We start from the raw sequence: 72,089 nt of genomic DNA on the forward strand, positions 1-72,089 counted from the left end.
TGATCACTCTCTGTTATGTTGAATAGGGAATGGATTTCATGTTGTCGGATCTTTTAATCACTCTCTGTTATGTTGAATTGAGAATGGATTTATTGTTTTCATGCTTAGTATATGTTGGTTTCATGCTTGGTTTCATATATATGTTGTGTTCTTAATAGGGTTTTGGGATCTTGAAAATAAACTGGATATCGGCGTTTCAGGCATACGACGACGGTTTTTACTTTAAACCGTCGTTGTTATTACCTATACACGACGGTGTTATTTAACTACCGTCGTGGTTATAATTAGACGACGTTTGTTGAAAATCCGTCGTCTATATATGTAAAATACGTCTGTTTTTGTTTAAAAACCGTCGTCTCTGTTGTATATTACTTGCTATTAGACTTTATATAATCTGCTATAGTGATTGTCATTGCTTGTCTTTTCACTTTATTATATATAATAGGGTATAGTGTCGGAGATGGATAAGTCATGGATGCACTCGGATAGAAGATCGAAGGCATATGAGTTAGGGGTGGAAGCATTTTTGAACTTTTCAGAGAAAATCTTTCTAACTACAAACACATATCCGCTGTCCATATGTGTTAAATGTGTTAATTTGAAATTGTTTGGGGTTGGAATTATAAGGGATCACTTATACTTTAATGGAGTTGACCAAAGGTATAAGAATTGACATTTCACTGAGAACCTTGGGAAGCAACTCACTAATGCTAGTAGAAATGTTGAAGAAGATGATGACTATAGTAGGTACAGTTTTGTGTCCGAAGAAATAGAGATGGATGATAATGATTTTGGTGATTTTGGATCTGATCCTTATGAGTTTGCCAATGTGATTGGGGATGGAGATCAACCATTGTACCGTTGTAGAAAGTACACGGTTATCGCATTAGTGAAGTTGTATAATTTGAAGGCAAAACATGGATGAGTGATGTCTGCTTTACGAATTATTGATACTTCGCGATTTACTCTGTAAGGAAATACAATACCGCCTCTATGTATGAGGCAAAAAGACTTGTGTGCATTGGGGCTGAGTTATGAGAAAATGCACGATGCCCCAATGATTGCATCTTGTATAGGGAAGGAGTATGAGGATTTAACTCATTGTCCTACTGGTATCTCAGGTGGAAGGAAGGCAAAGATTCAATCTTGAAAGAGGTGTGCCAAATAAGGTGGTGGTATTTTCTCCAATTCCAAGGTTTAAAAGGATGTTTCGATCACATGAGACCGCTAAGAGTTTGACTTGGCATGCTGCTAGAAAATCAATTGACGGTTATATGTCTCATCCAACGGATTCTGCCTTGGAAACTTGATGATAAATGGTCTGAGTTTGAATGAGTCGAGAAACTTGAGATTTGCTCTTCATCCGATGGATTCAATCCTCACGCCTTCTAAGTAGCAGTATATAGTTGCTGGCCAGTTATCTTAGTTACATATAATCTCTCCATGGCTGTGCATGAAACGAAAGTTCATGATGTTGATCTTATTGATTTTCGGTCCTAAACAGCCCGGAAATGATATAGATGTCTACTTGGAGCCTTTGATTGATGATTTAACATCTTTGTGGGATGGGATTGGAGGAGTGTATGATGCACATAATGGAGAATACTTTACACTTAGAGCTGCATTAATGTGGACAATTAATGATTTCCCCTCCTATGGAAACTTATCTGGTTGTGTTGTTAAAGGATATAAAGCTTGTCCAATATGCGGCGATGATACACCTAGTCACAGGTTGAAAAATGGCCACAAAATTTGTTATGCATTGGCAGAAAATGGTTACCAATCAATCATCCATATAGGAGGCAACGTGCAGCTTTTAATGGGAAACCTGAATATGGCACGCCTCAGCCATTAACCGGAGAAGAAGTGCTGCATATGGTTGAAGATGGTGAGAGTTTGTTGGAAGAAGAAATCAATATTCTTTGATCTCGAGTATTGAAATACCTTCCCGTGAGGCATGTCCTAGATGTTATGCACATTGAGAAGAATGTTTGCGATAGTATCATTGGTACATTGCTGGAGATCCTCGAAAAAATAAAGATGAGATTGTCATTGATTAGATTTATTGAATATGGGGTCAAAACTGACGGTAACCTGAGTATGGAGAAAGACGACTGCTTGCCTCCCGGCCTTGGAATTTTGTCAAGAGCAGAGAAGAGAAAGGTTTGCAATTCTTTCTGTGGTATGAAGGTCCTGAAGGTTATTCTTCAAATATAAAAATCTTGTATCTTTACAAGATTCAAGACTCTTGGCCTTAAATCACATGATTTTCATACCTTAATGCAACAATTGCCCTCGTGGCAATTGCCTGCTTTGGAGAAGTTCGCAAGGTATGCAATAACTCGTTTGTGCTTCTTCTTCAATGCTATATGTGCAAAGATGGTGATGTTTCCAAGCTAGATAAGTTGGAAGAAGATGTAGTAGTTACTTTGTGTTTGCTTGAGAAGTACTTTCCCCTTTCATTCTTTGATATCATGGTTCATCTAGTAGTACATCTTGTCAGAGAAGTTCGTCTATGTGGGCCAGTATATTTTAGATGGATGTATCCGTTTGAAAGATATATGAAAGTGCTAAAGGGGTATGTTCAGAATCGTACTCGTCCCGAAGGTTGCATTGCTGAGCGGTATATAGCTGAAGAAGCTGTAGAGTTTTGTACCGAGCATTTATCTGATGTTAGTACAGTTGGAGTGCCTTCAAGCCAAACGATGGGAGTTTCAAAGCCATTATCAGGTCGCACAGTGAGCGTAGTTGATCGGGACCTGTTGAACCAAGCACATCTATATGTCTTGGAGAATACGGAGGAAGTCCTACCTTATATCGAGTACGTATGAGTTATTCTTTAAGTTTCTATTTTAAATTATTTCTTATGTTTATCTTATATGTTTGGGACCGTAATACTTGAATTTTGTGTGTCATGTAGGCAACATATGATCCACATTAAGACCGCTTATCCAAAATTTAGAAAGAGAACAAAGTGGCTCTGAGGATAAGCACAATACCACTTTCATTCAATGGCTACGATGCTTCAAGGTATATGTTATTGAATAACATATTGGACTTTTAATTTTCTTCTTTCTATGTTAGATTGAATTAAGTTATGATTAATTTGCAGGTTCAAAGTGAACTTAATGAGAAGACAATCATGGCGTATCAGAAAATTTAAGGTGGCTAGCAATGGTCCAAACATGGCAGTGCCATTATATAGGAGCTATCTCATTAAAGGTATTAAATTCAACATCAAGGCACAAGATGATGTGCGGACAACTCAAAATAGTGGAGTTTATTTACTTGCACATACTATGCAAGTTGCTAGTGCCAAGGATAAAAACCCAATTCTCTCAAATATGGGTTTCTATGGTGTCATTCAAGAAATTTGGGACTTTGACTACCAAAAGTTTACAATCCCAGTCTTTAGGTGTGATTGGATTGATAATACTTCTGGTCTTGTAGTGGATTTAACTTGGATTTACCTTGTAGATTTGAGTAAAATTGGACATAGGAATGACCAATTTGTTTTGGCTTCTCAAGTCAAACAAGTATTTTTTGTTGACGACCCAATGCATCATGGTTGGTCGGTAGTGTTATCAATGCCTAATAGAGAATACAATGATGTTATTGGTGATGATGTCTTAGGTGATGTGAGAATTGAGTGTGAGCCATTTACTAGAGGGATGCCAAATGTTGACACATTTGATGAAGTGGTGGTTGAGTTAGGGAGTCAAAATATTCGAGATGGGTGTGAAGATATATGGGTTGAATGATGCTTTATGTAATTGGCAGTGTATGACATTAATTTTGTAATATATTGTAATGTGATTTCTTCACTTTCATTATACAGGTTTTGGCCACAAAACAATCAGTACAAAAATTACTGGTTGCAGATTACAAACACGACGGTTTTGATAAAAATGTGAAAAACAAACGTCTGTTCTAATAAATAACGACGTTTTGGAGCATTCAACGACCGCAATATATTTACCGACGTCTTAAAGCAACGTAACAATGAAGAACCACGACGCTATTGTGAAACAGTTATTCAGGATAACACGTCGGACAAGCATAAAGAACCGCCATGTAATTCAAAATAACACGACTCCAATCCCATAATACCGGCGTCCTAAAGACAAAATCTTAACTCGAACGTTACAAAAGACGACGTCGTCATTACAATATACCACGTCGTATGTTCTTTCATAAACGAAGTGGAAAAGAATGAATTCACGACGGTATTTGAAGTCCATTAAATTTTTCGACGTTAAGATATATGAATTAAACGACGTTAATTTTCTTAATGAAGACGTATAAATTATTAAACACGACGGTCTTTTTCATTATAACGACGTTGTATATAGACGACAACGTCGTCCATATAAATACAGTGTCGTAATTAATGACCCCATCATTTTCCACGTCCTTTATTTTCAAAATATGACGTATAAATTCTGTAATACGGCTCTCATTTATTTGGAACCGACGTTGTTTACACATTTCAACGTCGTCTCTGTAAATACATGCGTCGTAAGTAACGACTGACATCTATTTCCACGTCAGAATTCCTAGAAAAATCGAAGTGGAAAATATATTTTACGACGGTATTTGAATTTCATTAAATTTGTCGACGTTAAGATATATAAATTAGACGACGTCAGTTTTATTAATAAAGATGTATAAATGATTAAAAACGACGATATTTTTCATGGTACCGACGTTGTATATAGACGACAATGTCGTCCTTATATATTACTGTGTCGTAATTAATGACCCCATCATTTTTTCCACGTCGTTTATTTTAAAAATATGACGTATAAATTCTGTAATACGACTCTCATTTATTTGGAACCGACGTTGTTTATCCATTTCAACGTCGTCTCTGTAAATACATGTGTCGTAAGTAATGACCCTGACATCTATTTCCACGTCATAATTCATAGAAAAATCGAAGTGGAAAATTCATTTTACGGCGGTTGTTGGAAATGTTGTGACGTAGTAGGTGTCAATAACGCGCTATTATGATTGTAAAGACGTCATATTTATATTTGTCGTTAAATATTTATTTAACGGCCATGTTCTGTTAATATATGTCATATGTTTCCTTTTTAACGACGCTTTTTAGGAGTTGGTCGTCTATTCTCATCATCGACTGTTTTTTTATGTCTTTTTGCAGCACAAAGACGTCGGTTTTGATTTTTTGATGACGTTTTTTGTTTTAACAACGACGGTTATTCACCGTCGTGGTTTTGTTATGAAAAGATGTCGGTGAATTCCACGACCATTTGAAAACAGAATACACGACGGTGAATTCCCGTCGTGTTTTTCCTTTTTTGTAGTAGTGCATCAATAATGGAAACCAACCTTCAGCCCTATACGTCAAATAATCTCAATATTTGAATCTAGTTCTACCGAGTAGAGACCCCAGAGCAAGCTACAGACTTGGATTGATAATGGCCAGTGGGTTTGGAGTGAGCAATTTGGATCATTGATCCTATCCATTTTCAAATCCGTTAGCATCGACAAGCCTAGATGTTCTAACCAACTACTTGTAAAGTGGATTCATAGAATTTAATAACCAAAGCAGAAACAAGCATGAGACAGATGTTCCTAAGCAGCTGCTCTGTTTCTTTCTAGTTTCTACTAAATAATGTTACCTCCATCCTCCTCCAAAGTCAAATGAGCTCTACTTGCCCTTACTATTAATATATATTGTGTTAATTAATCTTTTACTAATATTTAGTCTACTATGCAACCAACAAAAACAAATAATTAAATATTTAAATATTTATTGGGCAGGCCTAGTCCAACCCAGCCCAAACCAAGCAAACTAAATTCTAACACACATGAGCTTCTACAATGAGGAGTTAAAGTGAGGAGACCGATCCGACCGTCAAAACATTTAAAATATTTAAGTCCCATGATTTCTTTATATTTGTTGATGGTGAGATTTGACCTCCTCAAATAATCTCATCACTTTAAGCCCTCATTATAGCATTTCCGCTAACACACAAGTTCAAGCCCTAATGGCTCTGTCTATGTGGGCGGGCTTGAGCCAAAGTACTAAAACTCATACCCAACCCAAATTAGCCTAAAGAAACCCAAATTAGCCCAAAGAAATGCTTAAATCATAAAAGCTCTACGCGGCCCAATGATAGAAGGCCATATGATCTACTTTCCATCAACAATTTAACTCTCTCTTCCCCTCTTCAATGTATTCATTTGTCCAGCATTTATTTTCCTTGAAAGTTATAGTTTTCAATGCAATTGAATGGGGCATCTTTTACTCCAAGCTACATCAAAAGGCCAAAAGTTATTTTTAACCGAATTATTGGAGCATTAAAATTTCTCATTTTCTCATAATACTTCTCTTCTTCAACCTTTTTTAGGACCTTTCCTACTTGTAGGGGTGATAGTACTAAACTCACACATACTAACTGAATCTAGAATTTAAACCCAGGACCTTATATGGGAAAGCAATTGCTCTACATCAGTAGGTCATTTGCTTTTCTTTTTGATCTAGTAAGGGAAAAACGAGCCTTGTTTTTATTTGCTTAACCTAAGTGGTTCTTTGATGTTAAAGCTTGTTAGCTCAAAAAGTCCAACCACCATTGAAACCCATCAGTCTTTTCTTACTTTTTTGTTATATTTTTTTAAATAATTTAAATAAAGATAAAAGGTAACATGTTTTATTAAGGCTCTAGGTGGGACTCAAATTGCTTCCATGAAGTCCAAATAATCATTAATATTTCCCGACTAATGTGGAACAACTGCTGACTATTGTGGAACAACTGCTGAATTCTCATTGCACTTTCTTTGTTTGTTTTTTCTTTTGTCCTTTTTTTCTTTGGGAATAGGATAAGAACAATCAGACATGATTTTCTTTCCGTGTGCGTGGTGCTGTGTACTTGTGGTGAGGAAATATACCACACAAGTATATGGTCAAGGTCTTCCTCTACATTGCCTGCTTAGACCTGGATTCTTGCTTCTCTAGACTTAAAAGTCTTCCTTTTGGAAATTTCATTAGTCTTCACCTAAAAGGAAATTTCCTTTAAGTTTAGCGGAGAGAATGGTCTATTCGCTTGAAAACAATATGTAGTCTATGCTTAGCCCGGTTTGTAGGCTAATAAGAAAAAAATTAGCCACATCAAAAATCGTTTCTTCATTTAATTATTATCTTGAATTTTTTTATTGTTTACAGAAGTATTGCGTTCGTCTTTTATTTTATTTTTATTTTACCACAATTAGATGACTGATGAATGTTTTTAAACTTGGCTAACTTTTTGTAAGGATGATATTTGATCAAGGACCTAAAAAATAATGATTCTTGCTTCACTAGAGTTAAAATAACTTTTTGTGCGTGGTGCTGTGGTGAGGAAATATACGATACAAGTATATTTCCAAAGTCTTCCTCAACATTGCCTACTTAGACTTGGATCCTTGCTTCACTAGACTTAAAAGTCTTCCTTTTGGAAATTTCATTAGTCTTCACCTGAAAGGAAATTTCCTTTGACTTTAGCAGAGAGAATGATGTATTCGCTTGAAAACAATATATAGACTAATTTATTGTCTAGTGTCATATTACTTAATAATAGATTGTGCTGTAGTGTTTCTGATCTAAAAAAGCTTTCAAACAACGTCTGAAATACTAACATAATATCACGTAAGTCAGGCCTAGCACACTAAAGCATTACATATTTACATGGACCAAGAAAGAGAAGCAGTTGCCTGCAGAGAGTAATTAAACTAGATCAGATTTTAGTTTAGCAATTGCACTAGCTGACTTGACTTGACTTGCCTTGACATGCACAAAGCTACCAAACGATCCACGAAAATAATCACGCATTGTAGAAATAGTTAGCCAAGCAGTTTCGGTGGACAAAAATTCAAGCATTATTCACGCACTGAAGAAAGAAAAGGGAAAATGGGATTGATCTAATGGCTATAAAGTGAACCCCTTATACCTTTCCAACCATTATAGTCTAAGCACAACGGAGCCCAATGATAGAAGGCCATTCGATCCATTTTCCATCAATAATGAAACTCTCTCTCTCCCTCTTCAATGTATTCATTAGTCTAGCATTTATTTTCCTTGAAAGTTATAGTCTTCAATGCAATCGAATGGGGCATCTTTAACTCCAAGCTACATCAAAAGGCCAAAAGTTATTTTTAACCGAATTATTGGAGTCATAATATTTCTCTTCTTCAGCCTTTTTTAGGACTTTTCCTATTCAGATTGAGGCGATAGTACTAAACTCACACACACTAAACGGATGCTAGGATTTGAACTCAGGAACCTTGTATGGGGGAGCAATTGCTCTAAATCAGTAGGTCATTTGCTTTTCTTTTTGATCTAGTAAGGGAAAAACGAGCCTTATTTTTTTTTTTTTATGCTTAACCTAGGTGGCTCTTTGATGTTAAAGTTTGTTAGCTCAAAAAGTCCAACCACCATTGAAACCCCATCAGTCTTTTCTTACTTTTTTGTTAGTTTTTTTTTATAAATAACTTAAATAAAGATAAAAGGTAACATGTTTTATCATTAAGGCTATGTAACACCCCGACTCCTAATTTATCCCATGTTTTAATTAATTTGAGTGGAATTACGAATTTAGCTTTGGGATATGGGTAATTTGGTCATTTCTTATCTGAAAGGAATTTAGGAATTCGACTTTGATCGCTATGCTTAGAGCACAGCGAGATGAGTCCGTAGACACGCATGAGGGGCTCGAATCGGAGTTGTAGCGAGAGAGATACGATCAAATGAAAGCTTAGTGGCATAATCGTAAATATTTTGAAATGGGATTTTTTTGATAAAAGTCAGATTTGCCCTCAGCTCTCTCTCTCCTCCTCCGTGTCTTTCTCTCTCTCGGCGGCAGCTCCTCCTTCTCTCTCTTGAAACTCCGGTCACCATCCATGGCAGCGGACGGACCGGTGCTAGAGGACTCGGCCCACGCCTCAAGACCACAGACCCCTTCCCCACGGCGTCACGCCGCTCGCGCTGAAAATGTAGGTTTTGGCCGGTTGCTCGAAACTTCACCGGCTCGATCTCCCTCCTCCGGCCACCGTTTCTGGTGATTGAGGTATGGATTTCTACCTATTTTTCATGATCTAGCTGATGGTTGGTTAGGATTGCATCAATTTTGAGTGTAGGTAGCTCGATTTTCGAATTGGGTTTCGCCAGATTTCAAGGGGAGATTCCGGCCACTTCCGGTCAGATTTTGGGGTATGCCCAAGAACAAAAGTGACTCCAAATAAGGTGTTTTACCTAGGATAGGAGTCTTGAGCCGTGATTATGGGTTTTTCCGGTGATGGGTTATCGCTTTGGACACCCACGCGCCGCGCGGTGGCGGCGCCGTGGGCACGTGAAAAAGGGCTTTGGGTCCCGATGCGTGGTCTCCTGGTTTTCATGAGCGCGTGGGTTCTTTCGGATTCCAATTTGGTTGACGTTTGAACCCCGAACGGATTACGCATATTGTGGGTTATCCAGGTTTGATAGGTTCGAACCGTTGGATTAATTCCAATTTAATATATGTTGATCTGGGCATTCCTAGGATCGTATAGGATTCGACAGATTATAAAACGGAGTCCCGGATACTCCGAAAATGCCAACCCTAGGGTTAAGTTTATAGTAACTATCCGATCGTGCGATCGTGAGCGATCCGACCGTCCGATCTAGACTAAACTTGTAGGACGTGCATCCTAGACCTTGTAGAACATATAGGAACTTTTGGATCGGAATTTGGAGGTTGTGGGCCCCGCAGGCCCGTTTGACCTTAGGTTGACCGTGAGACTTCCGAGATAGTCTTACCTTTCTTTGAGGGTTAGAATGACCTTATGACAGGTCTTGAGCGTTGTTGAGTTAAATGGATATTGTGGGTTTAGGATATAAATTGATGAATTTAAATGGGGAAGTTTATGGGATGCTATACTGGCTGAGGTTTATATAAGATTAGAAAGTAGAGTGTAGATTGTATAAAGGTATAAAAAGAGTGTAGATTGTCAGTTTGAAGTGCTATACGCACCACCCTATGTACCTCCCCCGAATTTTGATTACATTGTAAGTACCGTCTTGTGATTGCGTTGAGGTTACACATGTTGTAGGAGTAGCCGGCGTGGACAGACCCCATACCGTTCTCCGGTGCGTCCCGACGTATGAGGGAGATATGATTGTGTGCGGCTGGTGAGAATGTAGCGGGCCAGTGTTGAGTCGCACGTGTCGTAGGAGTAGCCGGCGTGTTGAGACTCACACGTGGCCGGTGCGTCCCGACGTATGAAGGGAGATATGATTGTGTGCGGGCTGGTGAGAATGTAGCCAGGCCCTGAGTTGAGGTCGCACGTGTCGTAGGAGTAGCTGGCGTGTTGATAGACCTCATACATGGCCGGGTGCGTCCCGTCGTATGAGGGGTGATATTGTGATTGTGTTGAGTGAGTTGTGATGGATAAATCCTAGAATGTATGAATTTGTATGGTTGTAATGGTTTATTTGATTTTAGAAGCCAGGATTGATGCGAGAAAACTACGTGTGGCTTGATCCCTTAGTAGGGTACGTAGGCAGCCTGGGATAGCGCCTAGGTGCAGCCACGGCCTAGACACCACTTAGGTGGTTTTATTGAGTATGATGTGGACCTTGTTGTTGGTCTCGGAACTTGGTTGAATTGAGACTTGCTCGGCGGACTAAATTTTATCTGTATGGTGTGATTGTAGTCCAGATGGTTAGGAAAGCCATTTTGGATGTTGCGCGCTTCAGGCTGATGCCTTAATCTAATTATGTTCGGGTTAGGATGTTAGACATCCCATGTTGGATATTTTGGGAAGTTAGATGTTGTAAACTTTGCTTTCTGCATTCATTAGTGTGCTTGAACTTATATTTGCCCGGTTTAAGGTATTTTTGGCTTAAGAACTTTATTGGTAGTTTGGTTTCGGAATATTTGAAGGCCGGAGGCCATTTATGTGAATTGCTTGATAATTATATTGTGCGTGCTTCCGGTTAGGATATATAAATTGTGATTTTATGCAAGTTGAACATTTGGGGAATGTTCAATTTACAGGGGGGACGCTGCCGAATTTACGGCAGAAAGTCTCATGCTCCTACCTTGCCTGCTCAGGTCTTCCTCTACATTGCCTGCTCAGACCTGGATTCTTGCTTCTCTAGACTTAAAAGTCTTCCTTTTGGAAATTTCATTAGTCTTCACCTAAAGGGAAATTTCCTTTGAGTTTAGCGGAGAGAATAGTCTATTCACTTGAAAACAATATATAGACTAATTTATTGTCAAGTTGATGGGAGTGGACCAGAATCATTTATTTGGAGATATAAATTTCAATGGCTCTATGCTTAGCCAGGTTCGTAGGGTTAATAAGAAAAAAATTAGCCACATCAAAAATCATTTCTTCATTTAATTATTATCTTGAATTTTTTTATTGTTTATAGAATTATTGTGTTCGTCTATTTTTTTTTATTTTTATACCACAATTAGATGACTGATGAATGTTTTTAAACTTAGCTAACTTTTTGTAAGGATGATATTTGATTCATGACCTAAAAAATAACGATTCAGATCATTTTAATAATATTGTTAAGTGAACCCCAACACTTTGTAAGCATTGTATTAATTTTAATAATGGATTGTGGTGTAGGGTTTCTGATCTAAATAATTTTCAAACAACTTCTGGAATACTAACATAATATCACGTAAGTTAGGCTTAGCACACTAAAGCATTACATATTTACATGGACCAAGAAAGAGAAGCTGTTGCCTGCAGAGAGTAATTAAGCTAGATCAGATTTTAGTTTAGCAACTGTACACGTTTTACATACAAAGTTCTGCTTTTCTATTTTCTTGTTGGTCCCATGCATATGGCCCCAATTTACACGTTATAACCACTAAACCTTTTTTTATTTTAGATTTTGTCTTATTGATCACCTAAAGTTTAGGGGGTGTAAGTATGATGAATTTTAATGGCTTTAATGAAATTAAAAAGTGAGGTATTTATTTTAGATTTTTAAAGAGTTTATAAAAATTTACGAAAGTCTGACCAACACACTCAATTCATGACTTCTAGTGACTATATATGATTGATAAATATACAAATAGATGGCTCTCCTCAAGTGACGCAACTCCGTAGCTACAGTCACGAATACGTAAATATCTTATGTGTTTTTCATTATTTTGATTCATTTTCTTCTCTTGATTGATTTCTTAAATCCACGTCTGGGAATTCATTGATTCATGCCTACATTTTTTTTGTCATAAAGGAAATTTCACGGGAGAGCTGAAAGGGTAGAAAGTAGGTAACAAGCAAATTCTTAACAAAGAGGAGTTGTCTAAAGAGGTGGTTTACAAAGTCCATTTCGAATACTATGATTCTACTACCAACTAATTAATGGTGTCTTTTTTTATTTATAAAAAAGTATTATATAATTCAAATCTATGCGAAAGTTTATGAAAGTCTATAATAAAGTATATAAAAGTCATTAAAACTACTTTGTGAAGTTTAATTATAAAAGTCATTCACTTAAAAGGTCTATAAAAGTCTTTGTAAGTATAGATTGAGCACACCCATTAAGTTAAAGATCGGTTCGGAGTTTAGTATAAACTTGGTGTTTTTTTGCTCCAAAAACTCACTATCAAAAAAATAGGGCTCTCACAACTTCGGGAAAACACAAATACAAACCATTTACAAGAGCAACGTTGAGCAGCAATCACTGTTTTCTTTGTAACTTGATACAAATAAAAGGAAATGTGAATAAAGGACTTCAACCTGTTCAAGATTAAACAGAAAAAAGATGTAGACCTAATTAATTATCATTTGCTTAATGATCTCAGCATCTTACAACAAGAAAATCCCACGCACAATATAATCTCATGCAAAATTTCCACCTGCATAAAACACATTTTATAACCCAACCGGTAGTACGCACAATATAATCTCATGCAATTTATACAAATGGCCTTCGGCCTTCAAATGATTCTAGCAGAACTGCCCACAAAGTTTTTAAAATAACTTAATGCATCAAACATGCATATAACAAATTCAAAATCCAGTTATGCACCCCTTCAATCACTCAGTCCACAGGACAAGCCTCAATTCAATCAAGTTTCGGGACCAACAACGAGGTCAGAAATCTCAATAAGACCACCTAAGTGGAGTCTAATCTGTGGCTGCACCTAGTAACTTCAGGCTGCCTACGCATTCTACTAAGGGATCAAGCCACGTAGTTCTTTCGTATCTATCATGGCTCCTAATATCAAATAAACCATTACGGCCATACAAATCCATACATTCTAGGATTTATCCATCACAACACACCAAACACACTCACATAGCTCCCTTCATACGACGGGACGCACCCGGCCTCGTATGGGGTCTGTCAACACGCCGGCTAATCCAAAGACGCTGGCGACCTCAATCGGGCCCGGCTACATTCTCACTAGCCCGCACACAATCATATCTCCTCATACGCGTCGGACGCACCGCCACGTGTATGAGTGCCAACACGCGGCTAATCCAAAGGCGTGCGACCTCAACTCTGGCCCGCTATATTCTCACCAGCCCGCACACAATCACATCTTCCTCATGCCGACGCACCGCCAACGTGTGGGTCCGCCAACACGCCGGCTAATCCAAAGACGCGGCGACCTCAACAGGCCGACTACATTCTCACAGCACCTCACATTCATATCTCCTCATGACGCCGAATGCACCCGCCACGATGGGGTATGGCAACACGCCGCTAATCCAAAGACGTGTGCGACCTCAACACCGGGCCTGCTACATTCTCACCAGCCCTCACACAATCATATCTCCTCATACATCGACGCACCCGCCACGTATGGGGTCTATCAACACGCCAACTAATCCAAAGATGTGTGCGACCTCAACACCGGGCAGCTACATTCTCACCAGCCTCACACAATCATATATCCCTCATACGTCGATGCACCCGGCCACGTATGGTTTGTCAACACGCTGCTAATCCAAAACGCGTGCGACCTCAACACTCGGCCCTACATTCTCACCAGCCCTCATATTCACTTTGGGCCTGGCTACATTCTCACCAGCCGTCGTACTGCTCACTTTGGGCATGACTACATTCTCACCAGCCCGCACGGGTTTAAAGGCCTCAACATAATCACAACATGGGTGCGTACGTGGGGTAGTGCGTATAGCACTGTAAACTAACATTTGATCCCTTTTATCTACCTTTATACCTCCACACAATTAAATATATAATATATAATTTCTAATCCTACATAAACCCCAACCAATAAAGCATTCCATAAACTCCCCCATTTAAATTCATCAATTTATATCCTAAACCCACAATATCCCTTTATCTCAACAACGCTCAAGACCTGTCACTAAGGTCATTCTAACCCTCAAAGAAAGGTAGGACTATCTCGGGAGTCTCACGATCAACCTAGGGTCAAACGTCGGGGCCCATAACCTCCAAATTCCGATATGACAGTTCCTATAGGCTCTACAAGGTTTAGGACACACGTCCTGCAAGTTTGGTCCAGATCGGACGGTCGGATCGCTCATGATCGCACGATCAGACGGTTACTAAACCTTACCCCTAGGGTTGGCATTTTCGGAGTATCCGGGAATCCGTTTTACGATCCTGGTAATACCTAGATCAACATATTATAACTTCAAGACTATCCAACGGTCCAAACCTGGCGAACCTGGAAAATACGCGATATGCGATATCCGTTCGGGACTCTAACGGTACCCAAAATGAGATCCAAGCACACCTACGCGCTCGTGACATCGAGAGGATCATAGTGGGACAAAATAACCCTCAACTACAGTGCTGCACGCGCCGCCACATGCGCGGCAGGAGCGTGGATGTGCAAAGCGATATCGCATCGCTAAAACTTCCAAATTAAGAGCCAAGACTCCTACCCTAGGTAATACACCTAATTTGGAGTCACTTTTGTTCTTGGGCATACCCCAAAACTGACCGGAAGTGGCCGAATCTCCCCTCGAAATCCGGCCGAAACCCAATTCGTAAATCGAGCTACCTACACTCAAAATTGATGCAATCATACCCAACCATCAGCTAGATCATGAAAAATAGGTAGGAATCTATACCTCAATCACCAGAAACGGTGGCCGGAGGAGGGAGATCGAGCCGACGAGTTTCGAGCAAAACCGCCAAAAACTCGCATTTTCCGCGACTGGAGCGGGCGGCCGATGTCGGGAAGGGCCAGTCTTGACGGCGGGCCGAGCCGTCCTTTAGCTACCCCGTCACGCCATGGGCGGTGGCGAGTTTCAAGAGAGAGAGAGAGAGCTGCCGTCGGGAGAGAGACACGCAGGAGGAGAGAGAGAGAGAGAGAGAGAGAGGGAAGGGCATTTCTGACCCTTTATCAAAAAAAATCCCATTTCAAAATATTTACGATTATGCCACTGAGCTTCATTTGATCGTATCTCTCTCGTTATAACTTCGATTTAAGCCCACTATGTCTCTACGGACTCATCTCGCCGTGCTCTACGCAACGATATAATCGGAATTCTCAAATTCCTTCCGGATAAGAAATGACCAAGTTACCCCTACCCCAAGGGAAATTTCGTAATTTCACTTAAATAAATTAAAATTGGCAGTAAATTTGGAGTCGAGGTGTTATAGATTGGGTTTGGGTTTAGCATTCTTGATACGTATAAAATCCTGACACGACCCATTGCAAGCCCTAATACTAGCTTGGTATGTTTTGCACCTTTGAGTTTAGTGGAGAGAATGGTCTATTCCCTTGAAAACAATACATAGACTAAGTTATTGTCATGTTGATGGGAGTGGACCAAGAATCATTTATTTGGAGATATATGTAAACTCAAGTGCTATATGCTTAACCTAGTTTGTGGGCTAATAAGAAAAAAATTAGTCAAATCGAAAATCGTTTATTCATTTAATTATTATCATGAATGTTTTTTCATTATTTATAGGAAGTATTGTGTTCGTCTATTATTTTTTATTGCAATTAGATGCCTGAATGTTTTCAAATTTGGTAACTTTTTATAAGGGTGATTTTTAATTCATGACCTGAAAAATGAACGATTCAGATCATTTAATAATATTGTTAAATTGACCCAAACGATTGGGCAGCATTATATTAACTTTTTTTTGGGATATCTAGCAAGTACATATTATGTGGTGTTATATCGGAAGTGGAGGATTCGGTGGTGACACCCTAGCTAGGTAAAGATATTCAATTCGTTTTAGTGTGGCTATTCCGAAAGCCATATCTTGCAACTAAAGAATAAATTCTTATTATATGTCATCTTTTATAATTTAAATCAAAATTTAAAAGTAACAGGTTTTATCATATGGTAATTAAATGTGGGACTCATATTTCTTCTTTGAAGTCGATATAACTCATTTCATCAAATTAATGCAGAAAAACCTGCTTCCTCACTTGAATATATGGGTTGGAAAAACATTGTGGAGATTTCAGGTCCAAGTCTCTCGTTGTTTCAGCATGTGTACAACAATAAGTAGACAAGTACCCTCTCATGCAGTATAACAGTTGTGTTTGAAGTTTTGAGCACAATACGTGGACTCTTCTGCACTTTTGGACTAGTTTATTGTCATGTTGATGGTAGTAGACCCGGAATCATTTATGTGGATATTTAAACTGCACCACCATTCATATACTAAGGGGCTAAATTTATAATTGGGTTTACTTCACAATGTCATCACATGATTCAAATCGCGTTATGGAGTGGGCATAAAGTAATGGTTAATGTTGTAATAACTTGATAATAAGAGGTTAGAGCTTTTGGATAAAAACTTAAAAATAATAATTAAGTAGAGGAGAGTTCATAGGAAATATTGACATACTGTCATCTAAATATTACACTTACATATTGAAGAAAAATAAATATTACAAGGAGTTTGTAGTTCTAGTGATTAAGATCATTTATTTTTACCCTGAAAGATCAATATTTGATTCTTCTTCCCTCGTAAGTGTTTGTATGAAAAAATATATATAAATACGACCAATTTTATTCACTTTGGTATATGCTCAACCACAATATGGCTTCATATCCTCAAATTAATTATAGCATATGTATCATAGGTCACCCTTTTTTTTCCTTTCTATAATTTAAAATAGAGCTTGTCCAATATAGATCCCTACATTTTCTATTTCCTAAACATATACCCATCACTCTATAAATCTATGTGTAAAACCCAATTTCAAATTTAAATGACTAGTAGGATATAAGAGGTTGTAGTATTTCTATGTTTTTACATCATTGCCACCAAACTTCATATTTTATTTATAATTTATTTCAAGCATTTCATTAACTACCATAATTGTAATTAATATACTCCCTATTAATAGCATATCAACCACCCCATTTCTTTTAGTTATCATTCCCTTTCACATCTCGCCCCCTAAAATTACAAAAAAAAATAAAAAAATATATGTAAATTACATATCCAATAATGTACCTATGAAATATAATATAAATATATACATATAAAATATAGGTATATTATTTACCAAAAAAAAAAAAAACAAAGTCAGTTACTTTGTAATTGCGTATATTTTTCATAATTAAAAATAGGTACACAATAATTTAAATAAAATATAGGTACATTATTTACCCACAGGTAAATTATTTTACAATATACCTGTAAATGTGTATAGGTACATTATTTGGAATAGATAATTATGTACACTTTTCATACTAGGTAAATTATGTTTTTCATAAAACAAACAAGTAATAGGTACAATATTTTTCAACATAATTAGTATGTACAGTTTTATTCATAAACAAGTATAAAGTGGATTATTAGTCATGTATAATTCATAAAAAGAAAATAACATAAACATTTTATTAAACAAACCGATTACCTAAATTTGAATTTATTGTTAAATTTTTTTAAAAATGTTTCAAAATTAATTCCTACATCCATTACAACCATTGGGAGATCTTTCCAAATTCAACATCTGTCATTATATACAATCCAATTAAAAACTGTTTTCATATTGATTCCTACATTAATATACAAAATGCAATGATGGCTTAGTTGAGGATATTTTTGGAATCTGAAAAGTACAATAAATCAAATTTTATGCTTAATTAGGTAGCTTGCTGAGTTGGATCCTAGTCATGGGTTTTTACTTATACAAATTGGGTATTATTCATAGGAACAAAAAGTGAAGGGTTTTAGGTACAGCAAATTGAATTTGAAGGGTGTAAGACAAATTTACTATTTAAAATACACCATTATATATGAATACATAGCAAAAGAGACACTATCTTAGTCTCAATTATAACATGTACTGCAAGTTTGATGAATTATTGCTATCTAAAACTTTACATTGAAATTAATTGAACTCAAACCAATTTCTTAATTAACTAGTACTAGCTGCTTAACACACAACAATAACAATCTTATTATAAGAACACTCGAAGAGTCATCTCATAAGTTAGCGGTATAATCCATACAGACACAGCTGCTTCTTCAACGTAGAGATCTGTTCATTATATTCTCCTTCAACTCGAAGTGCTTGCAAAAGGATTAGGAGGCATGGCTAGATTCTCACCTTCTCTTTCCAACATTTGAACTACAACTTTCATTGAAGGACGATCTATTGGATGCCATTGGATGCACCATAGACCCACAATTGCAAGTTTCCTAGCAATTGTGACATCTCCTTCGTCATCACCAATATGGATTCGTAGGTCGTTGCCTTGCTCTAAAAGGTTATAGATCCATTCTGGGAAGTAGACTTGGCTAGTGGAGTCCTCCATGACTTTAAAGTTCTTCCTGCCTCCAACCATTTCAAGCAACAATATTCCAAAACTATAGACATCCGACTTATAGGAGACATTGCCAAAGTTCCTTGAGAAGATTTCTGGTGCGATGTAGCCCATGGTCCCCCTGGCTGTAGTCATCGATATTGCGCTTTGATCCTTAGCACAAAACTTGGCTAAACCAAAATCAGAAACTTTTGGAGTGAAATCTTGGTCTAGCAATACATTATGTGGTTTGATATCGAAGTGCAGGATTCGTTGGTCGCATCCTTGGTGAAGATATTCAATTCCTTTAGCTATTCCTAGAGCGATATCTTGCAACTTATCCCAACCAATGAATGAATTCTTATTATCTACTGATGATAAGAAATTTTGCAAAGAACCATTTGGTAAGTATTCGTAAACAAGAGCACGAATAAATCCGTCGGCACAAATTCCAACCAAGCGAACCACATTGACATGGTGGATTTGACACATTGTCCCCACTTCATTTATGAAATCTTCCCATTTTCATTTGAATTGTTGAGCATTTTCACAGCAACAAGTAACTCGGAGGAAAGCTTTCCTTTAAACACTGTTCCGTAGGCACCTTGACCCAACTTTTCCTTGAATTGACTTGTTATCCTCTTAATATCAGCATAGGAATATCTACTTGGCTTCATCGCTCTGTATTCATCCAAAAATCTTTCAATTCTAAGCTGATTTTCTTTTTCCTTTTTGTTTGAGTTGTAGACATAGCAGATTGTCGTCCCCATCGCTATTAGAACTAAACAGAGTGCGGAAATACCTGCAAATATTATCTTCTACACTGAGAACCCACAACTTGTGGCTAGATACAAATATTGGAAGCGCTAGATTTCTATTAATTAAAAATTCAAGTGCCAAGAAACATTTCTAACTTTTTCTATGAAATGTTATCAAAAGTGTTTTTAGCCATTAATTTAAATTAATGCATTTCCAAGCCAATGGGGTATAGCTTAGTTGGTTGAGCTCTTTCATCTCCACCCAATGAATACTCTCTCCCCCAATCGCTTGTGCTAAAAACTTGAAAAAGAAAAAAAAAAAAAAAGAACTTTCAGAATATATCCTTAATTTCCTGTACTGGAGCCCCCTCCATTTCTCTTCATAAAAGAAGAAGAAAGGAAAACAAGAAAAGAAATGAAGGTCTACTGATAGCTCACCTAATATCTTCAGAGTTGTTCTTCCAAAAATACGACCTGTAAAAGAAGTTCGTGAAATAAAAATCAATAATGAAATCCAAAATTATAGTTGGCATATATAGAATCCCTGGTCCCATGTTGGAAAGTAAACTTGGAGTGTAATACCTTCACTGGAAGGAATGGACCAATGCAGCGTCAGACCATCAGAGTACCATATTCTCATTTGGTCTTGGATTTGGGATGCATCTGCAGGATCTGATGTGTAGGAATGAACCTTGATACAAGACACTAGGGGCAGTTGATCAAGGGTACAAGAATCCTCAATGACAACATATATATGGTTGCCAGGATGGTTTCCATGGCAAGGGCTCACTCTCGCCAGACAATATGGACGATATGGGAAATAATCTTCACCACTTGCTGAACAATATTCATCTCTTACTGTTGACGGTGGACAACTGAAAAAGGATGCGCGCCCTACGAATTCAAAGGGAGAAGAACCATTGTTGTTAAAGATCTCGCTCGGCGAGCAACTATCACAAAGTCTTGCTCCTATTGCATGAGATCTGTAGTTGATTTCATAAATAGAGAGCTTAGCTGACGATGGCATTTCGAGCACAGTGCGGTTGTCATCAGTGCATGATAGATCAAAGCCCCGGATGCCACAATGGATTGGCTGCCTACCTTTAACTCGAAATGGGAATCGGATGGCTGGACCTTCCAGGCCACATCTTGTTTCTCTGCAATCTTCATGGCCTACTACTTTTACTACTACCAAAGCCAACCACCATAAGAAATTCATGATGAGAACCTTAGCCACACCACACCACAAGTATTCTTGAAGATGATATGATATGGACTCTGGTTTCTTCTCTTCAAATATTTTGTATTATTATTTTTAATTGGGCTAGGACTTCAATTTGATTACTTCAAGATGACATAGGCCCCACTCCTTATAGGTGTTTTAGTCAATGGAGGGCGGGTCATGCAACCCCGTTATTTCTCATCTGATTATCCACACAAAAAAAAAAAAAAAAAAAAAACCTTATAATTATCTCTTTAAAGGGTTAAACTGTACTAAATTGGAAATAGATCTTCAATTCTTCCGCTCTGACATCATGTCCAGAGGAAGTCATCTATCTGCTGCATACACAGCCCTCCTCCTTCATCATCTTCTTCTTCTTCTTCCTTCATCTTGTTCCCAAACAGCTTCCAATAATATTACAGATAATAAAGATGATATCTCTGATTGTACCCGTTCTTGTGGAAATATTAACATAAATCCCCCATTCCGATTGAAAGGAGACTCTAAACACTGCGGCAACAAAAGCTTCGAGCTATCTTGTGAGGCAAAGGGAAATGGAACTACTCATCAGGCAGTTCTATCCTTGTTTTCAGGAAAGTACTACGTACATGCAATCAATTACAATAACTTCACAATCCGACTTGTGGATGCTGGTGTTCACAAGATCAAGGACAACTACTTCTCCCACCCACACTACTCGTTGACTACCTTCAACTTTTCACTTTATGCCTCTCTTTATATACATTTCTCAACCTCAACTTATATCTATGGCGACAAATTTAATGGTTATGTAGATTATAAAGCATTATCAATGCCTATAATTTTCCTGAGCTGTGAAAATCCAATGAATTCTTCTGATGTCATTGTTGAAACAGCTCCATGCATCAATGGGATCAGCAGCTATTCTTCTTCCAATTCCTCTTTCTCCAGTTTAACAACGTATTCTTATTTCATGCTTGGGCGTAGCTACAACTATAATTATGGCAATAATGGCCCAATTCCATACGATTTGGGGGATTCCTGCAAAATAACACTAATGGCTATGGTGTCCCCTTCAACTGAAGAGGACATGACATCCTGCAAAGGAATATATAATGAAATGGCGTATGGCTTTCAACTGTCATGGCTTGACCAGGCATGTATAGGAAAGTGCAGGTCAGAGGAATCTTGCATGCTGAACAGCAACGGCAGTGGAATCTACTGCGATCTCCCCCCGTCAACGACCATAATACCAAAAGGTTAGACAATTGCCAAACCTAGAATTATCTAATATATATTCAGTTAAAGAAGCTGAACTTGGTCTATAAGCTAACTTTACTGTTATCCCTTGCAATGTAGAACGTTGGTACGTCAAGTTGATAGACCATTATCTAGGTGAGCGGATCCCTCTAGTCTCCGTGGTTAATTTGTTTTGGCATTTTCGTTTGATAGGCCTTTCCATTGATCGATTTCTTTACTTCTGTTCCAGAACCCTTTATTCACCCCATATATGGGCTCCTCCACCTTGACAGGCATTTCCCTCTGGGTTCCACCAACGACTTTCGTAATCGGCTCGTGGTCTGTTCAATCCTTTACCCCGGTGAGAAAATGTGTTGATCACTGAAACATAATTATTTAGATTCGGAGGCACAATATATAAAAACTTATGCTGTTGCGATCGAGAACAAAACACATGCATGCAGGATTGAGATGGATTTGGAGAGGAGTACATTATCATTATATATATTTTTTGAGAATATTATTATTTTTGTGAACCTTGCAGCACTATACCTAGCAGCCAGATTTTCAATTGGTTTTCTCGTCGTAACTGCACTTCTAATATACAAATGGCGAAGGAGGCACTTGTCAATGTATGACAATATAGAAGACTTTTTGAAGAGTAATAATAATCTCATGCCAATACGGTATTCTTACTCGAATATCAAAAAGATGGCCAAAGGTTTCAAAGACAAATTGGGAGAAGGAGGCTATGGCTCCGTATACAAGGCAAAGCTCCGCAGCGGTCGACTCGTAGCCATCAAGATGTTATGTAAGTCCAAAACGAATGGGCAAGACTTTATCAACGAAGTTGGTACCATTGGAAGGATTCGCCATGTTAACGTGGTGCGACTTATTGGCTTCTGTGTTGATGGTTCAAAACGTGCTCTTGTATATGATTTCATGCCTAATGGTTCTCTTGACAAATACATTTTTTCTCAACAAGAAGCTATCTCTTTGAGTTGCCAGAAAATATTCGAAATCGCACTTGGAGTGGCTCATGGGATTGAATATCTCCATCGAGGTTGTGATATGCAAATTTTGCACTTTGACATCAAGCCTCACAACATTCTTCTAGACGAGAATTTTACTCCCAAGGTCTCTGACTTTGGGTTAGCAAAGCTGTACGCATTGGATAATAGCATTGTATCTTTGACTGCAGCAAGAGGAACTATGGGATACATAGCTCCAGAACTGTTCTACAAAAACATTGGAGGTGTTTCGTACAAAGCTGATGTGTATAGTTTCGGAATGCTACTGATGGAAATGGCTGGTAGAAGGAAAAACCTGAATGCGGGAATAGAACAATCAAGCCAATTTAGCCAAATCTACTTTCCTACATGGGTTTCTGATCAGTTGAAGGCAGGAAAGGACATAGAAATAGGAGATGATGCAACAGATGAGGAAACAAGATCATAAAGAAGATGATGATGGTGGCTTTATGGTGCATACAAATGAAGCCTATCGAACGCCCTTCAATGAATAAAGTAGTGGAGATGCTTGAAGGAGAAATTGAGAGCCTCCAAATGCCTCCAAGGCCTTCCTTATACCCACAACAAATTCCTGCAGGTGAAGCTGGTGTGGACAATCGAAGTCCCTGTGCATCAAGTGCTTCAGAATCTGAAGAGATTACTTTGATTGCGGATGCAAATTAAGTGAATTAATATTAGTCACAATGTGGATCTATGTAAGGGAAAGTTAGCAGCTCTACTCTGTATTATCATAGCACAAATATGTTTACATGTTGTAATTGATTTAAGCAAATAATCAGCCTCTGCCTTTGGTTATTGTTTGAGAAACTGCCTGCCTAAAATGCAATGACTTCAACTTTGATGACAATTAGGTTTACACAAATTGCCCAAGAGAAACAATTCATTTGTATATGGATATGTTATCCAGTGGGCTTATTATGCTTGAACCACACACAGGATTGAACGGTGTTATGTTGGGTTTTAAAAAAGCTGTGCAATGGCAAATAGCAAACCACATGACTGAACCACACACAGGAACGAAGAAAAAGCTTAAAAAACATTAGCCTAAGCTGCACAATCCACGTGGGCCTACCGTGGAGACCTTCCAAAGGGAAGTGCCAGTTTCACTAAATTCTAAATTCTTAACTCATTCCATACACAGTTATGTTATTAGATTAGTGATCCCATCCCCAACCCTAAAAAAGCTCTTGATTTTTGAACATATATCCAAACCATTTTGAAATCCACTAGGATCGGCAAAGCCTATAGATGTTCTAAACAACCACTCGTAAGGTGGATTCATTTTCACCAAAGCCAAAACAAGCATGAGACAGATGTTCTAAGCAACTACTCTGTTTCTTTCTAAATAATGTTGCCTCCATCAAAACACCAAGAGCCATTAAAGGCAAATGAGCTATACTTGACCTCTATCAAAAAGACAACAATAATCAACTGAATACAACAAGCCAACAAGCTTAGCTAAGATGTAGTATTTTGCAAACAAACTCAATTGCAACCATCACTAACCAGAAACAACAAAAGAATTGTAGTTAAAAATATATACAACAACTTAACCTAAATCCATAAACTCATCTTACTACTAATTATACAACAACACATTCCTCGTTCCTAACTTGTCACAATTTCAGAGACTTCAATTGAAAGGTGAGAGATTAAAAAAATTACCATTTGCACCAGACGCATTGCCCCTACCTCAAACAACCACCTGGCAATCTCTTGACCCGCCGGCCAAAGTACCCAATCCACCTTTCGACGAAAGAGAAACCGTCAAGCCACTGCACAAAACCCTCAAGAGCCGCCGCCTCAGCCTCCACCCACCTCTCCGAAACTCAACCCTAGCCAAAAGCTTCAACCATAAGATTAGTTCTATATGGTTAGCATGCCAATAGTTATATAAATCTGAAAATAGATTTAATGTTATATTGCTTATAAACCTGAAAATAGATTTAATGTAATAATTTAAATTTATGCATTGAGTTATCAATCCATGGTGGAGCCGCCGTGGTCTTTATCTGTAAGGTCTCCACGGTGTAACCCACCCTTGCTGAGAAACCGTCCACATGGCGTCCTTTGGGGGTATTTGTTTTCATGGTAAGATGATTATGACCGTGCTATAAGGGTAAAGTTGGAATAGAACTTGTAAAATAATATAAATAAGAACCGGCTTACTACAACTTGGACCGGAACAAATTAATTCTATATGATAGTACTTTTTAGACATTTGAAGCTGTTAGGGAGCTTTTTTTTTCTATTTTTTTGAAAAAGAAGCCAATGGTTAGACTATTGTTTGAGTTTAAAAAAAGATATTTTAAAATTTTATTATTAGAAAGAAAAAAATGGGTTAAATTTGTATATAATAATAATATTATGTAACATTTTTTTCCCTAAAAACAAATATAATATAGTAAATGGAATAGAAATGGGTTGGCCCACTGGGTCTCGGTATTTGAGAATCAAAGCTGGTTGAAAGGTTTGATTTGAAAGTCACCTAATCTCTCAATACCCTTCTATATCTTGCTAGTGAATTCTGGATTAGTCTCTTTGCGTTTCTGGTATGTTCTTTGTCTCCCTAATTTCCGATTTTGTCTCTCTTGATTTGTCTGGTTTGTTTACATATTTTTTTTTATATTTATGGTTTCTTTTTAGATTTTCTGATTTGGTTATCAGGAGATGATAAGGAAGCTTGCAGATTTATAACTTTTTCTTTTGCAGGTTTTCTATGTGAGTCGTATGTTTTTTTGTTGAAAATTTGTTACCTTCTCTTTTCACCATCATTTTATTTATATATTTTTCCTTTTGTAGGTTCTCGATGGTCTTTTTTATGTTCATTTTACAAGTTTTCTATGGAAATATGGTCCAATGGTAAAATTTCTCTTCCACCTAATTTTTTATGTTTATAATCTTAGCTTTTTTTCTCTCTTTGTCATTTTGATTTATTTACTGGGATGATAGAGGAGACTTCAGTTGTGCATCATTTGTATGTTTGGATGAGAAATGCTTGGATTAGGAGTACGTAGGTCTTGTTAGGAATTATGTTTGTTGTAGAATAAAGATTGGTTAACTATATAATAACTATTGAATCTTCAAGTTTTATGAAAGAAACTATTTTTGAGTCTATATATTCATTAATAAAGCATTATGGTTGGTTTTCTAGTTCAAATCATTGTATAACATCATAGGAAATAAAAAAGAACTAAAATGTAGCAGTTTGGAAACTTATTGGACGACGGTTTTTATAATAAATCATGGTCTTTACAGATAATTAACGACGATTTTTATAAAAAATGGTCGTCTATTATAGGTAAAGATGACGATTTTTATAATAAAAAAAAAGGTCGTGTATTATATGTAAAGATGACGGGTTTTTAAAAAGGGTCGTCTATTATATGTAAAGATGATGGTTTTTTAAAAAGGGTCATCTATTATATGTAAAGATGACGTTTTTTAAAAAAAAAAGGATCGTCTATTGTGAAGTAAAGATGACCTTTTTTTTTTTAAAGGGTCGTCTATTGTATGTAAAGATGACGGTTTTTTATAAAACAATCGTCATCTTTATAAACAATTCACGATGGTTTTCATAAAAAACCGTCATCTTTACATACAATACACGACGGTTTTATTAAAAACAGTCGTCTTTCCTCCTATAATTAACGATATTTACCTCTAAACAACGACGATTTTCTTTAAAAACCGTCGTCTTTAAAGATAAACAACGATGGTGAAAAACCGTTATAGTTTGACACCCAAATAGATGGCAGTCGATTTCACGACGGTTGAAAAATCTTTTACACGACGGTGGTTTCCCGTCGTCTATTTTGATTTTTGTAGTAGTGGCCTCCTGTATGCAATTAGCGATAATGTGATGTTTAACGTGTGGGCTGGCTAGGCCTAGAATGGTTGTGCAATTGCATATTCGTTATAAGCAATTGCATATAAATTGTCAAGTCATACTATGAACTGACATGCAATTTACTCATAATAACTAGGTAATTGTAAATAGATTCCACGTACCATGATGCAAAAACGGGATGACTGTGTCCGTATGGAATAATGACTCTGAGTGTAACTGTAGACAATGAAATTTTGGTGTAATAAATCCCATTGGACGAGAAAATAATTAGGATTTGGTGGATTAAATTGTGGGCCCCATAATTCGCCCATGTGGCGTGTGACTCATCAAAATTGGATTCGTTGTCAAAAAGTGACACGTGGCGACATTCGACGGATTGCATCAAACGGTTCAAGATGAAGAAAAAATTAAGGGAAAGAATCTTCTGTGATTGACTTTGATTTAAATCAAATATTAATTAGGTCAATCAATTGAAGCCGGGCCCACTACTAAAAATCCAAGACATCCTACCAAAATTTTGGCAGAGTCTCCCCTGCAAAATGCTCAAACCCAACAATATTCAACCTACATAATTTACATGATAGATATATTCCAACTGCCAGCATGCTTTTAACATACAACAATCCAACATAAAATGGCCTCCGGCCTCAAGTAGAAACCTAACATGGGCGATAACAGAGCATCTACATAATTTGTTTACAACAAACAGTTGAGTAGAAGGAATTTACATGACTCTAACAACTGATGAAAAGTTTGGAGCTCGCAACCTGCTCAACGCCTTCCAAAAGTAACTACGCTGGGGGCAAAACAAAAATATGTGAGTGGACAAAAATAAAGTTTGCACTTTAAATCAACATAATAACCCCACCATGTAAAAATAATGCTCTAGCATGCAGTTTCACAATTCAGAAACCAAAACTCAAGACGCAATATCCCAAAATCCAATACATCTCCACGTCTCAAATCCACAACTCATTTCCCAAAGATATGCAACTCTCATCAACCCGTAACCACACGCACATATATATATATATATATACATATAACTATAAATATATAAATATAAAATATACTTCTCTCCATACTAATGTACTGGGAAACAATCCAGGGATTGTTACCTGTGCAGGATTTCGAACACTAACCCGCTGCGGGATGAGTAGTCCAACCGGGGATTTGGAACTCCATAGCTCACACGCCGGCGCCGCCAGCGACACGTGTAGCTCACAAATTTCATATCAAGTCCTACGCGCAGCGGTATCATCACCCCATCGGCACTGCTAACGACGTGTGTGATGATACTTAAGCAATATACATACTCTTCCCATACGCCGGCACTGCCAACGACACGTATGGAAAGTGTCTCACACACCGGCACTGCCAACGACATGTGTGAGACCCGCAATCTCATGGCCTTCCCACCCCACCAGCACTGCCAACGACGTGTATGGGAAGCCTAGTAATTAGGGAATGGTACTCACCTAACATACTCATACATCTCACAACCATCCCTCTAACTCATATCTTTCCACAATCTCACCACAACAACCTCTCATACTCTATACAAAGACAATATAGATAGTCAATCCCAAAATCCATATCAACATATTCATCATACTCAAATACATATCCATACTCAAAATATATTGCCAATACGCATAAGAATATTCAAATCCATCAACCCAATAATTATTAAATCAAAATCACCATTTAAAATATATGCACAAGTCTTTTATCAATAAAACCATGCATATGCTTAAAACAAAGTCCACTCACAAATAATCCCAAGCTGCCCGGCCCCGAGAGGGTCCTGCCTGCTGCGAATGGTCGACCGAAGTACCTATTTCGAGATACGAATCCTTGATTAATATAACACACTTCAAAACGGAAATTCACAAAAGGAAATATTCAAATCCCCAAGTTCCCGGTGCGCTTACGTCCCGAGGAATATCCTAAGGTCGATTACAGGTTTGGGAATCGCTTCCCAATCGTACGGTAATCGCGATTTCCTTAAACTTCAAATTATTGAATCGGAACATCCGGGACTCCGATTCACGATCCGCAAATTCCTATAGGTTTCTAAGAGTACCTAGATCGACATACTTCAGTTTGGAAACGATCCAACGGTTAGAACTTATCGAACCCGGATAACGCACCAATATGCGAAATCCGTTTGATAGTCAAACGACATCCAAATTGAGATCCGCAAAATCCTACGCACTCGTGACAACCTAAGGATCTCATCAAGATGAAGAGCAACTTCACCAGCCTTGCCCACGCGCCGCCACACGCGCCGGCAGCGCGTGGGTATGTAGAGAAATTTCCGGCGACGGAAAATCTCCAAATCACGAGCCACCCTTCCAATCCTAGATACTACTCGACGAATGGAGCATCTTTTTCAACTACGGCCAAGTCCAATTCGGACGGCAAGTGGCCGGAATTTCACATTGAAAACCGGCCAAAATCTAGGTTTCAAAATCAACTTCCAAACTTCAAAATCGATCCAACCTACCCCAAAATCAGCTAGAGCACGTAAAAAGGAGAAGAAACCTCACCTAGTTCACCGGAATTGGACGGCGAAGAAGGTGGCGCAACGCCGTGAAAATCCAATTTGAACCAATGAATCGACGCGTCGGATTCGAGGTTTCCGGGAAATGGGGTGGGTTGTGATCGACTTCGAGATGAGTCGAACGGGACCGGTGCCGGCCCTTCCCGTTGTCCGAACTGAGAGAATCTAAGAGAGAGAAATAGAGAGTCGGGAGAGAGAAATGGAAGAGAGAGAGTGTACGCGGGAGAGAGAGAGAGTGAGGTAAAAATGAAAATTCTGATTTTTACTAAAGCCTTCAAAATAATTACGGTTCCGCCATCGCCAAAACTTCGTTAAATCTCCGATTCAAGCCTACCGCCTGTCTATGGTTTCGTCTCAGTTACCACCTACGCAACCAAACCACTCGTGGTCCCAAAATCTTCCCGGATAAGAAATTGACCAAAATTACCCTTAACCCAAGAGTAAATTAATAATTTCTCTTAATTTAATTAAAATAGGAAATAATTGGAGTCGGGGTGTTACAAAAACCTAGCATTGAGAAGAAGCAGAAAACTCCCTGCATTCTTCACCTACACTTTGGAAGCGCCACCAAGTACAACAAATACGTGCCGGTTCCTCCACTCTAGAAAATCCCAAACACCAAACAAGCCTTGTGCTACCCGTTTGATCAAGATCAAGTCTCTACGACCCTTGCATCAAACACAAATTTTCTTTATACATTTTGGAGATCGAATTAGAGGATTCAATACAGAGATTGTAACCCTAAATTTCATAAATACAAATATTATTTTTTACACGTGTTCTTGTCTCATTTGTCGCAGAAAATTCGTGTTTACAAATTTGGCATGCCCAGTGGGACCATCTCTACCTCTCATATCTTTTTCCAGTTCCAAAATCAACCAACACGCCAAACATGATGACCTCTAAGAAGATTCAAACCGTTCCTGTGGCGATGAAGGGAAAAGCGTGAGCGCCTCCTTCTCAAGCGGAGATTCTTGGGTCATCGCCAGAGCAAGGCCAAGGCGATATCCGTAACTCCACCGGTCACTTCCATACCGACTCAAGCCAAGGCGAAAGACGTGAACCAAAGGCATGAATCGTTATCAATCTGGCCTCCTTGGGGGCAAAGAAGAATACCTCCCGGGCGGATGAGAGAAATTCTCGAATGAAGAAAAGAGTTTTTCGGGCTCAAAGAATTCAAGAGAACGCTTCCTCTCTGCTTCAGACCGACTGAGCATGTGAGCTCATACCATGGATCCTCACCGACGACCAATAGAAGAAGATTGCCTCGGCGTCCATAGGTGAGTCTTATTCTATGGCCATGCAGGTTATGGTGACGGGAGCAATGTCTATTGAAGAACAGATGGCCCATATGAGCAAAGCGGTCACGAAACTAACGAAGATGGTTGAAGAGAAGGATGCGCAGATTGCTTCTATCATGAACAAGTGGGAAGCACATCAGGATAAGGAGCCTGGTCAAGACGCAAACAAGAAAGGACCACATCATGAGGCTGAATTCAGCGAGAAAAGATTGGGTCATGAAACAGAGTCGGGTGAGAAGTTGCATGAAAAAATTGACGCCGCCTCGGTTGGTTCTTTGTCGGTCCAACAACTTCAGGACATGATCGTGAACACCATCAGAGTTCAATACGGAGCACCTTCCCGAGACACGCTCATGTATTCTAAGCCATACACCAGAAGGATAAACAACTTGCAGATGCCGACGGGATATCAACCTCCCAAGTTCCAACAATTTGATGGAAAAGGTAATCGAAACATGCAACAATGCTAGAACGGAGGGCGACCACCTGGTGAAACAATTTGTTCGGTCCCTGAAGGGAAATGCATCCGAGTCCCTTGACACTTGGGACCAAATGGAGCGAGAATTCTTGAACAGATTCTATAACACTCGTCGCACCGTGAGTATGATGGAACTCACGAATACCAAGCAATGGAAAGATGAACCTGTCGTTGATTACATCAATCGATGGCGTTCATTAAGCTTGGATTGCAAAGATAGGCTTTTGGAGATATCAGCAAGTCGAGATGTGCATTCAAGGGATGCATTGGGGGTTACTCTACATTCTACAAGGGATTAAACCCCGCACGTTTGAGGAGCTAGCCACTCGTGCCCATGATATGGAGTTAAGCATCGCCAGCCACGGAGGAAAGCATGAGCCCGTCATCGAGCATAAAAAGGAGAAAGTCTTTGGACAAAAGACAAATCAGCCGGTCAAGAAGCCTACCAAGGAAGCAATGACAATCAACACTGTCCCGGTCAAAATCTCCACCCGAGATAAGAAGAGGGAAGTAAAAAGGATGGAGTCATCCCGAGAGGTAGATAGACATCGACGCACCTTGAAGGAATTGGAGGAGAAAACGTACCATTTTCCTGACTCCGATGTCGCAGGTATGCTTGAGGATTTGCTGGAAAAGAAGGTGATCGAATTGTCGGAATGTAAGTGGCCTGAGGAGATGAACTAGGTCAACAACCCTAAATTTTGTAAATACCACAGAATTGTCAGCCATCCAGTAGAAAAGTGCTTCGTGTTGAATGAGCTAATTATGAACTTAGCTAGGCAAGGAAGGATCGAGTTGGATGTTGATGAAATTGCATAGGTGAACGTTGCCACAATTGTGTTCGGATCCTTTGATCCGGTGCCGTTGCCTGTATTGTCAAAAAAAATCGGAGTTTCAATTTAAAAAGGGCATACACCAGAAGACTGGTCTATGTACAAAAGAAGTGGTGGGCGAACCAAACAATCAATATGGTGATGGCTTTGTTGGTAACTCGTCTTTTGATGACAATGAAGGAAGGACGCTCGTTACTCGGCGGAAGTCTCGTACAAAGCGCATTTCTCAATGACAAAATGCTCAATCAAAGGAGCGGCGAAAGAGAGGCTCGCACCAACATTCTAAGAGCAAAACCAGACAGATGGTGAGGAGAGACTTCGAACAAGAAGATGGACCATTAATCCAAGGGCCACAAACTCCAGTTATGCTAGGAGAATACTTTCCCAAAGTGTTCTTCGTAAGAGGGCCAACAGAGACAGTCCATATGACAACTTGCTATCAAGTAGATGACGAAGATGCATCGGAAGAAAGATATGAAACTCATGAAGAGCGAAAGGTCTCAACACAGGCAAAAAATCCACCAGCGCATTCAAATATTGAAGAAGCGGTGGAACTTCCTAATGCCATACATGTAGCATTGGTAAAGGCATTAATGGATTTCGATATTCAACCAAATAAGATAAGAAAAACCGAAAAATTAGAGCCTGAGTCTCAAGACCATGCTATTTGCTGTGCAACGTGAGCTTCCATCACATTCACCGATGAAGACCTCTTGTTAGGACCTAAACCACATAATCGTCCATTTTCGTGTCAGGGTATGTGCGAGAACAAAAATTTAGTCGCATGCTTGTGGACGGAGGTTCAGTAGTGAACATCATGCCTAAATCCACGATGATGAAGTTAGGCATCACCATGGACGAATTGTCTCGCAGTCGTCTCATGATTCAAGCCTTCAATCAAGGAGGACAAAGAGCTATGGGCATGATCAGAATTGAGCTCGTGATAGGCGATTTAAAGTCAAACACCCTATTTCACGTGATTGATGCTAAGACCTCCTACAATCTCCTATTAGGAAGGCCATGGGTGCATGAAAATGGGATAGTGCCTTCAACCTTACATCAATGTTTCAAATTTTACAGAGGAGGAGTAAAGAAAATCTTAGGTAACGTCAAACCATTTACTGAAGCCGAGTCTTACTTCACGGACGCCAAATTTTACATGGATGAAGACATGGTATCTAAAGTTATTCTCGTGGAGGTTCACTCGACAGGAAAAGCCATGCCAAGAAGAGAAGAGCATTCAAAGTGCCCTCCCGCTGCAGAGAATGTTTCGAAGAAGTCAAAAAGCACCTTGTCCGGACAAATGGGATCATCACCGATAGATTCACGGAAGGTGTCTACTCAAGTCCTCCGCTATGTCTCATCATCCCGACGGAAGGAAGGACAATCCCTATTTGGAGAAGAAGTAAAGCCAAGAAAATGGGGAGAAAGTGACATGAAGTTCTTGAAGAAGTCGACAACCATACCTTTACCCAAGTTGAATAATTCAGATGTTTCAAAATCTTCGCTATCAGGGTTCGTCAGACCATCACAAGAGGCAACAAGACACGAATCTCTTCCGGTCACAAGAACAAAAGAAGGTTTTGACCCTAATGCTTATAAGCTCATGTCAAAGGCAAGTTATGACTTCGACTTATCTTCTTCGATGGGAGAGCTTAATCCAGATGTCACAGGAGAAAGGAAGCATGGCCTTAGCGAAACCCAAAAGAAGTTGAAACAGCAAGGTTACACAATTGACTCAGCTAGAGCAGGCCTAAGTTTTACTCTGTCGCACCTTTGTCAAGATCTCTGCTAGAAGAAAAGAAAAGAAAGCAGAAGCTCAACATATTAATGTCGAAGCGGTTGAGGAGGAAGAAGAACCAAAGGCTGTTAAGAGAGCTTCAGTGTTCAACCGCTTTAGCCAAGTCTACCTAAATGCGGACCTCAGTTTTCAGCCGCATCAAAGAATCAACATCACGACCTTTTGTGTTCAAAAGGATAACTGGGCATGATAGCCAAATGGGAATTCAATCAGCCCCACGCAGATCGGCACTAGAAAGACTTGAAGTTCCAAGCAAGTCGTCTGAAGAGAAAAATCAGCAAGAATTGAAAACTAGAGTTCATGTCGATTCAACGGAAGACAATGAAATTCGGAGCTTAATCCCGTCACCTATGAAACGTCATTCTACATTAGACGTAACTTCAGGTGACCAACTCAAAGTGAAACGACGAACAATCATACAAACTCGGGAAACTTTGAGTCAGCAAAACAAAAGTGACAATGAAGAAGCGGAGGTTCTAGCTGTTCATCACGTTACGATCAAAGAGCTCGACGAAGAGAAACCTTTCGAGGAGGAGGTTCATGATGCTCCTATGGCATTAGAAGATGGAGGCCAAGCGATTGTTGATGAACTAAAAGAACTCAATCTTGGCACAAATGAAGACCCAAGACCTATCTTCGTTAGTGCACTTTTGAATCCTAGTGAAGAGGAGTCCTATCATCAACTGCTACTTGAGCATAAAGATGTCTTTGCTTGGACATACAAGGAGATGCCAGGTCTTGATCCGAAAGTTGATATCCATCACATTGCAGTCAAACTCGGAACACGCCTAATCAAACAAACTCAACGCGTCGCTTCGTCCGGAGCTCCTAAGCCAAATCAAAGCGGAAGTTGACAAGTTGATCGCCGCCGGATTTATTAGGGAGGTGAAATACCGTACGTGGATAGCGAATACCGTTCCGGTGAAGAAGAAAATCACTGGACAAATTTGTATTTGTGTTGACTTCCGAGACTTAAACGAGGCTTGCCCGAAGGATGACTTTCCATTGCCCATAATTGAGCTCATGGTTGATGCAACCACAGGTCATGAAGCCTTATCTTTAATGGATGGTTCATCTGGATACAATCAAATAAGAATGTCGCCAGAGGACGAAGAACTCACAACCTTCCGCACTCCAAAAGGAATTTACTGTTACAAGGTGATGCCATTTGGCCTCAAAAATGCAGGTGCGACCTATCAACGTGCAATGCAAAAGATCTTTGGTGACATGCTTCACAAGAATGTCGAGTGCTACGTTGATGACCTGGTGATCAAGTCAAAAAGATCACTTGAAAGACTTGAGAATGGTGTTTAACAGATTGCGGAAGTACCAACTCAAGATGATTGAAGTGTGCTTTCGGCATCACGTCAGGTAAATTTCTTGGTTTCATCATTAAACATCGAGGCATCGAAGTAGATCAGACTAAGATTAAAGCCATTCGAGGTGTGCCCGAGCCAAGAAATTTACGTGAGTTGAAAAGTTTACAAGGGCGTCTCACGTTCATTCAGCGATTCATCTCAAACTTAGCAGGAAGGTGTTAGCCGTTCAGTCGCCTTATGAAAAAAAAGGTTCCATTTGTTTGGGATGAAGCTTGTCACAATGCATTTGAAAGCATAAAGAAGTACCTATCGAGTTCGCCACTGTTAGGAGCTCCTATTCCAGGCAAACCATTCATATTGTACATTGCGGCTCTAGAGAGGTCAATTGGAGCCCTGTTGGCGCAAGGGAATGAGTCACATAAGGAGCAAGCACTCTATTATCTAAGCCGAACTCTTACTGGTCCCGAATTGGACTACACGCCTATAGAAAAGACGTGTCTTGCACTTGTCTTTGCTATTCAAAAGTTAAGGCACTACATGCAAGCATTCACGGTTCATCCAATTGCATAAGCTGACCCGGTAAGGTATGTTATGTCAAAACCAGTCTTGACGGGGCGTTTGGCCAAGTAGGCATTACTTCTTAATCAATATGAAATCATCTACACTCCAGCAAAGGCGGTAAAGGGGCAAGCTATTGCAGATTTCCTAGCCGATCATCCAATTCCAACAGACTGGGAAATTTCAAATGACTTACCTGACGAACAAGTCTTCTTCACTGACATTTCTCCTACTTGGATGATGTTTTTTTACGGATCGGCTCGTAAAGATAGGGCGGGGGCTGGTGTAGTCTTCCTGTCACCCAAGAGACACGTATTACCCTACTTATTCTCTTTAAGTGAACTTTGCTCGAACAACGTTGCAAAATACCAGGCTTTGATCATGGGCTTACAAATAGCCGTAGAGATGAAGATATCGAGCTTAGAAGTATATAGTGACTCCATGTTAGTGATCAACCAATTGTTGACTCACTACGAAGTTAGGAAGGATGATCTAATTCCATATCACCAAATGGCCACGCAATTACTGGAAACGTTTGACTTTGTGACGCTGGAGCATGTGCTAAGAAAGGACAACCAAATAGCAGATGCCTTAGCTAATCTTGCCGCTACTTTGGCGTTGACAAAAGATAAAGCGGTGAATCTTCCAGTTTGCCAACGTTGGGTCGTTCCATTAACACTTGGGGCATGGCAAGAAGGAGCCAACGTTATCTCGGTATTGTCCATTGACATTGACAATTGAAGGCAACCTTTAATTGATTATCTTGAGCATGGGAAACTGCCAGGATGATTCGAGACATCGATCAGAGGTACGGCGTTAGGCACCTTGATTCATTTATTATAAAGAGATTCTATACCGTCGTTCATTCGAAGGCCTGTTTCTAAGATATTTGGGGGAAGAAGATGCATCCAAAGCAATGGAGGAGGCTCACTCAGGTATTTGCAGAGCTCATCAATCAGGGTCAAAGCTACATTTCCAAATAAAGAGGATGGGCTACTATTGGGCGACTATGGTCAAGGATTGCATGGATTATGTGAAGAAATGTCAAGCATGTCAATTCCATGCCAACTTTATACATCAGCCGCTGGAGCAGCTACATCCTACAATTGCTTCATGGCCATTTGATGCGTGGGGCCTTGATGTGGTGGGGCCAATAGCACCCAAATCTTCTGATGGTCATTCTTACATCCTTACACCACTGACTACTTTTCAAAATGGGCAGAAGCTGTACCTTTAAAGGAAGTGAAGAAAGAAAACATAGTGAACTTTATCAAAGTGAATATCATTCATCGGTATGGTGTGCCGTGCTACATCATCACAGATAATGGAAAGCCATTCTCGAACCGGTTGATGGATAAATTGTGTGAAGACTTTGGTTTCAAACAACGCAACTCTTCAATGTACAATGCCCCAGCCAACGGTCTTGCGGAGGCGTTCAACAAAACTCTTTACAACCTGTTGAAGAAAGTTGTTGGAAGAACCAAGAAAGATTGGCATGAAAGGATAAATGAAGCATTGTGGGCTTATCGGACGACATACCGAACGCCTACTCAGGCTACACCATACTCACTCGTGTATGGCATGGAAGCAGTCTTGCCTCTAGAAAGTCAAATTCCATCATTGAGGATGGTCGTACAAGAGGGATTGACTGATGAAGAGAATGCAAAGCTACGTCTCCAAGAGTTAGAAGTACTAGACGAAAAGAGTCGGTCCTATCAACGGTTTAAGAGTACACAAGTGGAGCTTACAAGATCATAGCCAAGGACGGTTTAAGAGTCGGTCCTATCAATGGAAAGTTCTTGAAACGATACTACGCATGAAATGATACCAAGCTCCCGCCGCATGAGCTTAACTGCGTCGACATCAAAAAAAAAAGGCTCGTTGGATTGAAAACCCAAAAGGGTGGTTCAAGCAAAAGTTAGAGCACATAAAAAAGGCTCGTTGGATTGAAAACCTGAAAGGGCGGTCCAAGCAAAAGTTAAAGCACAAGAAAGTCCGTTGAACTGAAAACCTGAAAGGGTGGTTCAAGCAAAAGTTAGGACACCAAAAAAAAAAAGTCCCTTAAACTACGTGATGACTTGATCCCTTTTCACCAAGGGTATATTGTCAGCTTGGATAAATAATTCCAAGTTCAGTCACATCAAAATAAAAACAAAGGATTTCCTCATCAATCCAAACCATTCAAAAAATAATAATGAAATAAGAAAGTGCTTTTATTTCATTATGAAAGTTAACTAGTAAACATCAACACTTTGACAAGTTCAAAGAGAAATATAAATAAAGCAAAGAAAGTCTCAGCATCGGCAGTGGATAATACAGGAGCTTTTTCAACTGCAATCTCATTCTCTCTCAAACGGGCAACCTCACCATGATGATAAGAAAGTTGTGCATCACTCTTTGAAAGTGATTCGTTTAATTGACGCAATCTTGACTCCAATTGCTCTTGTTCTCTCTTAAACTCCTCCATACGCGTGTTGGCAGATTTAATAGACTCAAGTATCGAAAATTGATGAACCTCTTTAGCTTGTTACAGAGCCAAGGCAACAGAAAGTGAAGAGTCAACAGCAGCTAAACGATCACTTTGGACCTCGGGAGACAGCTTTTGGGAGTAAGTAGAGTGTGCAGAACAATAGTCAATCATGCGGTCACCATAATGCATCAATCATAGCTCGTAGGGATGAGATGTCCGCCCCTACATTGTCAAGGGTAGTCAAAAACTTGCCAATCTCATCTTTGAATGAAGAAAGCCTTTCTAATGAAGCCTTCAATATTATGCTTTTTATTTGGTTGCCCAGAACGGAAACTACTTTGCGAAGGGTTTTGTCTGCAACACCTAATTTCGGTTCCCCACATGACATTTCAGAGGTTGATGCATGAGTAGCGGCTTTAACAAATGTTGATGCACAAGCGAACCTACATTGACGAGTAATGGTTAAGCAAGTAGAATCAAAGATTTCTAAATACGGAGCGTGATAAAGATTAGAATCATACCTCTTAGGCTAACACCTGAACCACTTATCGGGCGCAAAGCATCATTTTCCTCTTCAATAGGAAAATGATTAAATGCTACAAGCTCGGACACAGTAGGGACATGATGCACTACTTCTCCCTAAAATATATATATATATATATAATTAATTAATATATATATATATATGTATAAAAAAGGGAGGCTCAAGGTGAAATAAAATACATACCTCGTTCATTAGAATAAGTTGTGAAACAGCGGGCACATCACAAAAGAATGTGTCATCAAGTGGGTATGCCGTGTCCAAATCACAATAAAGAGGTCCGACGCTTGTCTTCTTATGCCTAAAGTTGACTTCACTATCTTCATTGCTGCTTATATGCCCTTGCTTCAAATTGCGAATTCGTTGACCAAGGGGAATGAAATCTTCCTGGGAATCTACCACACTTTCTGTTTCTCCTTTATCATTAGGGACTTGAATTGAAGGAACATCCACCAGAGATGGGTGTTGAACTTGAGGCACAGGAGTAGTAGAACTACCTTCAACTTCTGGATGAACTTGGAGCGCTCTACCACGGGTGAGTTTATCATGAACTGAAACTTCGTGGCCTTGAGACTTAAGAGATTTTGGCTGAGAAAGCGACGACGACTTACCTACAGTTGAGATTGTCTTCGATTTCATAGATTCAAAGCGATGCACCTTCGACCACCAAATAACATAGTCGGATGTGACCTCAAACTCCCGGATATTGTCCTTAGTGGGTAGGGTTATTGTAGATGCACTGCTACTCTTCAAGCATGATTTCCAATGTGAGTACACTGATAGCACAGTACCATTCCGAACATCATCTTTAAGTTCTCCTGGCACATGTTGTACATAACAAAATTGTCTACTAAACCGGTGCGGGCTATAAGGTTGGATGACCCAGTAGTTTTCCTGTCATAGAGAAACAAATCCCGAACGAAGGCATATCAAATACTCAAAGTCTTCTTTAGAGATATGATCTTCATCAGTCAGTTGTGTGCATTCTGAAAATACTCTTGCCAGACGACTCATTTTCGCTTTACCACAAGTCCGGAACAAAGCTCGAGCTGTTGAATCTTCAAAAAATTTCGCTGAAAGTCTTCATGAGAACCTTGCCATGATAGGAATGAACTTCTCGGAAGATGATATAAAATGTGTGTCGAAGTATTCACCCAACCATCCATACACATAATGGAAAGGTAGAACAGTTGTGCAAATTCCTGGATCATCTGCACTAGAAATATCGTTCAACCCTTTGTAAATGCTGGCCAATATCTGAATGCTAGGCCAAATGATACACCGCGCCATTTGATCGCAACTTTGAGAACCCCTGGTCTGATCAAAGTTACATCATCTTTGGGAAATACAAATTTGCACACTTAGCAAGCAAGGAATGCAGCCAAGTAGGATTTTTCCATGTCTTCATCAGCTATACCCAAATCTTCAAAACTCCTTCCTCTTCCTCAGGCGTTTCAGTCTGTCGGAATGATACCAGATGGATCGAGTCCTCTTTTGGCTTTTGTGACTTGTTCCGTATGGTTTTCCTTAAAGGCTTTTTATACTTGAATGGCCCTCAATACCAGATACTTTATCCAAGCAGTCATTCTCACTCTAGAATTTCCTTTAGAATCCTGTAAAATCTTGTGATACACTAAGAATAAGTAGCGAAAAATGTGTGGGATATAAGACACGCCTTTATGATCCTTCCTGTTGAGACTCTCAGTGGTTGGAATAACTTCATCATAAAATCGACCTGTAATAGGGAGACCACTAATTTCATGAAGATCCCAAAGGGAAATAGATATCTCTCCTTGCGACGTATGAAGAGTATTTGTTGCAGAACACCAGATACTCGCAAAAGGCTCGAATGATTGGAGCATGACTATCATAGCTAAATAATAAGGCAAATACTGCATTATATAGACCGGTGCTCTTAAGAACCTGAGTACTTCTACTTACCACATCTTCAAGCCACTCCCAGTAATACTCAGGTAAATGTAGATGCACCAGCTGTCGGAGAGTAGAACTCCAATTCACTGCTCCATTATGGATTCGATCGCTAAGAAGCTCGAACGCCTTGATGAACCGGTATCTGTATGATGGGAGGGCTTTAATCAGCGTAAAACAGTGGAGTGAAGGTCCCTATCTCAGAGACTTGGATTTTTTGAAGCTGCTGAGTTGACAAAACACCTCTTGAGACCAAGACGGAATATGAAGAGAATTGTCCACCTCAGATACTTCCAAAGCTAGGAGAGGCGCACCTACAAGCAATGTGGTACCTTCGTTCTGGTTATCACTTTCATCCTCAAAAATAGTAACGGTGCCTTTCTTGAAACACTTGAAGAAGGTCATCTATATAAGATGAGCGACATGAAACAATATTCAGTATCAGGCTGGTGATTTCATACTTTAAAAAATTAAAAATAATAATAATAAATAAAAAGAAAAAAAAAGAGCTTACTTGTACAGGTTTGAAAAGCCGGATAAAGGTGGAATGTCTGGAGAAACAATTGTCACTTGTCTTCCCCTACGTAAAGCCTAAGCGCTTGAGCGGGTTATCACCAAGTCGAGAGATGGATCAAACTCAAGCAGTATAGGACGAAATAAACTGGGGGCTATTTACAATTAAAAGTTCTCTTCTTTGTGACAATTATACACGCAGCTAGAGCACGAAATAAACTGGGGGCTATTTACAAGGCCCAGCGTTCAAAAATCCCTGAACTCCCATTCTCGTAAGCACTTGTCAAGCTCTGCTTCATCCCGAGAACAGGTGTGCATAGCCACACCCAACCTAGCTAGGTCTTTCACCATGACATACGTGTATTGAAAAGAGAGCGAGATCAAAATCCACATAATCAATTTCAACAAAAAATTTAGTGTCCGTTTGACATTATTTATTTAGGGTAATAAGTGATTTTTAAAGAATTTTGAGAAGCCCAGCTTATTTGGTAAATTATGAGAAAATCACTTATTGTTAAAAATTGATGTGAAAGAAAACCACAAGGAAAAGCAGCTAATGAGGTGCTTTCATTTTCTGGTTATGTAGGAATCAGTTTCGATGAAGCATTGTGTTTAATGATTATGCAGCAATCATTTTCTGATTATGAATGAATCAATACCAACAACACTTTTAACAAAAAGTGTACCAAATGCCAAATTGCTTTCTCTCACAGTCGATTTCTCCCACAAAAATCTGATAGCAATTATTTTCACAACATAGTAATGCCAAAAATTTACCTAAAATGTCGTAACTATAGTACATGTATGAATTTTGCAAGATATATAGACATACACGTCAACACGTACTTACTTCAAAATTAAAATTCATATGAAAAAATAAACAATAAACAAAAGAATTGTACTTATCGACGTCCAAGCAAGAGTATGTACAAAGTGGCATATTTTAATTTTCTTCCAGAATCTTGGAAAACTCAACCCTTGTGTTTTGCGTAACCTACAATAGTTAAAATTTGTTAACTTAAAAGACCATATCCACCATTAGTCTTTTCTTACTTTTTTGTTTTTATTTTTTCATATAATTAAAATAAAAGAGACAAAAAAGTAGGGTAACACGTAGTATCATTAAATATATGTGCTGGTTGACTTGGATTCTTTCTTAGACTAGAGACTTAAAATACATGGTCAAGTGTTTCACTATATATTATATGCCCTCAAACCTTTTGGAAATTTCATTAGTCTTCTTGACCTGAAGGGAAATCTCCTTGGGGTATCTCAGCATGTGGACATCGATAAGTAGACAAATTACCTCTATAACTGCTCTGTTTGAATATTATGCAGCAGTTTTGAAAACAATACGTCCAATGAATAGACTAGTTTATTACCTTAAAACAATGTTATTGTATTGTCTATAACAGCTCTGTTTGGATTCTTCTGCACCTTATAGATTAGTTTATTGTCCCGTTGATGGGAATCGATCACCAAGAATTATCTATTTGGATATCTAAACTAAAGGACCAGTCTAGTACTAAAGGGCTAAGTATATATTTGGGTTTACTTCACAATGTCATCACATGATTAGAATTTAGAAGAATGACCTAAAAAATTAACGTGTCAGATAATAAAGTGACATTATAAAATGGACCCATATTTTTATTGTAATAACTTAGTAAGAGATTAGAGACTGAGCGCTCGAGATCTAAAAACTTAAGAATAATTAATTAGAGAGGTTCACCTCAAATAATGACAATAGGGTTAAAATACTAAAATATTACACTTAGGTGTTGGGAAAGAAAATAAAACTATTGCAAGGAACTTGTACCCCTATTGTTTACTTCCACCCCTCAAGACCCTCCTTCATCATCGGGTGTATGAACAAATATAAATACTAGCAATGTATCTATATGCTCAACCCTTTTTTTTTTTTTTTCTATCTTTATGTAACTCAAAATACACCTGACTTTTGATTTGCAGATGAATGAAATAGCGAAAAAGAGATCATGTTACTTAATTATAACATGAACGATAAGTTTTGATGAATTATTACCATCTAATACTTCACCTTGTTCGACCAAAAAAAAAATACTTCACATTGAAATTTATTGACCTGAAACCAGTTTCTTGATTATACTATCTGCTTAACACGACAATACTCGACAATACTATAACAATCTTATTATAATAACACTCCATGACTCATCTCAGAAGTGAGTGGTATAATCCACTCAGGCTGAATTGTTTCTTCACCATAGATGTCTGTTCATTAATTCTCCTTGAACCTGAAGTGTTGGCAAAAGGATTAGGAGGCATGGTTAGAGTCTCACATTCTCTTTCCAACATTTGAACTACAACTTTCATGCAAGGACGATCCATTGGATGCCACTGTATGCACCATAGACCCAAAATTGCAAGTTTCCTAGCAATTGTAACATCTCCTTCATTGTTCCCAATATGGATTCGTAGGTCGTTGCCCTGCTCTAATAGGTTATAGATCCATTCTGGGAAGTAGACTTGGCTAGTGGAGTCCTCCATGAGTTTAAAGTTTTTTCTGCCTCCAACCATTTCAAGTAACAATATTCCAAAACTATAGACATCCGACTTATAGGAGGCATTGCCGAAGTTCCTTGAGAAGATTTCGGGTGCAATGTAGCCCATGGTCCCCCTTGCAGTAGTCATCGATATTGCGCTTTGATCCTTAGCGCAAAACTTGGCTAAACCGAAATCAGAAACTTTTGGAGTGAAATCTTGGTCTAGCAATACATTATGTGGTTTGATATCGAAGTGCAGGATTCGTTGGTCGCATCCTTGGTGAAGATATTCAATTCCTCTGGCTATTCCTAAAGCGATATCTTGTAACTTGTCCCAACCAAGGAATGAATTCTTATTATCTGTTGAAGATAAGAAATTTTGCAATGAACCATTTGGTAAGTATTCGTAAACAAGAGCACGAATAAATCTGTCGGCACAAAATCCAACCAAGCGAACCACATTGACATGGTGGATTTGACACATAGTCCCCACTTCATTTATGAAATCTTCCCCTTCTTCATTTGAATTGTTGAGCATTTTAACAGCAACAAGTAACTCAGAGGAAAGAGTTCCTTTGAACACCGTTCCATAGGCCCCCTGACCCAACTTTTGCTTGAATTGATTTGTCATCCTTTTAATATCAGCATAGGAATATCTACTTGGCTTCATCGCTCTATAATCGTCCAAAAATCTTTCAATTCTAAGTCGATTTTCTTTTTTCATTTTGTTAGAGGTATACACATGGTAGATTGTCGTCACCATCGCGATTAGAACTAAACAGAGTGCACAAATACCTGCAAAGATTTTCTTTTTGTGTCAAACGTTTTTTTAAAGCGTTTAGTCATTTTAAACTCTGTTCCAAACATACCCTTGATTAAGTTATTCCCCATTATGTTCATAAAAAAGAAAATTGAAGAAGAAAAAAATGAAATGAAATGAAATGAAGGTGGATATAGCTCACCTAATATCTTCAGATTTGGCCTTCTAAGATTACGACCTGTAAAAGTTGTTCATGAAATAAGGGCCGGTTTTCAAATAAATGAAATCCAAAATTATATTCTTCAAATTCTCATAAGCGATTATGTTGGAAAGTAAAGCTGGGGTGTACGTAATACCTTTGCTATGTTCACATGATGGTATGGACCGATGCAGCGTCTTTGAATTCATTGAATCCTTAGGGTAATGTGTTATATAGTCATGCACCTTGATACAAGACACTAGGGGCACTGCTCCAAGGTCACACTCATCATTCATGAAAGCATAAATATGGTTGCCAGAATTGTTGCCATGGCATGGGCTCAATCTCTTCAGACAACCATATCCAGAAGAATATTCATCTCTTACTGTTGAGGGTGGACCACTGAATAAGATTGCGCGGCCTACTAATTCAAAGGGAGAAGAACCATTACTGTAAAACAACTCCCTTGGCAAGCAACCATAATAAGGACTTCCTCTAATCGCATGAGATGTGTAGTTAATGTCATAAACAATGAGCTTAGTTGATGATGCCATCTCGAGTATAGTCTCTTTGTATTCATTGCAAGAAAGATCAAAGCCCTGGAAGCCACAACGGATTGGCTGCCTACCTTTAAGTCGAAATGGGCATCGGATGGCTGGGCCGTCCGGGCGACATCTTGTTTCTCTGCAATCTTCTTGGCCTACTCCACCATTGACTCCTAGTCCTATTACTACTACCACGGCCAACCACCATAAGAAATTCATGATGAGAACCCTTTCTAAGCAAATGAATCGAATTGCTTGCGGATGATATAAAATCAGGGGTCAGTACTTCAAGATGATATGGGCCCCACTCCATCTAGAAGTTTGACTCAATGGCGGTCGGGTCATGTCTCATGACTCATGCAACCCTCTTTTTTTTTTTGTATCTGATTATCTCTTTAAAGGTTTCAATTAACTGTACTAAATTGAAAATCTCTTTCTTCTGCTCTGACATCATGTCTAGAGGAAGTCTCCTATTTGTTGCTTACACAACGCTCCTCCTTCATCTTCTTCTTCTTCTTCCTTCCGCTTGTTCACAAACTGCTTCCATTACAGCTAATAAACATGATATCTCTGATTGCAATCGTTCCTGTGGAAATATTAACATAAGCTCCCCATTCCGATTGAAAGGAGACTCTGAACACTGCGGCAACAAAAGCTTCGAGCTATCTTGTGAGGCCAAGGGAAATGGTACTACTCCTCATGCAGTGCTATCCTTGTTTTCAGGAAAGTATTATGTACAAGCAATCTATTACAATAACTTCACAATCCGACTTGTGGATGCTGGTGTAAGGACAACTACTTCTCCCACCCACTCTACTCCTTGACCCCCTTCAACTTTTCTTATTATTACTCTGATTATACAGGTCCTTATGATTACCCAGATGCATCATCAATGTCTATAATCTTCCTGAGCTGTGAAAATCCAATGAATGCTTCCGATCTCATTGTTGAAAGAGCTCCTTGCATCAGTGGGGTCAACAACTATTCTGCTTCCAATTCTTCTTTCTCCAATTTAACAGCATATTCTTATTTCATAAAATCCAATGGCCCAGGGTCATACAATTTTGGGGATTCCTGCAAAATAACACTAATGGTTATGGTGTCCCCTTCAACTGAGGAGCACATGACGTCTTGCAAAGGAATATATAATGAAATAGCGCATGGCTTTGAACTCTCATGGTTTAGTCATGCATGTAGAGTAACGTGCAGATCAGGGGAATCTTGCAGGCTGAACAGCACCGGCAATAGAATTCAATGCTCACCAAACGAAGGTTACACAATTGCCAAACCTTTAAATTATAAATTATATATTAAAGAAGGTTTATTTACAATAGTGCCCTCTGAAACTATGGTCAAATATCAGTTTTATCCCAAGAAGTCAAAATGACCCCAGGAAGTTAAACAGTAATTTCCAACAGTTACTAAGCTAATGTTACAGTTTTCTGTTCAATGTAGCACGTTCGCGCATAATAGACGAGATAATATATCATCTAGGTGAGTGGATCCCTCTACTCTGTAAATTGACCAGCTTATGATATAAATGTGTGGTTAAATTTTCTTTGGCATTTCGCTTGGCACCGTAGTCATTTTATTGATCGATGTCTTCACTACTGTTGCAGCAAAAGTTATGTACCCTATTTATACCCACTTCCCCCTTGATTGGCTTTTATCAGTGAATACTGGCAACAATGACCTTGATGATGCCCTTATATTTGTGTTCTATGCAAGAGAATAATTGTGTAAGAGAATACTTGTGTTTATCTCACGGAAACATTATTATTCAGATTTAAAGGCACAATAAAAATTTCTGAGAACAAAACACTTGCATGGTTGAGATGGTTTGGAGAGGAGTATATTGCTATTATTATTGTTATAGTTAATTATTATCCTTCCTATTAACTCTTTTTTTATGGACCATGCAGCACGATACGTAGCAGCCAAATTTACATTTGGTTTTCCCTTTGTAACTGCACTGCTAATATATAAATGGCGAAGGAGGCACTTGTCAATGTATGAGAATATAGAAGACTTTCTACAGAGTAATAATAATTTCATGCCAATAAGGTACTCTTATTCGGACATCAAAAAGATGGCCAGAGGTTTCAAAGACAAATTAGGGGAGGGAGGCTATGGCTCTGCATACAAGGCAAAGCTCCGCAGCGGTCGCCTTGTAGCCATCAAGATGTTAGGCAAGTCCAAAACTAATAATGACCAAGACTTTATCAATGAAGTTGCTACAATTGGAAGGATTCGCCATGTTAACGTGGTTCGACTTATTGGCTTCTGTGTTGAAGGTTCAAAACGTGCTCTTGTATATGATTTCATGCCTAATGGGTCTCTTGAGAAATACATTTTTTCTCAACAAGGAGATGTGCCTTTAAATTGCCAAAAAATATTTGAAATCGCACTTGGAGTGGCTCGTGGTATTAAATACCTCCATCAAGGCTGTGACATGCAAATTTTGCACTTTGACATCAAGCCTCACAACATTCTTCTAGATGAGAATTTTACTCCCAGAGACTCTGATTTTGGGTTAGCAAAGCTGTACCCATTGGATAATAGCATTGTATCTTTGACTGCAGCAAGAGGAACCATGAGATACATTGCTCCAGAACTGTTCTACAAAAACATTGGAGGTGTTTCGTACAAAGCTGATGTGTATAGTTTCGGAATGCTATTGATGGAAATGGCTGGTAGAAGGAAGAACCTAAATGCGGGTATAGAACAATCAAGCCAATTTAGCCAAATCTACTTTCCGACATGGGTTTCTGATCAGTTGAAGGCAGGAAACGATATAGAAATAAGAGATGATGCAACAGATGAGGAAAAGAAGATCATAAAGAAGATGATGATGGTGGCTTTATGGTGCATACAAATGAAGCCTATTGAACGCCCTTCAATGAATAAAGTAGTGGAGATGCTTGAAGGAGAAATTGAGAGCCTCCAAATGCCTCCAAGGCCTTTCTTATACCCACAACAAATTCCTGCAGATGAAGTTGGTGTGGACAATCGAAGTCCCTGTGTGTCAAGTGCTTCAAAATCTGAAGAGAATACTTTGATTGCGGATGCAAACGAAGTGAATTAACATTAGTCACGATGTGGATCTATGTAAGGGAAAGTTAGCAGCTCTACTCTGTATTTGATCATAGCACAAATATGTTTACATGTTGTAATTGATTTAAGCAAATAATCAGCCTCTGCCTTTGGTTATTGTTTAAGAAACTGCCTGCCAGAAATGCAATGACTTGAACTTTGATGACAATTAGGTTTACACAAATGAATTGCCCAAGAGAAACAATTCATTTGTATATGTCAAATAATCTCCATATCTGAATTAGAATCCAGTTCCATCGACAATGACTAAACCATATGTAAGAGTTTACAGACCCAGAGCAAAGCTACAGACTTGAATCTCAAACTCAAACTTAAGTGAAACTCAAACTCAAACTCAAAAACCTTAGTGCAAATCCCTAACCTCCTTAATTTCTAGGGCTGAAATCTGATGCAACTCTGATGTGGAAATACCATACCCCTTTTGTGAACTAGAGCTTAATGGAGTCAGCAATTTGGGCTAAAAGATTGAAAAGTGCAAACTACACGACTGAACCACAGATAGGAACGAAGAAAAAGCTTAAAAAACATTAGCCTAAGCTGCACAATCCACGTGGGCCGACCGTGGAGACCTTCCAAAGGGAAGTGCCAGTTTCACTAAATTGTAAATTCTTAACTCATTCCATACACAGCTCTGTTATTAGATCAGTGATCCCATCCCCAACCCTAAAAAAAGCTCTTGATTTTTGAACATATATCCCAACCATTTTCAAATCCACTAGGATCGGCAAAGCCTATAAATGTTCTAAACAACCACTCGTAAGGTGGATTCAACGAGGTTAATAACCAAAGACAGATGTTCTAAGCAACTACTCTGTTTCTTTCTAGTTTCTACTAAATAATGTTACCTCCATCCATTTTCAAATCCTCTAGGTCTAGGATAAGCAAGCCTACATCAAAAAACACCAAGAGCCATTAAAGGCAAATGAGCTCCACTTGACCTCTATCAAAAAGACACAATAATCAACTGAATACAACAAGCAAACAAGCTCAGCTAAGATGTAGTGTTTTGGGAGGAGAAACAAACAAAAAAACTCAATTGCAACCATCACTAACCAGAAACTACAAAAGAATTGTAGTTAAAAATATGTACTACAACTTAACCTAAATCCATAAACTCATCTTACTACTAATAATACAACACCACATTCCTTGTTCCAAACTTGTCACAATTTCAGAGACTTCAATTGAAAAGTGAGAGATTAATACCATTTGCACCAAACGCATTGCCCCCATCTCAAACAACAACCTGGCAATCTCTTGACCCACCGCCCAAAGTACCCAACCCGCCTTTCGACGAAAGAGAAACGCCACGCCACAGCACAAAACCCTCAAGAGCCACGGCCTCAGCCTCCACCCACCTCTCCTAAACTCAACCCTAGCCAAAAGCCTCCCGTTGAAGCTCACGCTCCCACGCGCCTTGTCTGCGTCGATGCCGTGCGCCACCGGAGTGCCAACGAACGAATTCGCCGTCGATGCCGTGGGAGGATTGGGCGACTGCACATGGCCCCTAAAATAATGAGACTCCTACACACCTCCAGTCTACTAAGTATACTAGCAAAAACGCCTTTTATGGGTTGAAACTGTTGATTTAAATAGGTTAAATAAAATCCTAATCTATTGTGACTACACATAAATAGTAAGTTTCCAATAAAATATTTTTATTATAATCTTGTAACTATAATCCAAATCAATAAAATATTATACTTAATTTAAATTTCGATATACCACTTGTAGTTTTCTATTAAAAAATTATAATCTTGCTTTGGTTATGTTTTTTTTCCCTGATTTTTGTGGTATAATTAAAAACTAACTTATCCTTGAATTGCTACAAATATGAAATTATATAGTCAAAATTAACGGAATTGAAACTACATAGCCAAAAGTGGTTGAAGTGCCAAACTAAAAACTACATGAACCAAAAGTGACTTTTAGCCATAATTGAATTGTGTTATCTTCATCAAGTCTTCGTCTTGCATCAGGTAGATATATATTTCCTCTCTTCTAAACTAGATTTGGTTTGTATTTTTTTTGAAAGTGTGCTTTACTTAATGTGGTTACTGTTGTCTTCCTCTTTTTCATGTGATTTTTTCTCTTCACTTGACAATAGGGGTGGGCACGGTTAGGGTTGGACTGGTTTTTGCCTTAAATTAGAACCGATCTGGTACTATTTATCCAGTTTGGTTCAATTCGGTTTTAATATAAAAAAATTCAAAAACTATCCAGTTCGAGTTGAACCGGTTCCGGTCCAGTTTTTGAAATTATTATTTTAAAATTATTTTTAATACAATTCTCAATTGAAATATTATTATTTTTACTTGAAAATTAACAAATTATTCAATTTCATATAAAAATAAATATTAAAGTTAGAAAAAGAGAGATATTTTGAAATTGAACTTGGATAAATATTAGTTTTTTTGTTAAATTAAAAATATAGCATTAAATATAAATATATATTGAAATTATATATTTTTTAATTTGACCGGTTCGGTTCGACCCGGTCCGGTTTTTGAAGCTATGAAACCGAATCCAAAATCGGTCCAAACCGGTCCGGTTCAATTTTTGACCAGTTGTTGATTTTTTGGTCAACTCGGTTTTTTTCCGATTTGGTTCGGTGCGGTTCGACTCAGATTTTCAGTTCGCCGGTTTGAGTGCCCACCCCTACTTGACAGATGATGTAAAAGATATATGCGGGAGTCACCAAGAAAGACTCAAAGAATACAAAGTAGAAATTGTAATTAATTAATTATTGAATTGTAATGAAATTGCAATCAAATAATTTATCTTTATTGAATTGTTTACTCTAAGCCATTGAAATATAAAAAAATAAATATCATTTTCTATTGTATTGAATGGCAATGAATAGAAAAGGCATAAATATTCCAAATAAAAATTGGTTATTTTCTTCTGAAAAATGTAATACTCTAAAATCGAAAATATATTTAAAAATTTGTTGAATTTTGTGAGCCTAGTAAAAATAATAATGAAATATTTCAATAGACAAAAAAACGTAAATGAATAAAGTTGATTGGATACGGCCCCAATGTACTTTTGAAGCAATTTGAGTCAACCAAATTTGTCACGATTGGTGGTAGAAATCGTAACAAAAGGCAATTGTGACGACTTCATATATTACGAACTCCTAAATCGTAAACTAAAGAGTTTAGTCATTGAAAATGGTTATTGTAGTGTTTGTAAATTAATATTTCCTATTGTTCCGCGAACATAACCAATGTGAAACCTTATTATTATATTTTCTTACTTTTTTGTTGTTGGTTTTTTTTTTTATAGTTTAAATGAAAGTTAAAAAGTAAGAAGTTTTATCATGAAATATATAAAGTGACAAGTATCCCCACATGAGATATAATAACTTTTTTTAAAAATTCAGCAGTTTTGAGCACAATACCTGAAAACTTCTTAGTTTAGTGGAGAAAATAGTCCTATTTTCTTGAAACAACCAATAGACTAGTTTATTGCCCTGCTGACCAAGACTCATTTATTTGGATATCTAGAACAGCGTCAAGCGCGGATTCAATTAGTAAGTTAATAAGGTGTTAATTATTTGTTTGGGCTTACTCTATAAGGTCATCTCATTATTTGAATCATTCATGTCTTAGGTCATCATTTCAGGTGGAGTAAGTAAATTTTCAAGAGAAGGGCAATATTGAAAAGGCTAAAAGCCACAAAAAGAAAATAGAAAAGTTGATAGAAGTCCAAAAATCCAATCAATAGTTGGGTCTAGTTCTCGAATTATTGTTTATTGATATAAGTCTTTTGACTAGTTTGCCACGTAGATTACATTCCATTTTTGACATGTTGATTCAAACTTTTGTATTTAACTAATTTGTATTTAAATTTTTTTCTTCCTATTATATCCCTATTGTCTAAAATGAGTAAGATGAGAATTTATATGCTATTAATGATTAGATTTGATCATGTACAATTTAACGAATAATTACATTTTGAATGTATGTCGAACCTTCATTTTTTTTATCTTGACTCAAATTCCTATTTAACATGGATTTTATTATTGCACATACTTTTAGGATTATTTATTCTTTTGAAGATACAATTTTTCCTAGAATTTAGCTTATTAACTAGATGCACGTTTTTCTTTCTTGTTCTTCATCTTTATCTTCTTCGTTCTCCATCTTCTTCTTTTCTTCAATTTTATATATATACTATGATAGAGAATGTTGATCTTGTATGGTCAATTGACAATCTGTACATTGCCATATATAATTCTAAAGCCTCCTCAAGCTAATGATTTTGAATGTGGCCCAAGATCATGGCATTCCATATTACAAGATTCCTTTCCTCTTCCATTTTCTTTGAAAAGTTGTAGGTAACTATTTTTATTTTTGTTCTCCCTATGATAGAGGTATAGTATATACTTTTGTATAAATTATCCTATGGTGTAGGTATATTGTCATATTGCCTATTGCATAGGTATATATATGTGTTTTTTCATATTTTGGACAATGAATAATAGTATTTTATGTACATTTATTTTATAGGCAACATGCAATTTTATTTGTCTATTTTTGTATCTGACTTATAGGTAGTCTTCACCTATATGTTCCTAACTTATAGGTAGTATTCTAATTTATGTTCATGACTTATAGATAACACAATTTATCACTAAGTTTTTTTCGTTGCTAATAAGAACATTATTTACCTGTATGTTAGATACAATGTGGGTGCTTGCCTAATTGATTAGTATAATATGTGGGCCTTTACATTCATTGATTAATTTGTATTTTACCTATATATTAGTTAAATATTATCAATGAAGGAATTCCAAATTTAAATTCTAAAATTTAATTACAGGTACATAATTCATTAAATTTAGATTTTCAATGTTTTCATTATTTACCTCAAAGGGTAAAATCGGCACAATAAAAAGAGTAATAAAAGTCAAAGGACCTACATCTAAAACCAAAAATGCATGGACTAAACCCAATGACAGCTAATCGTTTTGGACCTAGATCTAAGAACCCCAAAAGAAAATTAGACAACCAAATACACTATAATTGAAACGTAAACTAATTGGTACTAATTCCTTTAGACAGTGGGCAAAGTCTTTTTGAGGCATTTAGTTGAACACATGGTGTGCACTATAGCAGAGGGGTAGATTTTGGCATCCCAAAGGATTTTCTGGCAAGGAAAAAGGTGCAACTACATCTGCTTGCATCTTAATAGCTCCACCAATGGTCATTATTCATGATACAACTATGGAAACAAAAAAAAAAATACAAAAAAAAAAAGAAAAAGAAAGGAAATCCTTTAACCATTTCATTATTCTGGTGAATATTTTCATTGTTTATAGGAAATGTTGTGTGTATCTATTTATTTGATCATAGTTAGATAGCTGAATGTTGTCAAATGTGGCTAATTGTTTGTAGTGTTGAAGCTTTTGTATGTGAAGTTGTTAAGAGCATCCAATGTGCACAACGCACTGTTTTTTTTTAAATAAATAAATCCTGATAAAAATTAGACCTCCATTAACAATTTCATGGGTCCGCTAGTGAATGCGGATATAGAACATTTAAGCCAATTTAGCCAAATCTACTTTCCAACATGGGTTTCTGATCAGTTGAAAGAAGGAAAGGACATAGAAATAGGAGGTGATGCAACAAATAAGGAAAAGAAGATCGTAAAGCAGATGATGATGGTGGCATTATGGTGCGTACAAATGAGGCCTAGTGAACACCCTTCAATGAATAAAGTAGTGGAGATGCTCAAAGGAGACATTGAGAACCTTCAAATGCCTCGAAGGCCTTCCTTATATCCAACAACAAACTTCTGCATATGACGTTGGTGGGGACAATCCAAGTCCCTGTGCATCAAGTGGTTCAATATTTGAAGAGATTGGTTTGGTTGCGATGCAAATTAAGTGTTTTAATATTAGTCACGATGCGGCTGTATGTAAGGGAAATTTAGCAGCTCTACTTAAGGGCCAGTTATGCGGACAGAGCTACTATGTTTGCCTGTGCCATCACTACTACAAAAAGTGAAAAAGACGACCAGCAAAACACGACGGTCTAAGTGAAAACCGTCGTTGTTTTTTAAAAGACTATGGTTTTATAAAACCGCCGTGTAATAACACCTTAGACAACCAAAAAGTGGAGATTCAAATGGCTGTTCCTAAAATACGACGTACTTAATTAAAAAACCGACGTCTTATTGAAATAGGATTTTCAAGTGAAAAATCAGAGCCAACAAATAACGGCGGAAGTTATGAACCGACCGACGTAGAAAGTAAAGATGACGATTTCAAAAAAAGCCGCCGTTTTTACCCAGACATTAACACGACCAAGTTTTCGTATAAGGCGCCGTATAATTACAAATAAATTCACGGCGGTAAAATACAAAATATCGCCGTATTAAATTAATGTACAACTACGGCAAAGATAAATATAACGACGTCTTTCTCGTATTTCTACGACGATATCTTTAAATCTCACCAAGTTGGGGTTTTCATTTAACGACGTATTATACAATTTAACGTCGTATTTATCCACTTTATACGTCATACATTATATTTAAACCGCCGTCTGAATAAGAATTTTTTTTAACAATTTATTTCTTGGATTTTGTTATCCTACGTCGGTAGATCTACTTAATGACAAGAATTGAAATAACCACGACGGTTTATATAGAAAACCGCCGACATAATCAGATTTTTCTGAGATCACAAGGGTTAGGAAATCTTACAAGATGGAACTCTGTTGCTCATCATAATCTTACCAGAAAGACAATACTTTAGAGGTTAATGATGTATGTGTATTTGTGTCTTTGAGATACACAAACGCACATACACATTAACATCCAAAAAATTGATTCTGAAATTTGACGACGGCACCTCAGATTTGCAATCAGAGAGACAATTTTTTGGAAGTGTGTAACACCACGACCCCAAATTTATTCAATGTTTAATTAATTTAAGTGGAATTGAAAAATTACCCGTGGGATAAGGGTATTTTGGTCATTTTATCTTTATCTTTACCTGTATGTTAGATACAATGTGGGTGCTTGCCTAATTGATTAGTATAATATGTGGGCCTTTACATTCATTGATTAATTTGTATTTTACCCATATATTAGTTAAATATTATCAATGAAGGAATTCCAAATTTAAATTCTAAAATTTAATTACAGGTACATAATTCATTAAATTTAGATTTTCAATGTTTTCATTATTTACCTCAAAGGGTAAAATCGGCACAATAAAAAGAGTAATAAAAGTCAAAGGACCTACATCTAAAACCAAAAATGCATGGACTAAACCCAATGACAGCTAATCGTTTTGGACCTAGATCTAAGAACCCCAAAAGAAAATTAGACAACCAAATACACTATAATTGAAACGTAAACTAATTGGTACTAATTCCTTTAGACAGTGGGCAAAGTCTTTTTGAGGCATTTAGTTGAACACATGGTGTGCACTATAGCAGAGGGGTAGATTTTGGCATCCCAAAGGATTTTCTGGCAAGGAAAAAGGTGCAACTACATCTGCTTGCATCTTAATAGCTCCACCAATGGTCATTATTCATGATACATCTATGGAAACAAAAAAAAAAAATACAAAAAAAAAAAAAAAAAAGAAAGGAAATCCTTTAACCATTTCATTATTCTGGTGAATATTTTCATTGTTTATAGGAAATGTTGTGTGTATCTATTTATTTGATCACAGTTAGATAGCTGAATGTTGTCAAATGTGGCTAATTGTTTGTAGTGTTGAAGCTTTTGTATGTGAAGTTGTTAAGAGCATCCAATGTGCACAACGCACTGTTTTTTTTTAAATAAATAAATCCTGATAAAAATTAGACCTCCATTAACAATTTCATGGGTCCGCTAGTGAATGCGGGTATAGAACATTTAAGCCAATTTAGCCAAATCTACTTTCCAACATGGGTTTCTGATCAGTTGAAAGAAGGAAAGGACATAGAAATAGGAGGTGATGCAACAAATAAGGAAAAGAAGATCGTAAAGCAGATGATGGTGGTGGCATTATGGTGCGTACAAATGAGGCCTAGTGAACACCCTTCAATGAATAAAGTAGTGGAGATGCTCAAAGGAGACATTGAGAACCTTCAAATGCCTCGAAGGCCTTCCTTATATCCAACAACAAACTTCTGCAGATGAAGTTGGTGGGGACAATCGAAGTCCCTGTGCATCAAGTGGTTCAAAATTTGAAGAGATTGGTTTGGTTGCGATGCAAATTAAGTGTTTAATATTAGTCACGATGTGGCTGTATGTAAGGGAAATTTAGCAGCTCTACTTAAGGGCCAGTTAAACATGTTTTTCGTATTTGATCATAGCACAAATATTTTTAATTTACATGTAATTGAGTTAAGTAAATAATTAGCCTCTGCCTTTGGTTATTGGTAGCTATGTCGATGTGCAAAGAACAGGATAGACATTGTTTGAGAAAATGCCAATGGAACTTGAAGCTATTAGAAGAAGCATAGACTTTGTTTGAGAAAATGCCTGCCAATTAGGAATGCAATGTAAGGTCCTTCTAGCAATAATGGCAATGAAAAATACGAACAAGGAAAATAAGGTGTTGAGATTTTGACCCAAAAAAAAAAGGTGTTGAGACCAAAGCAAAGGCATATAGACTGAGAGGAAAGTTTGTATCGACGGCAGCGGCGAAAGTAGGCAGCTCAGCTTGTATCCTGCCTTATCCTCTGTTTTCTTCTTAAACCTTGTTAAGTTTCAGTTATGCGGACAGAGCTACTATGTTTGCCTGTGCCATCACTACTACAAAAAGTGAAAAAGACGACCAGAAAAACACGACGGTCTAAGTGAAAACCGTCGTTGTTTTTTAAAAGACTATGGTTTTATAAAACCGCCGTGTAATAACACCTTAGACAACCAAAAAGTGGAGATTCAAATGGCTGTTCCTAAAATCGACGTACTTAATTAAAAACCGACGTCTTATTGAAATAGGATTTTCAAGTGAAAAATCAGAGCCAACAAATAACGGCGGAAGTTATGAACCGACCGACGTAGAAAGTAAAGATGACGATTTCAAAAAAGCCGCCGTTTTTACGGACATTAACACGACCAAGTTTTAGTATAAGGCGCCGTATAATTACAAATAAATTCACGGCGGTAAAATACAAAATATCGCCGTATTAAATTAATGTACAACTACGGCAAAGATAAATATAACGACGTCTTTCTCGTATTTCTACGACGATATCTTTAAATCTCACCAAGTTGGGGTTTTCATTTAACGATGTATTATACAATTTAACGTCGTATTTATCCACTTTATACGTCATACATTATATTTAAACCGCCGTCTATGAATAAGAATTTTTTTTAACAATTTATTTCTTGGATTTTGTTATCCTACGTCGGTAGATCTACTTAATGACAAGAATTGAAATAACCACGACGGTTTATATAGAAAACCGCCGACATAATCAGATTTTTCTGAGATCACAAGGGTTAGGAAATCTTACAAGATGGAACTCTGTTGCTCATCATAATCTTACCAGAAAGACAATACTTTAGAGGTTAATGATGTATGTGTATTTGTGTCTTTGAGATACACAAACGCACATACACATTAACATCAAAAATTGATTCTGAAATTTGGCAGCGGCAGCCTCAGTTTGCAATCGAGAGAATTTTTTGGAAGTGGATGATGTGTGTGCATTTGTGTATCTACACAAACGCACACACACATCAACATCCAAACAATTGCCTCCTAAAACTTCACGACGGCAGCCACAGATTTGCAATCAGAGAGACAATTTTTTGAAAATTGGTGATGTGTGTATGTTTGTGAATCAGATACACAAACATACACACAAACCAACATTCAAGCAATTGCCTCCCAAGAGATGAGGTGAGACAGAGAAAAGGGCAAGAAGAAGTTGAAACCCTAATCGAATACTAAAACTGAAAGCACTGTGAAAAAAAACCCTATTTATAATTAAAAAACCAAATCCACGTCGGTTATATTACACATAACGACGTTTAACAAAAATAATTTACGTCGGTTAACAATACATTACGTCGTTTAGTCTTACTTAAGACGACCAGGAAAAGACGGTATAACAAAAAACATCGTTGTTTTTATATTCTTATTTAATTTAAATCAGTCACAGAAAAGAAACTTTACAAATTCTAGAACATTAATTTCCTCGGGAAAAAAAACTCTATTTATAAGGCACTGTTTTTGAAAAATAAACTGAAAGAAAAAGGGAAAAAAAATTATATTTATAATTATAAAAATAAAATCCACGTCGGTTATATTACACATAATGACGTTTGAAAAACGAATCCACGTCGCGAAAAAAATATTACGTCGTTTTAGTTAAAAAAGACGACGGTATAACAACAAACAGTCGTTGTTTTTTATATTGGTATTTGATTTAAATCAGTCCTCCAGAAAAGAAACTTTACAAATTCTAGAACATTAATTTCCTCGGGAAAAAAAATTCTATTTATAATTATAAAAATACAATCCACGTCGGTTATATCACACATAATAACGTTTGAAAAACGAATCCACGTCGCAAAAAAATTATTGCGTCGTTTTAGTTAAAAAAGACGACGGTATAACAACAAACAGTCGTTGTTTTTTATATTGGTATTTGATTTAAATCAGTCCTCCAGAAAAGAAACTTTACAAATTCTAGAACTTTAATTTCCTCGGGAAAAAAAACTCTATTTATAAGGCACTGTTTTTGAAAAATAAACTCAAAGAACAAGGGAAAATAAATTCTATTTATAATTATAAAAATACAATCCACGTCGGTTATATTACACATAACGACGTTTGAAAAACGAATCCACGTCGCAAAAAAATATTGCGTCGTTTTAGTTAAAAAAGACGACGGTATAACAACAAACAGTCGTTGTTTTTTATATTTTTATTTGATTTAAATCAGTCCTCCAGAAAAGAAACTTTACAAATTCTAGAATTTTAATTTCCTCGGGAAAAAAAACTCTATTTATAAGGCACTGTTTTTGAAAAATAAACTGAAAGAACAAGGGAAAAAAAATTCTATTTATAATTATAAAAATACAATCCACGTCGGTTATATCACACATAACGACGTTTGAAAAACGAATCCATGTCGAAAAAACAATATTAAGCGTCGTTTTAGTTAAAAAAGACGACGGTATAACAACAAACAGTCGTTGTTTTTTATGTTGGTATTTGATTTAAATCAGTCCTCCAGAAAAGAAACTTTACAAATTCTATAACTTTAATTTCCTCGGGAAAAAAAACTCTATTTATAAGGCACTGTTTTTGAAAAATAAACTCAAAGAACAAGGGAAAATAAATTCTATTTATAATTATAAAAATACAATCCACGTCGGTTATATTACACATAAGACGTTTTTAAAACGAATACACGTCGCGAATAAAATTATTACGTCGTCTTAGTTTACAAAAAGACGTCGGTAGAACATAAAACCGTCGTTGTTTCAATTTCTTTAACCGTTCTCTTTCTGAAGCCATTTCTATTCTTTATCGCATTCTTGAAAACCCATCTTCTTCTTCAGAAGCTCTACGAATAACCCATCTTCTTCACTAATGACGTTCACCCATCTTCTTCTATCACAAACCTGACGGATCTTCTTAGCCAAGAAAATCGAGCAGGTGACATCGATCTTGAGTTTCCACGAAGCGAACTTTCCTTTGACAGCAATGAGGGGAGGTCTTGCATCTCTTTTGATGGAAAGCAAGGAGTATTCAGAAGCACTAAGTCTCCTATCGGATTGACAAGCTTCCTCTTGTGGACATAGATTTGTTGGAGAGTAAGCTCCATTTCTCTTTGAGAAAAACATCCAAATTATTGTCTTGAGATGTGAGAGAGTGTCTTTGAGAGAGGAAGAACTTGGAAACCTAAATGAAAACTGAAAGTGAAAGAAAGCGACAAATTTATACAATAAATTTTTAAAACCAACGGCGGTCCTTACAAAAACCGCCGTCTATTTACAAAATTCCACGTCGGTATATTACAACAAAATGACATATATTATAATAATAAACGTCGTCACATTACAAAAAACCATCATGTAAATAATTCTACCATGACGTGAGATATTGATTTATCGACTTTTATTTAGGAGTTTACTACGTCGGTATCTACAACACTACTGTCGTATTTATTTACCATGTCCTAAGTTCAAAATATCGTCGTAGTTTGTCTATTAATACGTCGTCGTTCTATGTAAACCGCCGTCTTATTACTAAGAAACGGTTTGTATACATATACAACTTTTCGTCTACGACTTACACATGCCTTTGTTTCCAAACCCGAGAAAAATTTCAATCTCGGAGAAAACTTTTCGTCTTTTTCCTTGTCGAGCACTTTGTCAGAGTATCTCATTGTCTTCCTCTCGTCTTAGTAAGCATCAGAACATAAACACCAAACTCAGAGAAGCTTTCATTGCATAAAGGTAAGCTTTCATTTCTCACTATTTTTGTTGCTATTTTGCATGCTCATACGGTTTTGTTTTCAAAATATTTTTAAGTTTTTTATGGCGAAAATCATTTTTATTCTTTCCAAGTTTGAGAAAATACACAGACAGAGAGGGAAAGTTTCCAACTTTGAACACAACTAATTCAACTAAATAAGACGACTGTAGCTTCTTATTTACGTGGTTAAATATGTAGACCACGACGGTTTGTCAGTCATCCTAGCGTCCTCTTAAAATTGATCTAAGTTGTTTTTAAAATGACGGTCAATTTTTTATTTGCTTGTTTAATTGCAGGTTTGATTTCTCTGAACCATGGTTTTCGTTTTTCTAATTTGATAAAATACAAAGACAAAGAAAATAGGGTTTGGTATCTTATATAGACGACGGTATCTTATTATTGACGCCATGTGAATGTTCATACCACGACGTTATACTAAGATACCGTCGTCTATAAAAGATGCCAAACCTTTCTTTCTTTTTCTTTGTATTTTATCAAATTAGGAAAAACAAAAACCATGTTTCAGAGAAATTAAACCTGCAATCAAACATTCACAGAGAAAGAAAAAGGTTTTTGGTTTCTTAGAAATACGACGGTAGCTTATTATTTATGTCGTGTGAATATCCATAACACGACGTTATATTAATATTTATGTCGTGTGAATTTGAATATCACGACGTCGTGTAAATATCACCGTAATAAGTTCTTATTACGTCTTCTGTAATATTGTTTCGTCGTTGTTTGAATACTCTCGTTTTAAACATTTATTACGTCTGATGTTATGTTATTATGTCATGTAAAATCTTATCATACGTCGTATTTTATAAATAACCGTCGTTTGTGTTCTAATTTTTTTCCTGAAATATTTTCACTTGCAGGTTTGTTTTTTCTGTAACCATGGTTTCTCAAGACCAAAGTAAGGACTCTGGCTCCAAAAAAAATGGAGGTAAGGAGCTTGGAATGGTAACTCCTCAAGACAAGCCCTTGAAGAAGATGAAGTTTGTTTCATCTGCTGAGACAGAACCAACCAGCACGACAACAATTTCTGAGGATTCAAAGTCAGGTCGAGGTATGAGCACAATGCCTCGTGTTGTGAAGAGAAAATTGCAGAAAATCAAGCCAGTTGTTGAGTACAATAAAAGGGGGAAAGGATGTGGCCCTGCACATACTGAGATGCAGTCCTACATTGGTGTGTTGGCACGCTCCAGAGTCCCACTTGTGGACAAGAAATGGGCTGAAATCCCCAAGGATATAAAGGAGCAGATTTGGGAAGCCGTTGACATGGCTTTTGTGGTAGGTCAAGGGGGCAAGACCTCGGTGTTATCTTCTGCTGCCAAAAACGGAAGGATTTCAAGTCTACACTGACGAGGCATTATATCCTTCCATACATCAAGGAGAGGGAGAAATTAAGCCAACCCCCTGAAGTATATAAATTCATAGAGAAAGCAGAATGGGATGCCTTTGTAGCTTCAAGGTTATCCAAAGAATTTGAGTCTGTGCATTCTCAACATTCACAGATTAGGGAGAAACTTGAGTACAATCATCGATTGTCTCGAAAAGGATATGCTGGTTTGGAGGATCAATTGGAGGAAACCATGCCTGGGGTAGAAATTGATCAATCTACCTTATGGAAGAAAGCTAGACAGGACAAACATGGTAACATCCCAGATCCAAAGGTGGCAGAGAAAGCAAAATTAATTGTAAGCCTACACACTCTGTTTTAAATTTTTATTAAACTGTGTATAATTCTTATTACGTCTTATGTTATATTTTTCCGTCGTGTGAATGAATTTACTACGTCGAAATGTTTTAAAAAGCGTCGTGAAAGATCTAAATCTGGAATCACAACTCTGTTTTCTGTAATTATAGCATAAGACGTCGGTGGTTAATTTTTTCATCGTTTGAATTATATTACTACGTCGAAATGTTTTCAAAAACGTCGTGAAAGATCTAAATCTGGAATCACAACTTTGTTTTCTGTAATTATAGCATAAGACGTCGGTGGTTAATGTTTTCGTCGTTTGAATTATATTACTACGTCGAAATGTTTTCAAAAACGTCGTGAAAGATCTAAATATGGAATCACAACTCTGTTTTCTGTAATTATAGCATAAGACGTCGGTGGTTTATTTATTTCGTCGTTTGAAACAACTAACCACGTCGTTATTTAAGTAAGGTCGTTATAAATGTATTATAACGTCGATTTCTATGTTGTTTCGTCGTGTGAAATTATATAATGCGTCGTTTGTTTATAAATAACCGTCGTGTGTTTTCTTGTGCTGACTTTTTTATATGTCTTTGTTTTAGGATGAATTGCAAAAACAAGTGGCTGAAGGCAGTCTTAGTGTAACTGGCAGTAATGATGTGTTGACCTTGGCTTTGGGTCCCGAGCATCCAGGGAGAGTAAGAGGGGTAGGTGCTGGGATTTCCCCTAGGCAATTCTTCAATTTACCTAGACAACAGAGGTAAAGTTTGCCGATCAATTGAAGGAAAGTGTAAGAATTGTCCTTCAAGAAGAGACTAAGAAGATGGAAGCTAGATCAAGGGAAGAGGCTTTAAGGATGGAGGCTAGAACCAAACAATTGGTAGAGGCTGAGAGGGAACATATACTAAGTCAGCTTTCCCAACTCATCCCCAATTTTGATCCAAGCATGCTTAAACCGAAAACTAGCCCCTGTCAAAACCAAGGTCTAGAGCAAAGTCCCAAAAATCCAATGTCTGATAAAGCAAGCTGTTCTGGGGCTGATGTGAGATCCCTACATTTAGAGGATGATACTGCCAAAAATGGGGAACAGCAGGAAGAAAGCGGTAACATACGAACTTTGAATTCTCTGTTTTTTAAAACATTAGACGTCGTTATTATGAAGAAACCCGTCGTTTTAAAACTATACCACGACGATTTTATAAATAAACCGTCGTTTTTATTTAAATACCACGTCGTATTTAGTTTACTTGTTTTACAAGCCATTAGACGTCGTACTTTGTGGTTTTTAGACGACGGTTTTAGTCCTTACCGACGTAATAGACAATTACCACGACGTTTATTATTTACCATCGTTTAATAATTTTAAGACGTCCATAATTCTTACATACCGTCTTATGTTATGCCTTACCACGACGTTTTGATTTAATTTTTTTACTTTCTGTACAATCTGTCTTATATATATATATATTTCTTTTTACTTAAAACAGAAATCTGGGGCTTTAGAAAATCAAGTGAAGAGAAGAAAGAAGAAAAAAAAGTTGAAGAGAAGAAGGGAGAAGAAAAAGATGAAGGGAAGAAGGAAGAAAAAAAAGAGAAAAAAGATGAAGGCAAAAAGGAAGACAAAAATGATGAAGAGAAGAAAGAAGAAAAACAAGATGAAGAAAAGCATGACGAAGAGGTATATTCTCATAACTTTCCCTTTTTTATTTGTTTTTCACATTTCAGACGTCGATATTTTTCTTTAAACCGTCGTTTGTTTTCAAATTAGACGTCGGAATTTATTGCCTATGACGTAATAAATTGTTTAAAACGACGGTTTTTTATTACCGTCGTTTAAATTATTATCAGACGACGTTTTTTAATTTAAACCGTCGTTTTTATTGAATTACCACGTCATTTTATTTTGCTTTATTTCTTTAAACAGGGTAATGAAGTAGTTGATTATTCAAATGTGGAGGTGCCATCTTCCTTACAGTCCCTTTGTCGTTATGTGGAAACGACACTAAAGCCTCAGGAGAAGATCATGACCTTCACAATTGAGAAGGAGGTGTTTGGTGCAGAGCGCAGTACCTTCGTCTTGCATGAAGATATTACACAGTTTGCAGGCATGGAAGAAATTGGGGCTACTGTGGTTGCAGTATATATGAGGTTTGTCCTTATCAAATATCAAACATTATAGCATAAGACGTCGGTGGTTTAATTATTACGTCGTTTTAAACCACTAACCACGTCGTTCTTTTTTCCGTCGTGATAAATTAGTTATAACGTCTGTTTATATTTCAGTTCGTCGTGTGAAATTGTATAATACGTCGTTTTTTTATAGGGTTAACCGTCGTTTGTTTTATATATTCAGGGGCTTATATGATCGTTTGAGAGAAGCAAATATGTGCAGCATGGTTGGCTTTATCGACCCTGCTCAAGTTAGTGCCAACGTGGGTCACTAAGCGGCATGATCACGAATTGTAGCTAGTAGACTTCGAAAATGATGGTGAACAGATTTTCATGATGCCTTACAATCCAGGGTTAGTCTCCTTAAAAGGATTTTGTTTGTATGATTTTCACTAACTGACCACTTATAAAACTGTTTAACTAATTTTGTGTCGTTTGAAACATCTAACCACGTCGGTTATTTATTTATGGGGTCGTTTGAAACAACTAACCACGTCGGTAGTTAATTACCGTCGTGATAAATTTATAATGACGTCGATGATTACGTTATTACGTCGTGTGAAACTATATAATACGTCGGTTTTTATAAATAACCATCGTTTGTTTTCTTGTGCTGACTTCTTATATTAACCGTTGTTTTTTATTTTAATTTTGTGCAGCCGTCATTGGGTCTTGCTGATTGTGAGAGCAAAGAGGGAAACCGTCTATTTTCTGGATCCTCTGCCTGGAAATCGTGTGGTTGATGAGGAGGGCAAAAACATCGTGAACAGTGCTTTAAAAATTTATAATTCCCACATAGGCGACCAGGCCGTAAAGCACCAATTTGGAAAACTCGCCAGGCACACCAAAGCAACCCAGCAGTGTCGAATGCGGGTATTATGTGATGCACTTCATGAGGGACATCATCATGGATCCTTCATTGGAGTTTGAGAAGAAGGTAAGAAGAAAAGTTTCAGAAACATTTATGTGATTTTTTGTATTATCAACGACGGTCCTTTAAAATTACCGTCGTTGAATCGATATCCTACGTCGATTATGAAAAAAAAGCGGCGTATGTGACTGAATTTCTTTTTATTTTTTAAAGCTTAATAATCATTGTTTATGGATTGCAGTTTGCCAAGGGAAAAGATCAAGCGTCATACCCCCAAGCAGCCATTGATGAAGTCAGGAAAGAATGGGCAGAGTTTGTTTGCCTTCATATGGAATAGAGGATTTTTGGAACACATGATATTTTTATATGTACTAATTTTGTCTATAATATATAATGTACAAATTTTGTCTATAATATACATCCTTTTTTCCCTGAAATTTTTTGAGGTTTTCATAATATAAAAGAAAAAACAACATGCGTAACCGACGTGTAATAACTTTCCAACGACATAATTATGTAAAAAACCGACGTAAAATGATATTTAGACGTGTTATACCGTTTGTACGTACATGGGACGTTGTTTTAGTGAAAATTTCGCCATGGTTTCGCTTTTAAACGACGTCCTTTGAACAAGTAAGTCGTTTATTATATAATTTAGAGTTTAGGGTTTAGGTTAATACTTTTTAACGATGGTTATTGGGTCGTGGAATATTGAAAAATCCGACATGGTTTCTCTTTTAAACGACGTTTTTTTACACGTGAGTCGTTTATTATCGTTTACAACGTCGTTAGTTACTTAACCCCGCCGTGGTTTGTTGTTGATATAAGAATATTTTATTATTTTTAATTCAAAATTTTAAATATAAATTTAAAATAAATCCAAAAAATTCAACTTCAACTCCTATGAAGTCATTGATATATTTTCTTTCCCCTAAACCCCAAAAAAATGCAGTTTGAGTAATAAAAGTTTAAAATGACCAACCAAAATAAAATAGTTTTGATGAGTTAACATCACTTATATAGTTTGATGGTTTAGGGTTTAGGGTTTGGGGTTTAGGGTTGTTATTTATTAGGGTTTAGGGTTAAAGTATAATTTTTGGGGTTTAGGGTTTATGTTTGTTATATATTAGGCTGTAAAACCATAAATAATTTTATAAAATTAAATTTTACAAATATATAATTTATGGTTTTAAAGTTTAGGGTATTACCTTTAACGACGGTTATTGGGTCGTGGAATATTGAGTTTACGTCGGATAGTGAAAAATCCGACATGGTTTCTCTTTTAAACGACGTTTTTTTACACGTGAGTCGTTTATTATCGTTTACAACGTCGTTAGTTACTTAACCCCGCCGTGGTTTGTTGTTGATATAAGAATATTTTATTATTTTTAATTCAAAATTTTAAAAATAAATTTAAAATAAATCCAAAAAATTCAACTTCAACTCCTATGAAGTCATTGATATATTTTCTTTCCCCTAAACCCCAAAAAAATGCAGTTTGAGTAATAAAAGTTTAAAATGACCAACCAAAATAAAATAGTTTTGATGAGTTAACATCACTTATATAGTTTGATGGTTTAGGGTTTAGGGTTTGGGGTTTAGGGTTGTTATTTATTAGGGTTTAGGGTTAAAGTATAATTTTTGGGGTTTAGGATTTATGTTTGTTATATATTAGGCTGTAAAACCATAAATAATTTTATAAAATTAAATTTTACAAATATATAATTTATGGTTTTAAAGTTTACGGTATTACCTTTAACGACGGTGATTGAGTCGTGGAATATTGACTTTACGTCGTATGGTGAAAAATCCGCCATGGTTTCTCATTTAAATGACGTTACATTTTACATGTGTGTCGTTTATTGTTATTTACGACGTCGTTAATTACTTAACCCAGACGTGGTTTTCATAGTTTTGACGACTTCTGTTTGATTTTGCGTCGTACATAGTTTTACCACGACGTCCTTAATGTAATAAGCGTCATGTTTAATGTGAAATTTTAACGACGTTTGTTTTTTCGGTCGATGTTTTAAAGAGCGCGCTTTCTTAAAATATTCGCGGGACCTAAAATTTTCAGATTTGGCTCTTAGTTTTATACTTCTAACCCTGAACCCTAAAATTTTCAAATTTCGCGCAACATAACATTTCGCTCTCTCACTTCATCTCTAATTCAAAGTTGGGCTCTCCAGGCTGTGTCAAATCCAATTTGGTCATAATCTGTGAGCTCTGCCAACCTGTAAGTACAAACCCTCTCTTCCCCATGTAAATTCATTGAATGATATTACGTTGTTTTGTTAAAGGGTTTTATGTATATGTTTTGCGATCTGTTAATAATGTTGTTGGAGGTATGGGTTCATGGATTTTCTGTTTAATGTTTTCTTGATCACTCTCTGTTATGTTGAATAGGGAATGGATTTCATGTTGTCGGTCTTTTAATCACTCTCTGTTATGTTGAATTGAGAATGGATTTATTGTTTTCATGCTTAGTATATGTTGGTTTCATGCTTGGTTTCATATATATGTTGTGTTCTTAATAGGGTTTTGGGATCTTGAAAATAAACTGGATATCGACGCGTTTTCGGCATCGGCAGCGGTTTTACTTTAAACCGTCGTTGTTATTACTATACACGACGGTGTTATTTAACTACCGTCGTGGTTATAATTAGACGACGTTTGTTGAAAATCCGTCGTCTATATAAATAAAATACGTCTGTTTTTGTTTAAAAACCGTCGTCTCTGTTGTATATTACTTGCTATTAGACTTTATATAATCTGCTATAGTGATTGTCATTGCTTGTCTTTTCACTTTATTATATATAATAGGGTATAGTGTCGGAGATGGATAAGTCATAGATGCACTTGGATAGAAGATCGAAGGCATATGAGTTAGGGGTGGAAGCATTTTTGAACTTTTCTGTAGAAAATCTTCTAACTACAACACATATCCGTTGTCCATGTGTTAAATGTGTTAATTTGAAATTGTTTGGGGTTGGAATTATAAGGGATCACTTATACTTTAATGGAGTTGACCAAAGCTATAAGAATTGGACATTTCACGGAGAACCTTGGGAAGCAACTACTAATGCTAGTAGAAATGTTGAAGAAGATGATGACCATAGTAGGTACAGTTTTGTGTCGAAGAAATAGAGATGGATGATAATGATTTTGGTGATTTTGGATCTGATCCTTATGAGTTTGCCAATGTGATTGGGGATGGAGATCAACCATTGTACCCTAGTTGTAGAAAGTACACGAAGTTATCGGCATTAGTGAAGTTGTATAATTTGAAGGCAAAACATGGGATGAGTGATGTACATTTCTGAATTATTGATACTTCAAGGCGATTTGCTTCCAGAAGGAAATACAATACCGGCCTCTATGTATGAGGCAAAAAAGACTTTGTGTGCATTGGGGCTGAGTTATGAGAAAATGCACGCATGCCCCAATGATTGCATCTTGTATAGGAAGGAGTATGAGGATTTAACTCATTGTCCTACTTGTGGTATCTCAAGGTGGAAGGAAGGCAAAGATTCAATCTTGAAAGAGGGTGTGCCAGTGAAAGGTGGTGTGGTATTTTCCTCCAATTCCAAGGTTTAAAAGGATGTTTCGATCACATGAGACCGCTAAGAGTTTGACTTGGCATGCTGCTAGAAAATCAATTGACGGTTATATGTCTCATCCAGCGGATTCCCCGTCTTGGAAACTTCTTGATGATAAATGGCCCGAGTTTGGTAATGAGCCGAGAAACTTGAGATTGGCTCTTTCATCTGATGGATTCAATCCCACATTCTCTAAGTAGCAGATATAGTTGCTGGCCAGTTATCTTAGTTACATATAATCTCCCTCCATGGCTGTGCATGAAACGAAAGTTCATGATGTTGACCTTATTGATTTCCGGTCCTAAACAGCCCGGAAATGATATAGATGTCTACTTGGAGCCTTTGATTGATGATTTAACATCTTTGTGGGATGAGATTGGAGGAGTGTATGATGCACATAATGGAGAATACTTTACACTTAGAGCTGCATTAATGTGGACAATTAATGATTTCCCCGCCTATGGAAACTTATCTAGTTGTGTTGTTAAAGGATATAAAGCTTGTCCAATATGCGGCGATGATACACCTAGTCACAGGTTGAAAAATGGCCACAAAATTTGTTACATTGGGCATAGAAAATGGTTACCAATCAATCATCCATATAGGAGGCAACGTGCAGCTTTTAATGGGAAACTGAATATGGCACACCTCCTGAGCCATTAACCGGAGAAGAAGTGCTGCATATGGTTGAAGATGGTGACAGAGTTTGTTGGAAGAAGAAATCAATATTCTTTGATCTCGAGTATTGGAAATACCTTCCTGTGAGGCATGTCCTAGATGTTATGCACATTGAGAAGAATGTTTGCGATAGTATCATTGGTACATTGCTGGAGATCCCTAGAAAAAATAAAGATGGGATTGCTGCTCGATTAGATTTATTGAATATGGGGGTCAAAACTGATTTGCAACCCGAGTATGGAGAAAGACGTACTCGTTTGCCTCCCGGGCCTTGGAATTTGTCAAGAGCAGAGAAGAGAGAGGTTTGCAATTCTTTTATGGTATGAAGGTCCCTGAAGGTTATTCTTCAAATATAAAAAATCTTGTATCTTTACAAGATTCAAGACTTCTTGGCCTTAAATCACATGATTGTCATACCTTAATGCAACAATTGCTCCCTGTGGCAATTCGTTCTGTTTTGGAGAAGCCTGCAAGGTATGCAATAACTCGTTTGTGCTTCTTCTTCAATGCTATATGTGCAAAGACTGTTGATGTTTCCAAGCTAGATAAGTTGGAAGAAGATGTAGTAGTTACTTTGTGTTTGCTTGAGAAGTACTTTCCCCCTTCATTCTTTGATATCATGGTTCATCTAGTAGTACATCTTGTCAGAGAAGTTCGTCTATGTGGGCCAGTATATTTTAGATGGATGTATCCGTTTGAAAGATATATGAAAGTGCTAAAGGGGTATGTTCAGAATCGTACTCGTCCCGAAGGTTGCATTCTTTGAGCGGTATATATGAAGAAGCTGTAGAGTTTTGCACCGAGCATTTATATGATGTTAGTACAGTTGGAGTGCCTTCAAGCCAAACGATGGGAGTTTCAAAGCCATTATCAGGTTGCACAGTGAGTGTAGTTGATCGGGACCTGTTGAACCAAGCACATCTATATGTCTTGGAGAATACGGAGGAAGTCCTACCTTATATCGAGTACGTATGAGTTATTCTTTAAGTTTCTATTTTAAATTATTTCTTATGTTTATCTATATGTTTGGGACCGTAATACTTGAATTTTGTGTGTCATGTAGGCAACATATGATCCACATTAAGACCGCTTATCCAAAATTTAGAAAGAGAACAAAGTGGCTGCAGGATAAGCATAATAGCACTTTCATTCAATGGCTACGCTTCAAGGTATATGTTATTGAATAACATATTGGACTTTTAATTTTCTTCTTTCTATGTTGGATTGAATTAAGGTATGATTAATTTGCAGGTTCAAAGTGAACTTAATGAGGAAGACAATCATGGCGTATCAGAAAATTTAAGGTGGCTAGCAGCTGGTCCAAACATGGCAGTGCCATTATATAGGAGCTATCTCATTAAAGGTATTAAATTCAACATCAAGGCACAAGATGTGCGGACAACTCAAAATAGTGGAGTTTATTTACTTGCACATACTATGCAAGTTGCTAGTGCCAAGGATAAAAACTCAATTCTCTCAAATATGAGTTTTTATGGTGTCATTCAAGAAATTTGGGACCTTGACTAGCAAAAGTTTACAATCCCAGTCTTTAGGTGTGATTGGATTGATAATACTTCTGGTCTTGTAGTGGACGAACTTGGATTTACCCTTGTAGATTTGAGTAAAATTGGACATAGGAATGACCAATTTGTTTTGGCTTCTCAAGTCAAACAAGTATTTTTTGTTGACGACCCAATGCATCATGGTTGGTCGGTAGTGTTATCAATGCCTAATAGAGAATACAATGATGTTATTGGTGATGATGTCTTAGGTGATGTGAGAATTGAGTGTGAGCCATTTACTAGAGGGATGCCAAATGTTGACACATTTGATGAAGTGAGTGGTTGAGTTAGAGTCAAAATATTGAGATGGGTGTGAAGATATATGGGTTGAATGATGCTTTATGTAATTGGCAGTGTATGACATTAATTTTGTAATATATTGTAATGTGATTTCTTCACTTTCATTATACAGTTTTGGCCACAAAACAATCAGTACAAAAATTACTGGTTGCAGATTACAAACACGACGGTTTGATAAAATGTGAAAAAAGCGTCTTTCTAATAAATAACGACGTTTTGGAGCATTCAACGACCGCAATATATTTACCGGCGTCTTAAAGCAACATAACAATGAAGAACCACGACGCTATTGTGAAACAGTTATTCAGGATAACACGTCGGACAAGCATAAAGAACCGTCATGTAATTCAAAATAACACGACTCCAATCCCATAATACCGGCGTCTAAAAGACAAGAATCTTAACCTGAACGTTACAAAAGACGACGTCGTCATGAATATACCATGTCGTATGTTCTTTCATAAACAAAGTGGAAAAGAATGAAT

General features: G+C 37.4%; 2 protein-coding genes and 5 pseudogenes across 3 annotated transcripts; 5 read left to right on the forward strand and 2 right to left on the reverse strand.

Moving 5' to 3' along the window:
• Positions 1-18,201: 18,201 nt before the first annotated feature.
• On the reverse strand, positions 18,202-20,715 carry LOC103343906 (rust resistance kinase Lr10 pseudogene; annotated as a pseudogene). Its single transcript, XR_016124995.1, has 3 exons — positions 20,079-20,715; positions 19,935-19,970; positions 18,202-19,540 (listed from the first exon to the last, which is right to left on the reverse strand). The product of XR_016124995.1 is annotated as a rust resistance kinase Lr10 pseudogene (transcript).
• A 314-nt stretch (positions 20,716-21,029) lies between these two features.
• LOC148920638 (uncharacterized) lies at positions 21,030-21,961 on the forward strand. The gene has a single exon (XM_089047976.1). It carries the CDS (start codon positions 21,032-21,034, stop codon positions 21,959-21,961), a length of 930 nt encoding a protein of 309 aa, XP_088904102.1. The 5' UTR covers positions 21,030-21,031.
• A 123-nt stretch (positions 21,962-22,084) lies between these two features.
• On the forward strand, positions 22,085-23,630 carry LOC148920639 (rust resistance kinase Lr10 pseudogene; annotated as a pseudogene).
• A 7,086-nt stretch (positions 23,631-30,716) lies between these two features.
• LOC148920640 (uncharacterized) lies at positions 30,717-36,414 on the forward strand (annotated as a pseudogene).
• A 6,871-nt stretch (positions 36,415-43,285) lies between these two features.
• On the reverse strand, positions 43,286-45,515 carry LOC148920641 (rust resistance kinase Lr10-like). Its single transcript, XM_089043806.1, has 3 exons — positions 44,768-45,515; positions 44,614-44,649; positions 43,286-44,446 (listed from the first exon to the last, which is right to left on the reverse strand). Exons 1-3 carry the CDS (start codon positions 45,372-45,374, stop codon positions 43,320-43,322), a joined length of 1,770 nt encoding a protein of 589 aa, XP_088899932.1. The 5' UTR covers positions 45,375-45,515; the 3' UTR covers positions 43,286-43,319.
• A 92-nt stretch (positions 45,516-45,607) lies between these two features.
• Positions 45,608-47,065, forward strand: LOC148920642 (uncharacterized; annotated as a pseudogene).
• Positions 47,066-47,068: 3 nt separating this feature from the next.
• LOC148920643 (rust resistance kinase Lr10 pseudogene) lies at positions 47,069-48,365 on the forward strand (annotated as a pseudogene).
• Positions 48,366-72,089: the final 23,724 nt, after the last annotated feature.

This window comes from Prunus mume, linkage group LG1, assembly GCF_029339155.1.
Source record: "Prunus mume cultivar Tortuosa linkage group LG1, ASM2933915v1, whole genome shotgun sequence".
Lineage (NCBI taxonomy): Eukaryota > Viridiplantae > Streptophyta > Magnoliopsida > Rosales > Rosaceae > Prunus > Prunus mume.

Coding starts and splice junctions, on each gene's coding strand:
- LOC148920638 (XM_089047976.1), top strand. CDS start 21,032: ATGTCCAGAGGAAGTCATCTATCTGCTGCATACACAGCCCTCCTCCTT.
- LOC148920641 (XM_089043806.1), bottom strand. CDS start 45,374: ATGAATTTCTTATGGTGGTTGGCCGTGGTAGTAGTAATAGGACTAGGA. Junction 44,650..44,767: donor ATCATGTGAACATAGCAAAG/GTATTACGTACA, acceptor CAACTTTTACAG/GTCGTAATCTTAGAAGGCCA. Junction 44,447..44,613: donor GCCAAATCTGAAGATATTAG/GTGAGCTATATC, acceptor AAATCTTTGCAG/GTATTTGTGCACTCTGTTTA.